Source organism: Dermacentor andersoni, chromosome 3 (assembly GCF_023375885.2).
Source record: "Dermacentor andersoni chromosome 3, qqDerAnde1_hic_scaffold, whole genome shotgun sequence".
NCBI lineage: Eukaryota > Metazoa > Arthropoda > Arachnida > Ixodida > Ixodidae > Dermacentor > Dermacentor andersoni.
The window spans coordinates 52,308,733-52,380,259 of record NC_092816.1 but is presented as its reverse complement, the minus strand read 5'-3'; the positions used below and the strand labels follow the sequence as shown (position 1 = coordinate 52,380,259).

Sequence of the window (71,527 nt, the reverse complement as noted above, 5' to 3'; positions counted from 1 at the left end):
AAAATTTTAAAAATAGTTCCATGGGATTTATGTTTAATATGTACAGCTTGTGTGCACCTAGAGCTCAATGGCAGTGGTATGGATGTTGCATACATAACATAAAGCTACCCGCAGCACACTCAAGCAGGCAAGAACACGCAGTATAAAGCCATTGTGCCGTCCACAACACTTGTAGTTTGTGGCTGTCCAGAAGGTGCCCATTTCTTCTTGTTGAACAGTATACCAAACAGCAGTAAGTTCATATGTCGACCAACCAGTGCGGTTGTATGGTTTAGTGAGTTAACTGCATTTGTGAATAGTCAGCACCATGAGTCACGGGCCACATGTCATATGCAGCAACTGTAGAAACTTGAAAAATCATACCCATCATTGCCAAGATATGCCTCTCCAACGTGCTGCACTTGGTTCCAGTTTCTGCAGTATGCTTTAGTGTGTTGTGCGAGCAGCAAGCTAGGCAAGGCTTGCATCTGTGATGTTCAGTCTCATTGAGCAAGTGCATGCAGCAAACATCGGCACCATTGTGCAGCTTTGCTGTATGCCGGACTGAGTGGAAGCTACTGCGATGTCAGTGAAGGGGCTTACCGAGCCTTTTGTGTTGCACTGCTGCTACTTTCTGGATGCTACTGTATGCTCAAGAATAACATTCAGCGCTCTTGGCTGGCTTTGTTACTTGCTGTTTTGTGTACTGCTAATAGAAAACTGAAGTTGTCCAACTTGGGTGATGTGGTTTACAGGGATTGAAACAGATCTCTATGGTAGAAACTATTGCAAACATATGAGAGCAGTCATTGTTGTTGAGTTTTTAGCTTTACTGCGTGCAATTCATGGCCCTTTAGTTACACCAGGAGGCATTGTTAAAAAAATTAGTAGCCACGTTGTAGTGGCGAGTCGAGCTGTTTTCCTCCTGTGAAACACATTGGTCTGTGCAACACTTTTTTTACATTGCTGTTGGATCTCTCACAAATTTAAGGCTTAAACTTTTGCTTGAAAACTTCTCATCATGAACATTCATGCATATGGGTGTAATAAAGCTGCGTGCCTTCAAGACTGAATTGGCCCAACTTTGCCTGGTCTGCCAACAAGATCTCCACATGAAGCATTTGAAATACATGAAGCATTTGAAATATGTGATGCTCACTAAACGAGCTCTCTCATGGCTAAGAACGGAAGAGTTTGGCTACTTTTCCTAGCCTTGAATGACAGCAGATTTGTGTGGAATGACCTTAGTGGGAACAGCACGCAGGTAATGCGTCAACTTTCCCCTGCTTTTGATGCGCATACCATGGGCAGTTTCTAGGTGTACATGTGAGTACATGGTGCTGGGCATGCTGCTGACCTGCTTTGCCTTCGACGTACTGCCTTGTTGTCTTGGTGTGAGGCTTTGTGTGTGTGTTTGTGTGCTCATTAACATGAACAAAATGTATGAGAGCATGTATCCTAACGTGCAGCTTCCTTGGTCATTGAGTGTCATCATCATTGACCTTGCTGAGGCAACCCACCATGGGGACTCCATGGCTGTGACATTTGGCTGCAGTGCATGAAGATGCGGGTCTTATCTGCAGCTGCATTCCAATGGGGGCGAAAGGCACAAGCACTTGTGTACCGTGGTTTGGGTGCATGTTAAAGAACTCCAGGTGCCTAAAATAATTTGGAGCTTTGACACTACAGTGTTCCTTGTAAGCCACTGGGCAGTGTTGAGATCTTGAACACCATAGTTCAAATTTTACGTTGGTGAGGCAGATTTGTGTCTTTCGGGGCAACTTCACTAGACTGCTTGCCCTTACTGTACAGCTCAACAAGTTATACAGCCATAGCTAGTTCTCATCAAGTATTGAAAGTGCACCTGTGAAACCAGTAATGTGCAGTATCACATTATACTAGTATACTAACATGCATCCTAAGAGACCTTTGATAGTGAGAAAGGCATTGTCTGTCTGAGGAAAAGCCAGTGAGGTACCTGCTAAAAGACTTGCAAGAGGTTTTGCGACATCTTCGAAGCGATTCAATTTACAGCAAGAAATAAATACTGGGCTGACGTGTCTGTTAGGTTTGTTATTTTACTTTCTTCAACTGAAGGCTCAGCATCGTCTGTTTCCAACACTTAATTACGTGCTTCACGAATCCTAAGTATGAGTGGTGCATAAAACACCTTAAACAGGACACTGTCATAAATCTCTTAATGGTTCACCACATGATTATAATCAGACCGGTTAAATTTAAAAGCTGGCACCGACGCATTCTTCAGCGTCGTTCTTTAATTCAAAAGTAACAATAGTTGATATGCCTTGCACACTCTAGCTACAATTGGTAAATTGAAATATGTAGCATAGAGCACTGAATTAAAAAGTAAATATCGTGTTTATGTTAATTCTTCAATGAATAGTTTTTTTTTTTTAATTTCTCATAGATGTAACGGCCCCCTCATAGAATAATTTTGATCAAGGGTTAGAATTATGTGTGTTGTGTTAGAAAATGTGGTGCAGCAAAAAGAAAAAAAAAAACACTATAGTGCGTGCCACAACAGCTGGGATCTAGGCACAATTACATTTCTTCAGTCCCACGCTCTACTATTCAAATCTAGTTTTGTTTTCATTCTAAACATACTGGAAACGGCCTGCTGCTTGGTCAATTCCCCATAGTGGGCAAGCGCCAGTGTTTGGGAGGCAAGACGCGACGTTCCACTATGCGCGCGAACAAGAAGAAGAGATGTCTGACCACATCGCCACAAGAGAGGTACGAGTCTATCAAGTTTGGCGCATTGTGCGTTTTTCTTCTGCCCGGGAACCGCGAACATTTCACCTTGGCGACATGTTCTTCGTAAACGGCATTGCTACGGTCACGATGCCGGGCTGTTGACACGCGTGCAACCGGCAACGTTAAGCTCGGATCGGGGCATACCTTGCAAGTGCCGCAAATGGTACCGCGCGAGCGAGCAGGATCTAGCGCCCACCATTCTCCGATTTTTCTGTTCGAGCGAGCGAGCAATTGGGCAGTTTTCTCATTATGCAAGCGCTCGAGCACTTTGGATGGAGTATATATATATATATATATATATATATATATATATATATATATATATATATATATATATATATATATATATATATATATATATATATATATGTATATAGGGTGTCTCAACTAACTTTGGCCAAGCTGTTCAACGAAAAAAAAAGAAACGCGGGGCAAGATGCAATTGTAAGACCTACGGTGTACGGTCATCAGACCTCTGACAACCGAATACATCTTGCATTGTGCTTTAATTTATGTTTTTAGTTGAACGGCTTGGCTAACGTCAGTTGGTGGACACTGTACGTTGCACCGGAAAGGACGGGTCAAAGGCTAGCGAACGGGGCGGGGCTTCTAGGTCACCAAATGTATCGCGAAAAACTGACAGTGACTGTAAATTAAATAATGCATGTAAAGAGTCCTAAATATCGCGACTTTGCGCCACAAAACCAGACATCCCAATTCTCTAAACTTCATGCAATAGAGCTATCTAATGGTAGCGGTACTTGGAAGTGGCCTTGTACGTAACACACTGTTAACTTGCGAATAATATTGTTGAGAGACACGTTATCGAAGTAATGAAACATACGATCATATTTTAAATGTAAAAGATTTACTTTGTCGTTGCGCCTATTTCAAGCAGCACATCTGTGTGACAAAGAAAAGAACACGTGCGGGTCGTGGGATGTGGTACCGAGGGCGTCGAGTGCGCTTGAAGTGTTTTCGGCTTTTCTCCTAATACAGGTGCGTCACGATGTACCGTCCGTTATACACCAACTGTCTCAGGTAAGTACTTAAAATGAACTCTTCTCAAACTGCTTCTCGAACTCGTCGCTAGTATTCAAATCGAAGTACGTGGCATTTTCGTTCCGCCCTCCCTTCTCCCCCTTTGCTGTAAACGAAGGTTCTGGATCTAATAGCGCTAAGCAAAAATAGTATTCGGTTCCGTTTACAAGTGGTAAGTGGTTGCGAAGTCATGACGCAGAATGTGATCACGTGGGAGCAGGACAGCGAACCGGCTCGCTCGGTCGTTAGCGCTGCAGCATCGTGCCGCGTAGCAAACGACAGCAGACGAGTAGCAGCCTAGCAGACGACCGAGCGAACCGAAGTGCCAAGATGTCGCGTTGTCCTGTTTCCACGTGACTGCATTCTGCGTCACGACGTTGCGACACATACGCCACCTTGTAAGCGAAACCGAAACTGGGCGTAGAAAAGGCTGCATGCCATCGGCTCCCGCTAGTTCGACCTCTGTTAGTTCGGATTTTCGCTTAAGTCGAACTCACTGGGAAGTTCCGGCGAGAAACCACACATTGGGCTGTAGAAGGAAAACTGGTTTACTCCCAACGCGAAAGCAAGCCGCTTCGGTTAATTCGACCCTCACCGGCAGGCCCTTGTGTGCGTAGCGCTTAATACGTGGGTTGTTCAATAAAGGCAGAGGCGGATGCTCTAAAACCGTCATTCCTGAAAATTATTCATCGGCACTTTTATCCCTTTCTATACGATCCCCAGTAAGTGAAATGCACGCGTCCTGCCGTTTCTGCCAAGTCTAGAGAACACCAGGCGAGACGTCTTTCGACACATGTCGATGCAGCGTCCCTTTTTACCGTTGGGTGCGCATAAATAAGGCTAAGAGTGCCGCAACTGGCCTGTGAAACGGGTAAGTGGTTCGTTGTGATGCTTTGACATGGAACGAGGCGTATTGGCCTCGAGCTCCACCACTGGAAATGCTGGCGCCACCGTCGGCGTGACGTGCTATTAGGGATCACGTGGACATAGCAGCCGCGTCGGCTGCTTCGGGAGCGCCGAAGCGAGCTGTAAACGAGAGTTTAAATTCCCTCGTACGCTGCGGTCCTCATTTAGTGGCGAGATTTTCCCGCTTCCAGTGTCTCCTTTACAACGCTTGAAAGCACTACAATAGGTAGCGGCTGCCTTTGAAGGCGCGCAACATGGAGGCTACTGCTCGGTGCAGCAGTGCCGTACGTACGCAACGGAGCCCGGTGTCACCCTTATTCAAACGTAGCCGCAGGACAAGCTGCGTGAAGCTTGGCTCGAGAAACATAAAACCGGCAAACAGTCATCGGCTACAACTCGGGTCAGCAAGCACATACGGGAGGAAGATTTCTGCTACTGCGCCGGGACTGCGATCTTCGCAAAACGCGCACTGAGACGCTCGCCCGACTAATGTCATGACGGTTCGGTCGATGAACTTGTCGATGCTTTAGATACTGGCAAGTTCACTGGAGTGGAAAGGGAGCGTAAGAAGCACATTATAAAAAAGTATGACATAAGGTCATGTTTGTGTTATGAATTAATGCACTGTATTACAAAAAAGAGGCAGCGGGAAATCGCACGCTGAGAACACCGATAAACATACAGTGCGACGCAACTCCAGAAATAATAATGAAATGTCGAAGAATTTATAAGAAGAAAAAAAGATTGAATCGTCGCGACGGCACATCACAGTCCCCGTACGCGTCGAAGTCTGTACAATGAAATTATTTTTGAACCGCTCTGATAGCGCTCACGCAACAATGGTTGCTTGTATACTGTCAAATGCTCATATTCTGCGGCCTAAAGCTCATGACACGGTGCGAAAACGCGCACGCGGCGAAAGCGAAACAGTGCGCGGACAAGCATGCATACGCGCAGTCGGTCGCTGCTAATCTGTGCGATCGCTGCATTGAGGCTCCATTCTATTAGGCTCCATTTAGTTATACAAACACTATAAGGACATATTTCACATACTCTGCTCTCAGCGTTTGCCTGCCTTTCACGCAAGAAGCCGGTTCGGGAGACTCCATCGCGGCGACCGCGCGCAGTGGCGTTCACTGGACGTATTCGGTAAAGAGATAGCGTCTGTAAACGATTCTGCGCTTTCGGTTTGCCCAAGATTATTATTTAGACAGTAAAGAACTTCTCTCGTTTCGAAAGTACTTACAGAAATGTCCGGGAGAGCTCGCGCGTGGTGTTTTCTGTGAGCGCTGACAGCAAAACCTATGAGGAGCGCGCCGCGTGATCCCTCATACTACGCCAGCGAGGCGCTTCCGATAGATGGCGACTCCGTAACTCCTCGCCGCCAATAGCTAACCCTCTGGAGGCAACTTCGAAGTAGGTCCAAGACGTGGCAAGACTCACGTTATCTACAGGCTTGGCAGGAACCGTGGGCGATGCACGCATTTCACTTACTGGAGACTATATAGAAAATGATAAAAGCGCCTATGAATAATTTCTAGATTAAGATTTTAGAGCATGAATTCTCAGTCCTTATTGAACAAATCATATAGAAGCTTGAGATCACAATAAGTTCAGCAGGCGGCAGTGACGAGAGCGTCCTGCTGGATCGAGTTACCGAGTGCGGCTGATGTTGGTGTTGTGCTCAACCCTGCGGCACTTTTAACTTTTCAGACCGACGCTTAGCGCTTAAACATGTCGGTGCTCTTCGCCGCAAGGTGGTCATGAGATGCGTTTCAAGAGCAAAAAGCAAATGCACATTGCAGACTACGCCAAGCAAAAAAAAAAAAAAAATTACCGACGATTACGTTACTTCCTAATGCGAAATTTGAGCGCAGCAAATAAGCTGTTTCACCTTTTCGATAGATTGAGGCAAAGAAATCGAGCAACACATGTATGCGCTATCACAGAATTTTTTTTTAATTTTTCACACGTATTCCTTTAACAAAGACTCCACTAACAGTTCTTGACAGTCATGAAGGAAGCTTTGTGCTTCTGCTTCAGCCTCGCTTACTGCTGGTTGCTCTCGACGGCGGCGATGAGCCTCCGCTTCGGCGGCGCGAACGGCAGGGTCTTCTCGGCGGCGGCGCTTAGCCTCTGCTTCGGCGACGCGTACTCCTGGATCATCTCGACGGCGGCGACGGTAAGCTTCTGCTTCGGCGGCACGCACCTCTGGATTCTGACGGCGACGGCGCTGGGCCTCTGCTCTGGCAGCTCGTTTAGCAGCAGCAGCAGCAGCAGCAGCAGACGGAGGACTTCCATCGGTCGTCTCGCTCATGGCTCAGAAAGAACTGGCAGATAATTTCGCAGTGGCGAACGGCAGCGGCAATTTCGGCTCGGGCGGTGCACATATACAGATCCGCCGCCACCGATCTGGCTCTCTGATTGCCACCGCACAGGGGTTGCATTGGAGGAGGAGCGAAGAAAGGAATTAAGTTCGAGCCGGTGCTTTGACAACCGGAGACTCGCAGGAAGAGGGGGGAGGGGGGCGGCGTGTACACCCAGCGGCAAACGATGGGGGCAGAAGCGCGCGCAGCAAGCGGACAACACGATAAAGGGAGGAGGGAAGAGATAGCAGCGACTGACTGATGCCGCTGACGCCGATAGTGAGTCAACCCCAGCTGCGGAGTTGGTTTCAGGGACAACGCCGCCGATGCCGACACAAACAATGATACCCTCGCTTCCGCAGCGCTAAGAACCAGGTCTAGCCGTGGGAAGGTGGTCACGTATTCGTCGACGTGCCGGGGCCTACGTGAAATAACCGGCGCGTCGGCAACTGAAGAGCACCCTATCCGCCACACAAGAACAGGGGGGGGGGACCCTTTCCTCCTCTTTCTGCATGGCGGCGACGGTGTTCTATGCAGTCACGTTATCTTGACTCTCTAGCGGCGTCAGCGGCATCCAGCGGTATCAGTCGGTCGCTGCTAGCGCTGGGGGGATGAAAGGGGGGCGGAGCTGGTTACGAGGCCGACGACAACGCCGACGACGACGCGAAACCCAGGAACGGACGCCAAAGAGCTGCGCTCTAAAACTATACATTCATTTTGTCGCAGTTGCTTAATTCGACATTTGCGGCAATTCGACCGAATCCCGCGGACCCGCCAGGGTCGAATTAACGGGAGTCGATTGGTTACTTTTCAAATTTTGCTGTTCGGGATGGCCACCTACGAAGAAGACTCGTGTGACTCTAATAATTAAAGGCTAACGTAGTCTCTTATACTCTTTGTACCGGCGCTTTGCCTGTCCTGGCCTACAAATTTGCAACTTCTCTTCGCTCTCGTTAACGATCAAGACTTACGATGCATTGTATAAATCAAATCTTTTGCCATGACCGGTACCATCGGTGCTGCTGTGCATGTTGCGCACAAGCTAATTTCGCAGTTCTTCTCTTGCGTCGTATGCTCTACCCTGTGCAGCGTAGTCTCTCGAGCTGTTATACGAGCCACGCAGAAAGGAAAGTTGACTGCGGCCTACGCATGCGCACCACAGGAGGAGCTTCTGTACATGCGCGCCAAGGGCCTCTCCTGGAAGCACATCGAGGAAGCGGAAAAGGCCGGGGAGCGTCGCCGCAGGGCCGCCGCCTTCATGCTCTTCCTTACTTGCGGCAGCCTCGGCTGCTTCCTCTGCGTCAGGCTGTACAGTGAGTCTTCCTCCCATATCGTCTAGCTATATGGCAGACTGCGCGATGCATAGCTACAAATGTACGAGTTGTCGAAAAAAAAAAACAAAAAAGAAGGTTCGACGGTGACTCAACCTCCAGTTGAAGTCGATCACAGACACAAACTTCTTTCTGAGCTAATTGGGGCTGAGGATGGGACGCGAGTCGTCGCCTGGTGCCATAAAGCAGAGTGTACAGGTCTTGTGCTGTGGTTTTAGGTGTGACGTGCCCCATCACTCTCTCCCCCTTTGACGAACTTCGTAAAGTGCAGCGAAAACGACGAATTGCGTCAGCCATTCAGAAATAAAAGAAAATCGGCACTTACGTCATCGTGGTTGCCATCTTGGGGTACCACCACGTCGAGAAACTGCGCTAGCAAGAAACCTGACAGCGCGATAGGGGCGTCTCGCGCTGAGCGACAAAAGTAAAAGCTATGATCACCCCGTGAAAAAGAAAAAAGTAATTTCATGAAAAGTGAGAAATGTCTAATAGAGATTCAACCTCTAGTTGACCATGGCAATTATTCTTAAACCCGCAGAGTCGTAAACGACAGCGTCTGCATCTTCGACCAGAGGCGTAGTGTCTTAGCCATCGCGTGCGACAACGCTAGCTGTCATGAGAGGAGAATGCGAGAACCTTACCACCGGTGCCACTTGTACCGTACGGCGGTACCATTGGCACCAATACCACTGCAGCACCGGTACCAGATCTATCTTCGATATCGGCGCACATTTTGAGACTGCGCTATCTCTGGGAACGGTCTATGAAAGAGGCAAGAAACATACAATGATACGGGCAGGTGGAGTAACTCGCTAGGAAATGCATCATCTTTAAAAAGAACAAAATGTATGAGTAATAATATGTTGGCAGTGGCGTCATCGTGGCTGCCATGTTCAGGTACTAGTAAAGTGAGAATGTGCCTCTGTGACGTAACGTAAAAATGTGACGTCATCGGGGTCGCCATATGTTCGGGTACTAGCAGAGTGAGAAGCCGTGCCTGTGACGTCACGTAAAAAAATATATTCATTGTCCTCCGCTGATCGGCCTCCGCGCGACGCCGACTGAATGGAAGCTTCACGGAAGGATCAGTGGCGCACAATGGGCGAGACCACCATCGCTTCTCAGAACACACAGCCGGCTCTCGTTGTTGATTGGCTGGCACGGACCATTGCCTTCCCTGTAGTGCACGGAATTTGTGAGACATAGAGTACGGGTCTGCAGGCTCCAAATATGCTACACCTGGACCTAATCTCGACGTAATAAGACGTATTGCCAATGGCGAAATCCCACCGAGAACCGCGTTTATCAGTGCCACCGTGTAGATAACCTATATATATATACATATACATTCGTGCTCATTATTCTGCGATTAATAAGTGCACTGACGACATTAGACTTTCTTTTTCAGTTTTACTGCCTATATATATACATATATATGTTCAAAGGACACAAAAAATTAATTTAGATGTTTATCGACTACAATAGGTTACAGAAATAGGCTTTTTAACGACCTTTATAACATGCCTTAACTGAATTTTATTTGTTTACAAAGATCGGATAAGGAGATACAAACACTGCGTAAAAGCATACACGAACTCTCCTTAGACAGCCCGTGTACCATTTTGTAGACAAGAGGGATGGCAACACAGCCAACGTAAAGTGTATAGACAATCTATAAACTGTTTGTTTCATTAAAGAGAGACGTCCTTCCTTCTTTCGCTTCTTTTTGGTGGCTGCACCGCAGTGCTCGCTTGTGCCGCGCGAAGCCAGCCTGTCAGGCGTCCGTTATGTTTGTGTTGTCGCGCACGACTGCAGGCGGCGTCGCAGACGCTCCCACAGGCTAATTGTTTTATTGCAGTAGCGATTATATGGACATTCCAGGCGGTTCTATGCCGCCGCCGTCACCGTTATGTTCCGTATTAAGTCCAAGGGCGACAACACTGACGCCGTATGCTGTATGGGCGAGCGAAAGCGTGCGAAGGTGAGACGACGATCACGGCTCAATCTCGCACGCGCAAAGGAGGAAAGCTGGGAGGAAGCGTGCCGTCCTCCGTCGCGCGCAAGGAACCGGTAGGGAGGAGAGGTGGGGGGGGGGGGGGCTTTGTACTTTGACAGCAACTGCGTATGGTGCATCCGCGCGCTGTCGCGCGGGCTTTATCTATTTTTTGGGGGGCACAGTATAGGTGGGCCGACGGCTCGTAGCTTTGGGTGTGCATTCTGTTCTTGCCGTTCAGTTCGCGTCGAAGCGAGAGGCAGCACGAAGGTCACTTCGCTCGCTGCTGCTGCCACGCTTCCTCGCGCCTGCGTTTTGAGAACAAGTGCCCGCGGTCATCGAGCGTGGTGGGTGTATGTTTGCCTGTGCGTGCTGACACCGTGCTTGCTAATTTAGTTGGTAAGCGAGTGTTTACACGTTTATGGGGCCGATAAAACTACTATGCTTACTTATTATGGCTGCCTGCTAATGTACAATCACCTTCCGTGGTTGCTTAGTGGCTATGGTGTTGGGCTGCTAAGCATGAGGTCGCGTAATCGTGTAGCTGCCACGGCGGCGGCATTTCGATGGGGACAAAATGTGAAAACTCCGGTGTACTTAGATTTAGGTGCACGTTAAAGAACCCCAGGCGGTCCGAATTGCCGGAGTCCTTTACTACGGCGTGCCTCATACTCAGATCGTTGTTTTGGCACGTAAAACCCCGTAATTTAATTTAATTTACTATTGCAATCGATGCTTCGCCTTTCGGGAGAAACTGCGACTTCTTTTGCTACATTCCGTCATCCCGTCTATCACGTTGGTACCGTTGTTTTCAAACGTTTCTTTTTTTTTTCGATATTTCTTTCCCGCGTTTACGAGCTTACTCTTGTATGTTCATCTATCCCGATTACATTCAGCTCATTTCGTCTCTTCCAGTGCGTTACCGAGAGATGAGTAAGTACGTGCACGACGCATCCTCTGAACACGTAGATCGTTTACGCGTTTCAGTGAAACAATTTATATATTTACTACTGGATGACATCTAGCAACTACACCATTTCCGCAAGCCGTCATCTGAAATATCTATTTCTTATGTTCTGAGGGCAGGAATCAGTAAACATGACTAGCACGCGAGAAGGAATGGTGTCCGCGTGTGCACGCCAGCGTCATGAAGTGAAATGCGAAGGCATACCATGACATGCTCTAACCTAACCTGACATAACCTAACCTAACCTAACCTAACCTAACCTAACCTATAGCTTCATTTTAATCGGCAGCTGGTTCAAAAGACGCGTAGATGTTTTTGTCTAGATTGTAATGGGGGTTTTGACTGGGGAAGGACGGGGAATCGGAGCGACGGTCCAGCTGTATATGAAGCAGCTTAACATTTTAATACGAGGCCTACGGAATCAACCACCAGTGTTTCTAACGAACATCCTCTGACACGCACGCGCGTCCTGTAGCTGTCGGTGACACGACCACGGAAAGCGATTTCTTCGTGCCGACGGACAAGCCCGGCGTGCTCAACTCCACGCACGAGTGGCCGAGCGCGTTGCCCGCCGGGCAACCGACGCGGGAGGTGTCGGCCGGACTCGGCGGCGGCGGCGGCTCGAGATTTGCCTTCGCCCCGGAAAAGCCGGTTCAACTCGGACGTCTGCGCCCCAGTGCCGAGCTCGCTGCTCGTCCGACGAACAAGGATGGATTCCTCGGCTCTTCAACGACAGTGGCGGCGAACGCGCCTGCCTCGTCGGACGCGACCGTCGCGCCAACGGAAGCGAACTCGGGACCTCCCGGCGATCGCGATAGCGATTAGTGCGCGCGAACATGTTTGACGCGGTTGCGTGTATACGTCCCCTTAAGTCAAGTGGCCGTAGTACGCTGCCAGTCCTTAACAATTTCACTTATTTTTTTTCTTTTGTGTCTTTGTTTACGTAGTCTTTCTTCTCTGGATTCCACTCGAAGCGTCACCTAGCTGGCTCACCTATGCTAGAATACTGCTGTTCCTGCGCGCGTCAGCCGTCTCGTAAACAAATTTTCCTAACCTTTTTTCCAGTAATAAATCGTTCTGTTCACATTTAAATTGTGTTGCTTTTTGTTTTTAGATTGGCAGTATCTGCCAAGAAGTTAGTTGGAACAGTTAGTCAGCCATAAATCTTTATTATCGGTACTGCATGGGAATGATGAGTTCTGCGACCACACCAGATGGCCCTGGTGCTGTGAACCGGATTTGTACTTCCGGAGCAGAACTGGCTCCAGGGTCCACTTTTGCGAGCCTACAAGCTTCTGGAGTTCTTCGGGCGGTGGGTCTGTGGGGCAGTCCCAAAAGATGGGTTCCCTCGTTTCGTGGCTCTCTGGCCACAGTTTGAGCAATCGTGTTTGAATTCGTCTGGGTTGATGAGGTGCATACTGATCGGGTATGAAGTCGTTTCGTGTTGTTTCCGGCCGCGGCTAATGTTGGACAATGTCCCCTCGTGGGTACGTGCCAAATTACACTCATGTAGGAGGCAGAAAGAAAAAAAAAAACGAAGATTATGACGTCCAGCCGCTATGATGATGATGATATCCTGTGGCCAATTCTTCCTTTCTACCGGGCGGATGACGTGAGTGTCCTAGCGGACAAAGGGAAAGAATGACAGTCCCTTTAGCATACGTCAAAGAGGGGGAAGGCGAAAGCCTGCGTGCTCAAGAGACACCCATCAAATTACTTGACATTCTCATTCGAATGCAGTGTTACTTCTTATTTGTTTGCTTCCACTGAAGGTCGTGGGTTTGAATGCCTTGATTGAAGCTACCTTAATTAAATGTGCCCTAATCAACTTCACCCTAACTAACACAAAGGTCTTGGGTTCGACTCCCACCAAAGGTCGTATGTTCTAGTGTCTTAATTAACTCTATATTAATTAACTGTGCCGTTTTTGGTACGATTAGCGGCATCGAAGTGGCAGTGATATGGAAGAAGACGACGACGAACGCGCGAGCAGTGGCACCAGCTCTCTGATTAACTGTGCCTTTTTAAGCCTAAAGCCTTAGATCTCTATGTTTCAAGGTCGCGTTGTGAGGTACGAAAAATCGGAGCGCTCGTGCCACTGCTCGCGCGTTCGCCGTCGTCTTCTTCCATGTCGGTGCCGCTAATCATATGCCAAAAAGGCACAGGTAATTATTATACAGTTAATTAAGGCACTCGAACCCACGGCCTTACTTAAGGTAGCTTTAATTAAGGAACTCAAACCCACGATCTTTATTGGGAGCAAACAAGTAATAAGAAGTAACAATGCATTCGAATGAGAATGTCAAGTCATTTAATGGATGTTTGTTGAGCTCGCAGGGTTTCGCCTTCACCCTCCTTGGCGTATGCAAAAATGACTGTCAATATTCTTTGGCATGATTAGCGGCATCAATGTGGCAGCGATGTGGAAGAAGATGACGACGAACGCACGAGCAGTGGCACGACCGCTTTGGTTTTCTGTACCTCACAACGCGACCTTGAAACATGGAGATCTAAGGCTTTCACCTTAAGATATGAAAGAAAAGAAACGACAACCACAAAGCAGAAAAAGTAAACAGAAAAAAAGGAAGAAAAGACGCAATATATTTAACCAACCAACCAGCGTGAGTGCGTTCTAGTATTTCCCTAGGATCTACACCTACATCAACAACTTCAAGCACTCATCAACAACTTCAAGCATTGTCGCGTGTGGTTATCTCTTCGCTTTCCTCCCCCTCTCGGAGGCGCGCTTTCGTAACCTTGAAAAGCCGCGAGCTCTGACGCCGCCTCTCCTCTCCTTCGGGGCTTATCCACGCGTCGACTATCGGGAGGTATGCCCTTCGTGATTGCCGGACCTCTCAAGCCATTGTTTGGCTCGTGGTAGATCTTAATGATGCCCTTATCAACATCGACCGTCGCCAGCCGCCCTCCGCTTATATGTTCCTCATACTCTCCGCGCGCTGGCCGTCTAGAAATTACCGCTTGCCTATCACGTGTCCAAGGCCTCTTTCTACACGAGCTCCTTCCTTTATATATATATATATATATTTATCACTGGGCTTCAAAGGTGTCACGCGACACTCTTCACTAGTCTTTTTTTATTCCTCCGCGATTAGACAGGCACGTACCCACTTCCCCCTTGAACGTAGCAACAACGACAATGATATAGCGATGAAAGGTAAGCATTAAAAAGAAATGCTAATGCTGGTCTCCTTAGAGTCGTCTATTACAGTGTCTGAAGTACACCACCGAAAAATAAAAAATAATTAAGAAATTAGAAAGAATTACTCTAGCAGATATATGACAATCAGAGCAAATTAAGTACTAAAGACTGCGAAGCTGTATATCCAGCGAGTTCTTCTGGCGCGCTTTGTAAGAAGTACTCGTACTAGCGGTCTGTTTGCTGGCTGTACTTGGTGACGGCTTCACGCAGGCTGTGTTGCAGCACCACGTTGTCAGCTTCAACCGGTGCATATCTAGCTGACCGCCAACTTGGTGCCTGCAAAACGTGACATGGGAGACAAACGTTAAGTATTACTGGCAAATAAATTCTCTATTATGAGTTATGCGCAAGGAGGCAACCTTTATTTTACGGTCATTGATAATTATGTTTCAAAATCAAGAGTTAGGGGCTGTGGCTCTTCTTTGATTAACAATTACTCATGACTGTTGGAAGATGGATGCCACGTATCCACCACGGGCAGTTAGGGTTCCAAATATCGCATTGTCTGCGAGAGGAATAACTTTAATGAAAGATACATGTTCGAGATCTCTGCCCAAAAAGTGAGCCAGTGGGCCTGTAAGGAAGCTGTTGGGACCGTGGCTAACAAATAGCCTTCGAAAACATGCGCCCACAGCTCTTAAAAGAGTTTTTGGAGGTAACAGACCTTGCAGAGAAAGACTGAGTTACGCTTGGTAAAAACAGTCACTGCACGTAGGCGCTTTGCATTTATGTGCACTGTAAGTATTTTAATTTCTGTATCTATATCTCTACTGTATTGTGCTGTTTACAACCGTAGTGTTTGTAATATTTATAATGGATAATTTTAATACGCACTTTTATTTCTTGTGCCATTTGTGCGTTTGCACTGTATCTGTGATATTCCTGACACTTAACATGAGTCTACAGTGTGACATTTTATAATGCACATTTACAATGGCTTCCGACTGCCATCATCATTGTCGCAGTTTTCCTCGCGTAGACAGATTCGTCGTATAGTTATGCCGTTAGCTTCTTTTCGCAGTGAATGATTGAATGATGCCAAAAGGGGGTGTTCGAGTAATCGTCTCAATTCTTTCGAGCGCACAAAATCGATGCCTCGGGAGTACCACTTTAGTAGGTTAGTGATAGACGTCTCTCAACTCGACACTCGAAGAATCTTGGCAGGGACAGCTGGTGAAATAGTCCGGCTACATTTTATATCAACGTTCTCGCCGCATTGCGGGCACGGCTCGTCACGGAGATGTATGACTATATCAAGCGACCGGGAACATGTATAGAGAGACAGACGGACAAGCAGACGGCGTTTGTGGAGCTTCGGGCTTTGCTCTTCTGGTGTATATGGGAGGCGGTGGTCGGTCGTCTGCTGCGCGGACGTAGCAGACGGCGGCCAAGAAAGTGAGAAGCCCATTCGTCGGGCCTTCCGAGACGGTTCGCCGCGTATACAAGGGCTTCCCAGCTTCCGAGAGCGCATCCGCGACGCTTCAAGGTTCCGGCGGCGCGGATGACTCGTCGCGTCTCTGCACAGCGTCACACGAGGAACACGTGTCGGCTGCGATGAGGCCGATTAAAGTGGGTCGCCGACGAGAGCCACCCCTTCTTCGCCGCTCGCTGGCCTTCCATCTTCAGCGTCACGGCGGCAGCTGACGACGTCGGTGAGCAAGCCGCCCTTTCACGTTTCGCCGAGACGTCCTGGGAAGCACCGTATCGGGAACTGCTACTCCAGGGTCTGCAGCAAGGGTTAAAAAACAACAACAACGTAAGTTCGCACTTTTGAGCAATGTCACAAACGCTTCTACCCGACTTTTAAAATTGACGCTATCTGCTGTAACGATAAACGCAGAATTCTGCTGTATATTTCCGTTTAATCTGTCTCCCTAGCAATCTGTTCATAAGAAAAAATGCCAGTCGTAATGTTTGAGGTAGCACTATCGAAGGCTGCCGGCCAATGGCATAGGGAACTTACGAACGAAAAACATTGTGAATGTGGTCCGTGGAGCAAAAAAGAAAAATAAAAGAAATCGGTCACTTGTATTTATCTCTATTTAATCTTTCGCCCTGATAACCTGGCGTCAGACATTTCGCCGGATTAATATATCCATATCCCATATCTCGGACAAACTTGAGGCATAAGACAAGAGAACAGGACGAGTGTCACTGGCAACTTAGTAGATAATGGTAAATATACTGGTCCTGTCGTCTATAGTCTGACCTGCCGTCTTCTTTCGTGCCAATTCTTCCAAGACGAACCACTGCCAACTATAGAACAGCAACGAAGCCACTTAAGCGGAGTGGGCTTCGAGTGCGAACCACGGCGCCGTACAGACGTCACTGTGACGTCATGGGTTTCAGAGTACGTTCGCCTGTTTTCGAGGGCGCTATCGCCCGCAGAACCCTTCAAATCTCGCCAGACCCACTCTATAGCGTTACTGCTGTCCTCTGGCTCCTTTAGAATACAACATAATCATTGTTTAGCGGCACAACTATTATCTGTTCTGGAGCAGGCGCTATGGAAATCCATGACGTCACAGACTGTTTAGGGCGGGGACTTCAGGGTGGCGCGCCGCCAGCGTATGCATCTATATATATCTACAAAAAGTATATGCACAAGTGGACTTACTAGGAACCGTTACCTACACATGGGTCAACTTTGATTTCAGTGATTCGAGTACGTGTGAAAAGCACAAGCGCTCTTATAGGACTACCATGCACTCAGCCAATTTGAATGAAATTTGTCGCATTTATGACAGGACACTTGAATTCCACTGACATCCTGAGTGACAACTCGGATTTATGGACCCGTAACTTTTACGAGAGGGAAATCGCAGATAGGAAAGGCTGGAAGGATGACCAGACGCACGTCCGGTTTGCTACCCTGCACTGTGGGAGAGGATATAGGAAGGGAGAGAGAGATGGGGAGAGAGAGAGCACATCTTCTCTCACATATGAAGGAGCGCAGCGAGTCTATAACGGTTGCCATGACGTCTCGGCTTGAGATAGTGACTTGAGATGGCTTTCACGAGAGTTGCCGAATATCGGCGAGCTCGGGAAAAGAAAATGGAACACAAAGTTTAAGGATTCGTAAAACAAGTATGGCAATTCCGTAAAGCTCGATTTGTTAGGCAATCCGCGATGCACGCGTAGAGTTTACAGCCTGTACGTGGAAAATTTCCAACGCTTACAAGGGTTTCGCAAACGTTCTACACTCTAAAAAAAAAAAAAAAAAAGTCTACATGCTTTGAGGTGTATATTTGTCCCAAAACTATATTCGTCAACTGCCCTGCTTGCGTTTCCTTTCTTGAAAACTCGGCGCTCGCTACTTTCCCGTCGAAAATGATGCGGCACACTGATAACGCGCATGCCGTTCGTGACTGGGATGTACCGGGCTCGCCGCGTTAAAGGAAACGCGGGCAAGACAGACTGACGATTATTGTTGTGGGCAAGATAAGCCACAAAGGGGTGTAAATTTTTCAAGTGTACCGGGCTACTAGCATCAAAGAAAGGAAATGCGGGCAAGACAGATTACGAATATTGTTGCGTGGCAAGATACGACCCAAAGGGTGTAACTTTGTTTAAGAGTGCACTCACTGTGTAGTGACATATTTAGGAGCGCTTTATGATACAATTTTTCTTTTAATTCCGTTTTATGTCTTAGTAGAGGCAGTTTACAGAAGTGTGGTGACGCCTTTTTTTTGTAAACTTGCGCAATATTTATATATTTTAACGATTTTGCCGTTTTCTGCAATGTCTTTAGCCAAAAGAATGGCGCAAAAAAAAAAAATCCACTTCCTATAGTCTTCAGATTTCTTTGTGCACTTCCTGCCGAGATAAGATATTTATCATTTCTCGCATACTCCGATAGGAGCTCCCGAGACAAAGCTGCCTCTGAGTATGCTCATCTGAGCACCGCTCTGAGACGCGCTCAGACACCCAATTGCGCCCAGTGACGACAATACGAGGAAAGTGCTCCGTCATCCTGACGACTACACGTGAGTGCATATAACGGACGAAACGACTGAGACAGCTGTCGTTTATTACGACGGAATATGCGTTTTGCGTGCCCGTTTAAATTTCATGCGCGCGTCCTCCTCGCATTCTCGTAAGTTTGCGCTGATTACATTAGGTTTTTTCATTAGGGTTGTTCGTTATGCAAAACGAAATCACCGAGTTAACTGTTCTAGCTTCTGTATAACCAGCTGCTCGTCGCCACATAAGCGCTCAGCAAAACGCCACGACTGTGGGCGTCTCCTTAAATTACGTAGTTGCTCTCAAGTGTCTCACGTGCCTCTGACGACGACACGATCGGAGCGGGATTTTTTTTTCTCAGCCAAACATGGCGGCGCGTTGAAGTGCCTGTCGGACCGCAGCATACGCACCAGGGCATTGTCCGAAGAGTTCCCGTATATGCCACCAAATATGCTACCTTTGGTACTACATACAGTAGCTCTAATTGTCCGCAGTGAGATTGCATAGCTTAGACGTTCGTGTTCGTGATACGACCGCTCCAATGTACGCGCGACACTAGACCGCGGCTCAACAATGCATAGAGGGGGAATGTGCGACGTACGCGGTGCAGCACTCACTGGGCCCACTTTCCGAGTCGGCAAGAAACGCGCAAGCCGCCGTGGAGAGTCGGTCGGGGAAGGCGTGCTTGGAGGGGAGGAGACCAAGCCTGCTGGGCGTCCCATCGCAGAAGCAGCCCGGCGCTCAAACCGCGTTTGGCCGTGCACAATCGCGCGTGCACGTATCTGTCGTGCCAACGCGGGTCTTGTGAGACGATCGACGGGTGTAGTGACGTTGGGTATAAGCGAGAGGAATTGCTCCATCGCCAAGCGGAAGTGCTTGGCTTTAGTTTGGGCTGTCGCCAAGTTCCGGCCATATTTGTACGGCCACGGGTTTTCGGTCGTTGCAGAGCACCACGCACTCTGCTGGCTGTCTTCCCTCCGGGACCCGACAGGACGGCTTGGTCGCTGAGTTTTGCGGCTCCAGGAATGTTCATTTAGACTCCATCACAAGACTGGACGCCTCCACAAGGACGCTGACTGACTCTATCGTCACGCCGTGGATCCCCCTGATCCTGTTGCGCATGATCCGGTGACCTGTGTGATGGCTGTTACTGACATGACCGACATGCGTGCTGAGCAACAACACGACAAATCCTTATAGCCCATCATCGCCGGGGTGCAATCTGGCAGCACTGACGGCACGTGCCGCATGTTCTCGCTGCATGACAGCATCCCTTACCGCCGCAATATCAACCCTGACGGCCCGAGTTGCTAGTTGTCCTTCCTCGTCGTTTGCGATCCGTCGCTCTCGAACAACTTGACGATGCACCAACGGTGGCACACCTTAGAGTTCTGTGTACACACGACCGCGTACGACACTGATTCTAATAGCCGGGTATCCACCGCTCTGTGCGTCGTCATGTCGCAACTTGTGAATTGTGTCAGCGCCAGAAGAAACCACCCCTGCCACCTGTCGGACGACTCCACCCAATTGAAGTCCCCTCTGAACCTTTCTTTCGCGTAGGCCTTGACGTACTTGTCTCTTTTCCGACGACGACTAGAGGGAATAAGTAGATCGCCGTCGCTACTGATTCCGCGACACGCTACGCGATAACAAAGGCGTTGCCGACTAGTTGCGCAACAGACGTCGCCGATTTTCTCCTCCACCACGTCATTCTCCACCACGGTGCAGCTCGACAGTTATTTACAGACTGCTGCCGCTCGTTCTTGTCCCGAGTTGTCGATGACCTCCTACGCTCTTGTGCCTCTGAGCACAAGCTGTCCACCTCATACCAACCCCAAACGAACGGTCTTACGGAACGTCTCAACCGAACAATCAGAGAGATGCTGTCGATGTGCGCCTCCAATGATCACCGCGACTGGGACGCCACGCTGGCCAACGGGACGTTCGCGTATAACTCGTCCCGACATGACACCGCAGGATATTCACCCTTTTATCTTTTGTATGGTCACGATCCCACATTGCCGCTTGACACCATCCTCCTTTCTCTGCCGCGGGCTGGAACTGAGTACGCTCGTGAAGACATCGATCGGGCTCAGTTGGCACGTCAAGTCGCCCGGTCACGTTTGTTAGCCTCGCAGCATATACAAAAAAAGCGTTATGACCGGTGCCATCGCGATGTTAAATTCGCGCCTGGTGCTCGGTTGCTCCTTCGGTCAGCATGTCGTCGGGTTGGCCTCTCCCAGAAGCTTCTCTCTCGCTACACAGTGCCTTATGAAATCCTACGTCAAGTTAACGACGTAAATTACAAGATTTCGCCGCTACAGTTTGATGCATCCTCAAATCCGAGGCCTGGTGGCGTTGTGTACGTTCCGCGGCTGAAGCCATACATCGCTCGCAATTCTTCGCCTATGCCGTGCGCCGAGACGGCGCTTCACCACCCGGGGGTCCTGTTACGGAAGGATGAAAGAAGGGAGAGGAAGCAGAAGATTGCGAGACGCTGGCTGCAGCGTGTTGTTGGCGGTCCGCCATCTTAACTACTCGGACTCATCTTGTATATATATTGTAAATACTTTATTTCTGTACTCCCAACATCCCCGTAACGATATTGCTTATTTATTAATTTTTTCCGAAGCATTTCTGTCGAGTTCAACCCAGTTTTCCGTAATCGGTGTGCAGCCGCTTACGCGCATTGTCATGGCGCCGGTACCGAAGATCACGCAGTCAAAAAGATGTGGGTGGATATACCAACTGGGCACCTGGGTGTGTGTCACTTGGCGTGTGCCCCGAGGGCGAACGGGAATGTGGCCATTTTCGATGAACTCTTTTTAACGTCAACTTGGCTCACTGCAAGTATCACAACAAGAACCTCACGCCTACGCGGTGGCGTTCACGTAATGCGATTTTTTTTTCTTCTTTTGCGAATGAGGGTCGTCGTCGACGTCGTGTTTTTTACAGCGAAGCTGCTGAAGGCTAGCACCCCCAGGATCGTGCCCGTGTGTTAACACAATACTGTCATCACCAAGATTGACTCTAGAGTGGCAGTACTGTTCCACAGCTGGCTCGTTGGCGCCTCTCGGCGCAACCGCGCTCGTGTCTCTGCTCCCGCGTTCGTCGTCGTCAGTAATTAATTACGAAACGCAAATACGGAACAAATTTTCAGCGAATTACAATGGACCTGTTAAGGGCCAGTTCCCCTAGGATCGCGTCAGCTCTCCTCATACGTGGGCCGATACCGAAAATAATGCATTGCCGGCCCGAACCGCGGCGCAGGTGAAGCAGGCGTTAACTACTCCCCATACGTGCGCCGATCCCGAAGATAGTGCAATGTTGTGCCGACCCGAGAAGGAGGCGCAGTTCGCCATTAAGTGGCCCACATGCACAGCTTCGCCGGTCATCATCCTTCACAGAATTGAACGGCACTGAGCTTTATTTTCCGGCTCTCAAAAAGCGCATTCTCGCCACGTATAATCTTCATCGCGATGTTCGTGCTCTTTTAGGGCTTTGCCTAGGAAATATTGAGCTAAAAGGCTGTCGCTGCTACCGAAGTGGTTTACGAAGACTGCTAAGATTTTCTCGTTAGTCAGACAGTAAAGAAGTATCTTTCAGAAGCCTAGAAAGATAGCCGGAGTGACTTCCGTGGTTTTGACTCATAACGTATAGGTTTGCGTACTTTTAATTCGGTTCCATTGGCGCTACGATACTGTCACGCGCATCGCAGAACGATCTCGGCAGTCAAATAGAGCAATGTACCCCAGAATGCGGAAACTACGGGTGATAATATGGGGTCATCTTGAAGAACAGTTGTTCAAACTCGGTGAAGCCGAGTTTCTTCGCCGCTGGTCTACGCGGTACATAACCGTCTCCCGTGGCAAAGTCTTTCTACAGCCAGAATAATGCTCAATTCCGCTGCCTGAGTTCATACTGTATCTGTATGTGCCCCGGGTACCTTTCATAAATTCGAGGCCGACAATAATGCTTTTGCGTGGATGCGGTAATGAGTTTTGTTGTTGTTGTTGTTGTAGTTGTGTGCGGCAAAGCCAGTGTCAAGTAGACACCATTTATTATTTTATTTGTTAATCTGTTTTGTTTACATCAAGTATGATGCATTACATGTGATGTACTTTATATTGTACTTTTCTTTCATACAACAGTTGTAAGCGTGCCTACGGGTCAATAAATTTCCTTGTCATCTTGACGGTCAAGCCGTTCGCCCGTCTACTACAGTCGAGCACCTCTAGGACGAGAGAATGAGTCAGTCCAAGTTCTTCTGTGAGCTGTGCGGTGGGGCGACATATACAACGAAGAGACCTGTCTAGAGGAGGATTTCGGAGCCCCAAGGCACTTCGTTTATAAAGGCGTTCGACTGTGTTACACTCCTTTGACACCAGGGCCACGTGTACCTCCTTTCCCACATAAGACGAGCTAGAGCGCTTGTGTGCGCGTTAGCTTCCATTCGGCCGCCAGAATTAAGGACTTTAATTCCTCGCGCCCCGAACGGGGAGCGTCTTAGTGTGTGCGATTTTCGCCTCCTCGCCGCTAACGCTTTGGGACGTTGTGTTAATCTGCACCCTCGCATTTCGGATCGGCCCACATTGCCGAGTCCTTTTCCTCGTAGCAGAAGGCTTCGAAGACGCTGCGAGACACTGCACCGCCTTAGGGATCGCACAGGTTGAACCGTTTCGTTCTGGAGTTAAGAAAAGAAAACACTGTCCTAAGGTCGCCGCCGTTAAACCGTCATCGTATTTATCGTCTTGCTTCTGTCTTCAACAGAGGATCGTTTCAAACATAACTGCTCGTGTTGCTTTACGCAAACCCGTTGGTTCATCTGGTAACCCTTTGAAGAAACCCAAATGGAGCTGGACAGCCAGCTACGTGCAAAAGTATTCCCACAGAGCGTGGGGTCTGCAGAATGTTTTTTTTTAACGCGAAGCATTCTTTACCTTACTCGACGCACTTTGCGGCAGATATGTTGGCAGAGTCTTTTCTCGCCTCATTTTCCATGTCGATAATCAAAGAAATGCATGGCCTACAATGGAATCGAACTGTTTATTTCGAGCACAGTAGTCTTATGCTCTAACCATTAGGCCACAATCACGTTTTCTGTATTTTATTTATTACCAGTTTAATTTTACATAACAAGGACACTTTTAGGATTAAGCACGCATCAAGAAATAAAATGGACAAATGGCGAGTTGCACCTCCGCCACGGGTCGGCCCGGCATTGCACTATTATCGGGATCGGCGCACGTATGGGGAGCTCTTAACGCCTGCTTCACCTCCGCCGCGGTTCATGCAGCCCGCGTCTTCCGCTCTTGGGCATTTATTATCTGGCGCTCTTTTTAAAATACTCCCGTGTTGGGTCGCCGTGAACGTTCGCGTGTTTAAACGACAATTCTGCATTTCCATATGCTGAGTAGGGCAAGTAACATAAGAATGTCGAAAGACGTCCCGTTGTCTGTTTCGACAGGCAGAGGCTTCGCGGTTTTTTTGAAATCGTACTTTGGAAGCTCATCGCAAAGGAAAACGGCATTTCATCATTCAGTAGACATCTGCGCAATCGTTTCTTACTGCTGGCATCAAAATTCAGCCGAGACACTTAAGACTGCTTACGTGCGGGAAGGCTAAAGCATCATAGTCCCTTTGATGAAATGCTTTTATTCTCCCGCGCGTTCATTGTCCGCGCCAGCTCGCGCCTGCGCTCTAACTGCGCCTCGGGAAAGCCAAATGAAAACGCGCTCGCTCGTCCGCGAGCAGTTCATAACTCGAGGGACCGCTCAGCGGCGTTCAACTGGGTATTAATGCTTTTATTGCGATATAAGTTATATGGATACTCCAGGCGCAATTTGCCGTCGCCGTCGCCGTGACGTTCCGGATAAAGTCCAAGGGTGATAAAACCGTCGCCGCGCGCCGTATGCTGTATGTGCGAGTGAAAGCGTGTGAGGATGAGCCGGCAAACACGGTTCCATCTCGCGTGCGCGAGCGAGGAACGCGGCCCGGATGCGTGCCCTTTCCTGTGCCCTCTGCTGTTCACTAAGAGAAAGGGCCAGTCGTGATGTTTGAGGCAGCATCATCGAAGGCTGCCGGCCAATGGCATATGAAACTTCCGAATTAAAAACTTTGTGAATTTGGACTTTGGAGAAAAAGCAGGTTAATAATTGGTCGCTTGTACTTATTTCTGTTCAATCTTTCGCCCTGATCACCTGGCGTCAGACATTTCGCCAAGCAAATATATCCAGATCGCATTAATGCCTTTTTCGCCCATGTCGGACAAACACCACGCATAACACAAGAGAACAGGACGACTGTCACCAGCAACTTAGTAGATAATGGTAAATATACTCGTCCAGTCGTCTACAGTCTGACCTGCCGTCTTCTTTCGTGCCATTTCTTCCAAGAAGAACCACTGTCAAATATAGAACAGCAACGAGTCTCCTCACGCTGAGTGGGCTTCGAGCGCAAACCACGGCGGCGTAGGGACGTCACTGAGACGTCATGGGTTTCAGAAAACGTTCGCCTGTTTTCGAGGACACTATCGCCCGCAGAACACTTCAAAACTCGCCAGGCCCACTCTGTAGAGTTACTGCTCTCTTCTGGCTACTTTAGAATGCAACGTAATCATTGTTTAGCGGCACAACTATTATCTGTTCTCGAGGAGGCACTGTTGAAATCCATGACGTCACAGACTGTTTAGGGCGGAGACTTCAAGGGGGCGCGCCGTCATCATATACATTTATATAGCTACAACAAGAATTTGCCCATGTGGACTTACGAGGAACCGTTACCTACACATGGGTCAACTTTGATTTCAGTGATTCGAGTACGTGTGAAAAGCACAAGCGCTCTCAAAGGACTACCATGCAGTCAGCCCATTTGAATGAAGTTTGTCGCATTTACGACAGGACACCTGAATTCTGCGGGCAGCCTGAATAAGAACTGGGAATTATGGACTCATAGATTTTACGAGAGGGAAATCGCAGAGAGGAAAGGCCGGAAGGATGACCAGACGCCCGTCCGGTTTGCTACCCTGCACTGTGGGAGAGGATATAGGATGGAACAGAGAGAGAGAGACAGAGAGATGGGGAGAGAGAGAGATAGGACAGCTTCTCTCACATTTGAAGGAGCGCACCGAGCCTATAAACAGTCGCCATCACCTGTCGACTTGAGATAGTGGCTTGAGATAGCTTTCACGAGAATTGGCGAATATCAGCCAACACGGAAAACGAAAATGGAGCACAAAGTCTGGTGATTGGCATGGATTTGTAAAACAAATATTGCAGTTCCTGAAAGCTCGATTTGTTAGATAATCCGTGATGCACGTGTAGAGATTACAGCCTACGTGGAAAATTTCGAACGTTTACAAGGGTTTCGCAAACGTCCTACTGACTGATTAGTGGAGACGTATTTTAACGCGCTTTATGATACAATCTTTTTCTTAAATTCCGTTTTATGTCTTAGTAGACGTAGTTTACGGAAGCGTGATAACAGCTTTCTTTTTTTCACGCTTGCGCAATGTTTATATACTTAAACGTTTTCGCCGCATTCGGCAATGTCCATCTTTAGGCAAAAATGATGGCGCAAATATGAAAAAAAATCCACTTCCTCTAGCCTGCACATTTTTTTCTTCTTTTGAATCCAACATGTGGCACTAAGTTCAGTGCGCTTCCTGTCGACATAAAGCATTTATACTTTCTCGCGTACTCTGATAGGAGCTCCCGAGACAAAGCTGCCTCTCGTATACCCATTTGAGCACCGCTGTGAGACCCGACCTGACACCCAATTGCGACTTCCTGACGACTAGATGCGAGTGCGGCTAACGGGCGAAACAACCGAGACAGCTGTCGTTTATTGCGACAGATTATGCGTTTTGCGCGCCCGTTTCAATTTGATGCGCGCGTACTACTCGAGTTCTTGTCAGTTCGCGCTGTTCGTTAGGGTCGTTCATTATGTCGTCGGTTATGCAAAACTAAATCACCGAGTTAACTGTTCCTGCTTCTGTACAACCAGCTGCTCGTCGTCACATAAGCGCTGATATTGCAGAACGCCACGACTGTGGGTATCTGCTTGAATTACGAAGTTGCTCTCAAGTCGCTCAGATGCCTGTGACGACACGATCGGAGTGCGATTTCTTTTTTCTCAGCCAAATATGGCGGCGCACCGTTGGCGTGCCTATAAGACCGCAGCATATGCACTAGGGCATTGTCCGTAGAGTTCCCGTATATGATACCAAATATGATACCTTTGGTACTATATACAGTAGCTCTAATTGTCCACAGGCTTTCGCGTTCGTGATACGACCACTCCAACTTCACGCACACAACTAGAACGCGGCTCAACAACGCATAGAGGCGGGTAAAAAGAAGGAAAAAAATAATCGGCAGAGACACTGAAGACTGCGTAGGTGTGGAAATGCGAAAGCATTAGATAGTCCCTTGGGTGAAATGTGTTAATCTTTTTTTTTTTTTTTGGCGGGGGGGGGGGGGTGCATTCCTTCTCCACGCAAGCTCTTGTCAGCGTGCGAACTGCGCCTCGCAATAAGGCCAAATGAGAACGCGCCAACCGTCTCAACGCGCTCGCTTGCCCGCGAGGAGGAGTTCGTAAATCGAAGGAAAGTAAAGGGGCATTGCATGCGGGGGACGGCGGCTCGGCGGCGGGCGTTCAATGTGCGACGTACGCGGTGACGCACTCGCTGGGCCCACCTTTTCGGTCGGCAAGAACCGCGCAAGCCGCCGTGGAGAGTCGGTCGGGGCTAGGCGTGCTTACAGGGGAGGTGACCAACCCTGGGTGTCCCAGCGCAGCAGCAGCAGCACGGCGCTCAGACCACGCTTGGCCGCAATCGCACACATACCTGTCGTGCCAACGGGACTATTGTGAGATAATAGACGCGCGTACAGAGTCGCATTGCGTAAGCGCGTTTGCGCATGCAACATGCAGTTAGTTCCTTTTCTTCCGCTATAGAGACGCGCGAATGGAATGGGCAAATGTATTCCGCGTGGTTAACGGATAACCGAAAAGTTTCGTTTCACATTCGATTCCCAAGATGTGCGTTGTATCTGCCTATATTTCTTTGTGGGCATCTCTCGCACGAGGCATACCCCGACTCCAGGTGTGCATACCGTTGGGTGTCCAGACGTGGTGTGTGAATAAGCCAATCTTCAAGGAGCCACGAACAGACGCGCACAAATATTGCGGAACCAATGCGGTGGATCGTTCGTGGACGAGAAACGATGTAAAGAAGAGACAGTGAAAGAAAAAATATACATATTCCCCAATAGACATAACCCAATAGACATAACCCAATAGACATAAATAGACTCGGAGATATGCCTTATTTTTTTTTTTCTAACACGTCTCTCTGTACAGCGCAGCATTTTCTTTCGCGGTATGTGCCCTTTGATCAGGCACGTACCCAGGATTTTCTTTCGGAAGGGGGGGGGGGGGGGGGAGGTGGTGGCTACCTTTAATAATGCAAATGTGCATAATGCCCACCGTTCGCCATAAAAACGCGTAATCCCGCAAAAGAAAAATGAAATAAGGTGTATTTCACAGGTATACGCCGTGAGATAGACCTCACCTTTGCTTGTCAAACAAGGAACCACATCAAATGGACTCGCGCAGAACGAATACTGCCAAGAGCAAGTAAACAAGCGAAAGTGTAAAATAAAGATTTCTAGTAGCGTTCTTTTAATTAGCTCTGGAAAAATACAGAGAAATATATATTTAATTGCGGTACAATCACAGTTCTTTTGGATCCCTCGTTTATTGATCTACCAAGTTAAGTGCCAAAATCGACTCGTGTCGTTATTTGGGAAGTTGCGTAATGATGCGTGGCTGTCAGTCCCGTGCAGCTGCGTAGAGCGCAGGACGCTGCGGGACTTGACGTACTGCGTCCACCGTCGAAGGTTAGAAAAACACCCACATAAGCATAGCAGAGAAGCGGCTACATCAGGCGGTTAGACTGATAACGGTGGAAGCGTCATTCAACATACTTGCAATCCGTCTAGGAGAAGATGGCAGCAGCCGAAGACAGAATCAGAGCAGACATGAAGGAAAAAATTGGTGCTAAACGGACGCATGTACGCCCTCGAGACCAGACTAAGCCAAACAGAGGCTACCGTAGCCACGATACAAACTCAACTCGCAGATCATGCTGAGCAACTTGCAGCGATCTCACTATCCAAATCCGGTCTCATCAACGCTCAAGTACAAAGAGCAAACCAATATGGAGGGAAACCTTAAGGAAATCAAAATATGGCAGTGGAACTGCAGGGGCTTCCGCCCAAAGCGGGAGAGCCTACAACTCCACATCCAAAACTTAGACAAGCCGGAAATACCGGACGTCATAGCACTGCAAGAAACGCTAACTAAAGCCAAACTCAGAAACTATAAAACGTACGAAAAAACGGGAGCGCAGAACCCGCTTTCGCCATTTCGGTAAAAACTTCGCTGACGTTGCTCGGCCTTTGACAGATCTTCTAAAGAAGAACGCGCCATTCTCATCGGGCTCGGAGCAGGCTCACGCGTTCGCCGCTCTCATCGGTTTTCTGACCATCCCTCCCATACTTGACCACTTCGATCCATCTGCACCGGCCGAAGCCCACACTGACGCAAGCGGACATGGTATCGGCGTTGTTCTCGCCCAACAACAGAATGGTACCGAGTGCGTGGTCGTTTACGCCAGCCGCCTGCTGTCACCTGCCGAGATGAATTACTCCATCGCCAAGCGGGAGGATTTGGCTTTAGTTTGGGCTGTAGCCAAGTTCCGGCCATATTTGTACGGCCACACGTTTTCGGTCGTTACAGAGCACCACGCACTCTGCTGGCTGTCTTCCCTCCGGCACTCGACTGGACGGCTTGGGCGCTGGGTTTTGCGGCTCCAGGAATTTTCATTTATTGTCAATTAGAAGACTGGACGCCTCCACAAGGACGCTGACTGCCTCTCTCGTCACCCTGTGGATCCCCCTGACCCTGCTGCGCATGATCCGGTGACCTGCGTGATGACTTTTACTGACATGACCGAGATGCGCGCTGAACAACAACGCGACGAATCCTTACATTTCATCATCGCCGGAATGCAATCTGGCAGCATTGATTGCACGTGCCGCACGTTCTCGCTGCATGACTGCATCCTCTACCACCGCAATATCAACCCTGATGGCTCCGAGTTGCTCCTGGTCCTTCCTCGTCATCTGTGATCCGTCGCTCTCGAACAACTTCACGCTGCACCGACGGCGGTACACCTTAGCGTTTTGTGTACATACGACAGCGTACGACGCCTATTCTTCTGGTCGGGTCTGTACCGCTCTGTGCGTCGTCATGTCGCAGCTTGCGAATTGTGTAAGTGCTAAAGAAACCTCCCCTGCCACCTGTTAGATGAATTCACGCAATTGAACATCCCTCTGAACCGTTCTTTCGCGTAGGTCTTGACCTGCTTGGCCTTTTTCCGACGACGACTAAAAAGAATAAGTGGATCGCCGTCTTTATTGATTACTCGTCACGCTACACGATAACAAAGGTGTTGCCGACTAGTTGCGCAACAGACGTTGCCGATTTTCTCCTCCACGACGTCATTGTCCACCACGGGACACCTCGACAGCTAGTTACAGACCGCAGTCGCTCGTTCTTATCTCGAGTTTTCGACGACCTCCTCCGCTCTTTTGCCACTGAGCACAAGCTGTCCACCTCCTACCACCCACAAACGAACGGTCTTACGGAACGTCTTAACCGAACAATCAGAGAGATGCTGTCTGTGTACGCCTCCAACGATCACCGCGACTGGGACGCAACGCTGGCCTACGTGACGTTCGCGTATAACTCATCCAGACATGACACCGCAGGATATTCGCCCTTTTATCTCTTGTGTGATCGCGACACCACATTGCCGTTTGATACCGTCCTCCCTTCTCTGCCACGTGCTGGAACTGAGTACGCTCGTGAAGTCATCGATCGCGCTCAGGTGGCACGTCAAGTCTCCCGGTCACGTTTGTTAGCCTCGCAGCATATACAAAAAGAGCGTTATGACCGGTGCCATCGCGATGTTAATTTCGCGCCCGGTGCTCGGTTGCTCCTTCGGTCAGCATGTCGTCGGGTTGGCCTCTCCCAGAAGCTTCTCTCTCGCTACACAGTGCCTTATGAAATCCTACGTTAAGGTAACGACGTAAGTTACGCCTACCATGCGCAGAGACGGCGTTTCACCACCCAGGGGTCCTGTTACGGTATATATAGATGAAAGAAGGGAGAGGAAGCAGAAGATAGCGAGACGCTGGCTGCTGCGTGTTGTCAGTGGTGAACAATCTTAACTACTCTCATTCATCTTGTATGTATATTGCAAATACAGTCTTTCTATACTCCCAACATCCTTGTAACGATATTGCTTATTTATTTATTTCTTGCGAAAAATTTCTGTCGAGTTCAACCCAGTTTTCCGTAATCGGTGTGCAGCCACTTCCGCGTATTGTCGTGGCGCCTGTACCGAAGATCACGCAGTCGAAAAGATGTGGGTGGATATACCAACGGGGCTACTGGGTACGTGGGACTGGGCGTGTGCCCCGAGGGGTAACGGGAATGTGGCCATTTTCAGTTAACCCTTTTTGACGTCAACTTGGCTCACTGCAAGCATCACAACAACCACCTCACACCCACACGCCGACATTCACGCAATGCGATTGCCACACGTACAAATTAGCCAAATGGCTTTGCACTTTGCAAAACTTGAATTGCACTTGCAAAACTATTGCCCTTTGCAAAACTTTCAAGGATTCTTCGTGTGCAAGCCGAATCATCAAAGGCCACAGAAATGGCGAAGCTCCAGCCACGGTGGAAGAATGCCCACTACTTTCTACGGACGAAGGTCATCCTGACCATGGAGCACAATATGGCCACAATGTTGTGCCCGCAATTTCGACACCTTCGGATGGTTCCGCGTCGATAGCATGGGGGTACCCGTGCACTCTGCAAGAACAACCTCCCGCAAAAAAGCCATGCATGGACTTCTTCAGCGAGTGGAGCGACGCAGCCAGCAACCAGACTGCTGAACAAGACGAGCTGACCGATTACTTGGCCGCAGAATCGACACCGTGCTCGGAATCTGAACTAGTGGAGTTTTGGAAAAGCAAGGAAGCCAAGTACCCAAAACTTGCTCTTCTTGCTAAGAGGCTATTAGCCATTCCGGCCACCATTTCAAGCAGTGAACGAAACTTCAGCGCTGGCGGATTCATAATGCAGGAGCGCCGCACTTGCCTTAACCCTTCATCAATGGACGACTTGTTGTTCTTGCACAATAGCTTGGAATAACAATTATGTGCGCGCGCTGCACCTGTATATATTCACGATTTTGTAATATGGAATGCAAGAGTTCAACATAATAAGGTCATTTAAATAAACTGATTTTCCTGATATTGTTTCTTTTTGTGTCGGCGTCGCCTCATTGCAGGTCGGGCCGGGGCCCGGGCCGGGCCTTAACCCAGACTAAGGCCGAGCCGGGAAATCAGGCATCTTTAGCGTCGGGCCGGACCGGGCCGCCTGTGGTATAGTGTAGGGCCCGGGCCGGGCGCGGGCTCAGAATGGCGGGCCGTGCACAGCTCTACTCCCCGTATACGTGCGCCGATACCGAAGACAGTGCAATGCCGGGCCGACCCGCGGTGGAGGTGCAGTTCGCTATTCAGGGGTCAACATATGAGCTTCGCTGGTAATCCTTCTTCAGAGAGTGGAAGAGCACCGAGATTTTTTTTCTCGGCACTCAGAAAAGCGCATTATTGCCAAATAAGATCTTCAAAATCGCGTTCTTGCTCCTTTAACGCTTTGCTTGGGAGATCTTGAGCTAAAAGTCTTTCACTGCTGCCGAAGCGGTTCACGATGGCTCTTCATATTTTCTCGTTAGTTTGACGATAAAGAAGCATATTTCAGAAGCCTAGAAAGATGCCCAGAGTGACTGCGGTGGTCTTGAGCCATAACGTGTAGGCTTGTGCGTGTGTCATTCGGCTCCATTGGGAATGGGCAGTGTCGGAGTTATGTGGTGACGGTCAAACACCTCTACAACGAACGCCACCAGAACGGAATGGCCTCTATTACGAAAGAATCACTCAGTCCACGTTCTTCTGTGAGCTGTGAGCTGTGCGGTGCGCGATATGTACAACGAAGAGACCTGTATAGCGAAGGATTTCGTAGCCCCAAGTCAGGGGCGTAGCCAGGGGGGGGGGGAGAGGCTTATGGGGCTTCAGCCCCCCCCCCCCCCGAAATTTTTTCGTGGTGTCATGCGCCGCCGACCAAAACAACTCCCGGCGCCAGAAATCATGCTAGATGTTGTTTAGTATGTCCTTTTCACGCTCGGAAAGACATTTTAGCGCGAACATTGCGAAAGCGGGATGGATTTCGCGCCATCGCCCATGCATCGGGACTCGCATACCGTAACGCAAGGAGCCCCACCGAACACAAAGTTTCAAGGGCGTGTTTGATGGCGAGCATGCTAGTCACAGCATCTCGCGGAGGCTGCGGAATCTACGGAGCACTTGGATTTCAATTCTGAAACTTTATGGGTATAAACTCTGAAACTTTACGCTGGCTGCTGCGTGTTGTTAGTGGTCAACAATTTTAACTACTCTCATTGATCTTGTATGTATATTGCAAACACAGTCTTTCTATACTCCCAACATCCCTGTAACGATATTGTTTATTTATTTATTTCTTGCGAAGCATTTCTGTCGAGTTCAACCCAGTTTTCCGTAATCGGTGTGCAGCCGCTTCCGCGCATTGTCGTGGCGCCGGTACCGAAGATCACGCAGTCAAAAATACCTAGGTGGATATACCAACGGGGCCACTGGGTACGTGGGACTGGGCGTGTGCCCCGAGGGGTAACGGGAATGTGGCCATTTTCAATGAACCCTTTTTGACCTCAACTTGGCTCACTCCAAGTATCACAACCACCTCACACCCACACGGCGACATTCACGTAATGCGATTTCTTCTTGCAAATGAGGGTCGTCTTCGAGGCTGTGTTTTTTACAGCGAAGTTGTTAGGTGCTAGCTCCCCCAGAATCGTGCCCGTGTGTTAACATAAAGCTATCATCACCACAGCTTCTTCCACAGCTGGCTCGTTCTTCCACAACCGCGAATGTGCCACTGCTCCCGCGTTCGTCACCGTGATTACTTAAGTAATGCATTAATTATTAATTATTTATTTGGGACCGCAAGTACGGAACCTATTTTACAGCGAATTACAGTGGACCTGTTAAGGGCGAGTTCACCCAGGATCGCGTCCGTGTTAACACAAAACTCCTCAAACGTGGGCCGATCCCGAAAATAGTGCAATACCAACCCGACCCGCGGCGGAAGTGAAGCAGGCTTTAAGCATTCCCCATACGTGCGCCGATCCCGAACATCGTGCAATGCCAGGCCGACCCGCGGTGGAGGAGCAGTTCGCCATTAAGGGGCCAACAGAAAAGGTTCGTTGGTAATCCTTCTTCAGAGTGGAAGAGCACTGAGCTTTCTTTTTCTCGGCTCTCAGAAAAGCGCATTCTCGCCAAATAAGATCTCCAAGATCGCATTCTTGCTCCTTTAGGGCTTTGCATAGAAGATGTTGAGCTAAAGGTCTTTCGCTGCTGTTGAAGCGGTTCGCGATTAGTGCTCAGATTTTCTGGTTGGTCAGACAATGAAGCAGTATCTTTCAGAACCCTAGAAAGATAGCCAGGGTGACTGCGGTAGTCTTGAGCCATAACGTCTAGGCTTGCGCTTACGTCATTCGGCCCCATTGGAAGTTTATTTGCAGGAGTTGAGTTGCTGACGATCGAACACCTCTACAACGAACGCCCCTAGTACGGAATGACGTCTATGACGAATGAATGATTCAGTCCACGTTCTGTGCGGTGCGCGACATGTACAACGAAGAGACCTGCATATCGAAGTATTCCTGAGCCCCAAGGCACTTCGCCTGCAGAGGCGTGCGAGTGTATTACACTTCTTTGACCCGATTGCCACGTATAGCTCCTGTCCCACATAGCACGAGCTAGAGCGCTTGTGTGCGCGCTAGCTTCCATTCGGCCACCAGAATTAAGGACTTTAATTCGTCGCGTCACGTACGGGGAGGGTGTCAGTGTGTGCCATTCTCGCCTCGTCGCCGCTAACGTTTTGGGACATTGTGTTAATCTGCACCCCCGCCTTCGGTATCGGCCCACATTCCCGAGTCCTTTTTCCTCGTAGCAGAAGGCTACGAAGACGCTGCGAGACACTGCACCGCCTTAGGGATCGCACAGGTTGTACCGTTTCGTTCCGTAGTTAATAAAAGAAAACACTTCTTTAATGTCGTCGCTATTATACCGTCATCGTATTCATCATCTTGCTTCTGTCGTCAACACAGGCTCGCTTCAAAGATAACTGCTTGTGTTGCTTTACGCAAGCCCGTTGGTTCATCTGGTAACCCTTTGAAGAAGCCCAGATGGAGCTGGATAGCCAGCTACGTGCAAAAGTATTCCCACAGAGCCTGGGATCTGCCGAATGTCTTTTTTTAACGCGAAGCATTCGTTGCCTTACTCGACGCACATTGTGGCAAATGTGTTGGCAGAGTCCTTTCTCGCCTCATGTTGGATATCGATAATCAAAGCAATGCATGGCCTACAATAGAATCGAAATGTTTATTTCCAGCACAGTAGTCTTATGCTCTAACCATTAGGCCACAATCACGTTTTCTTTATTTTATTTATTACCAGGTTAATTTTACATAACAAGGACGCTTTTAGGATTAAGCACGCTTCAAGAAATAAAATGTACAAATGTAATGTTTCACAAAACGTCAGCTCTTGGTCGGGTGGCGACACGAAGTGAAAATTCTTTCATCATCATCAGCCTGGTTACGCCCACTGCAGGGCAAAGGCCTCTCCCATACTTCTCCAACTACCCCGGTCATGTATTATTGTAAATTCTTTGAACGTGGTCAAGTCCCTCGACGCACGGCAACCGTTCCAATATGCGCTTCCAACCGCTCTGCATTCACTTTCTGGCGCTCTCTCTGAAATGCTCCCCTGTTGGGTCACCGTGAGCGTCCGCGTGCTTAAACAACAATTTTGCATTTCCATACGCTGTGTAGGGCAAGTAACGTAATAATGCCGAAAGACGTCCCCTTGTCTGTTTCGAATAGGCTTCAAGGTAATTAAAGCGGGAGTTTCTTTCTTTCTTTTTTTTTTAATGGTACGCTGGAAGCTCATTCCAAAGGAAAACAGGATTTCACCACTCAGTAGACACCTGATCAATCGTTTCTGCCTCCAGGCATCGAAATTCGGCCGAGACGCTTCAGGCTGCTTACGTGTTGGAATGCTAAATTATTATAGTCCCTTTGATGAAGTGTTCTTTTTTCCCGGCGCGTTCCTTGTCCTCGCAAGCCCTGGCCGGCGTTCAACTAGGCATTAATGCTTTTATTGAGATAGCTATTATGTGGACTTTCCAGACGCATTTCGGCCGTCGACGTCGGCGTGATGTTCCGCATAATGTCCAAGGGCGATAAAACCGTCGCCGCACGCCGTATGCTGTATGTGCGTGTGAAAGCGTGTGAGGGTGAGCCGGCGAACACGGTTCCATCTCGCGTGGCGAGCGAGGAACGCGGCTCGGATGCGTCCTCCTCTCCTGTGCCCTCTGCTGTTCACTAAGAGAAAATGCCAGTCATGATGTTTGAGGCAGCATTATCGCAGACTGCAGGCCAATGGCATATGGGACTCACGAACTAAAACTTTGTAAATTTGGACACTGAAGAAAAGCAAAAAAACAGGCTATTAATTGTTCGCTTGTTCTTATTCCTATTTAATCTTTCGCCCTGATCACCTGGCGTCAGACATTTCGCCCGGCAAATATATCCAGATGCCATTATTGTCTTTCTCGCCAATTTCGGACAAACGCGACGCATAAGGCAAGAGAGCAGGATGAGTGCCACCAGCAACTTAGTAGACAATGGCAAACATACTCGTCCAGTCGTCGCTAGCCTGACCTGTCGCCTTCTTTTGTGCCATTTCTTCGAAGAAGAGCCACTGCCAACTATAGAACGGCAACGAGTCCACTCAGGCGGGGTGGGCTTCGAGCCCAAACCACGGCGCCGTAGGGACGTCACTGTGACGTCATGGGTTTCAGAGTATGTTCGCCTGTTTTCGAGGACGCTATCGCGTGCAGAACGCTTAAAAACTCACCAGGCCCACTCTATAGAGTTACTGCTGTCTTCTGGCTCCTTTAGAATGCAACGTAATCATTGCTTAGCGGCACAACTATTATCTATTCTGGAGCAGGCGCTATCGAAATCCATGACGTCACAGACTGTTTAGGGCGGGGACTTCAAGGTGGCGCGCCGCCAGCGTATACATTTATATAGCTACAAAAAGTATTTGCATAAGCGGACTTACGAGGAAGCGTTACCTATACATGGGTCAACTTTGATTTCAGTGATACGAGTACATGCGAAACGCAGAAACGCTCTCATTGGACTACCATGCAGTCAGCCCATTTGAATGAAGTTTGTCGCATTTATGATAGGACACCTGAATTCTGGGGACAGCGTGAATAAGAACTGGGAATTAGGTACTCATAGATTTTACGAGAGGGAAATCGCAGGTAGGAAAGGCTGGAAGGATGACCAGACGGACTTGTGGTTTACTACCCTGCAGTGTGGGAGAGGATGTAGGAAGAGAGAGAGAGGGAGAGCATAGCTTCTCTGACATTTGAAGGAGCTCACGGAGCCTATAAACGGTCGCCATGACCAGTCGACTTGAGATTGCGACTTGAAATAGCTTTCACGAGAATTGCCGAATATCAGCGAACTCGGAAAACGAAAATGGAACACAAAGTATATGGATTCATGTGGATTCGTAAAACAAATATTGCAGTTCCGGAAAGCTTGATTTGTTAGATAATCCGTGATGCACGTGTAGACGTTACAGCCTACGTGGAAAATTTCCAACGCTTAGACGGGTTTCGCAAACGTCCTATTCACTGATTAGTGGTGACATATTTAAACCCGCTTTATGATACAATCTTGTTTTTTATTCCCTTTTGTGTCTTAGTAGAGGCAGATTACAGAAGTGTGATAACGCCTTTATTTTTAAAGCTTGCGCAATGTTTAATATTTTTAAACATTTTTGCCGTTTTCTGCAATGTCTTTATAGCCAAAAGAATGGCGCAAAAGAAATCCACTTCCTATAGTCTTGAGATTTATTTTTCTTTTGAATCCAACATGTGACCTCAAATTCAGTGCACTTCCTGCCGAGATAAGATATTTATCATTTCTCGGATACTCCGATAGGAGCTCCCGAGACAAAGCTGCCTCTGAGTATGCTCATCTGAGCACCGCTCTGAGACGCGCTCAGACACCCAATTGCGCCCAGTGACGACAATACGAGGAAAGTGCTCCGTCATCCTGACGACTACATGTGAGTGCGGCTAACGGACGAAACGGTTGAGACAGCTGTCGTTTATTACGACGGATTATGCGTTTTGCGCGCCCGTTTCAATCTCATGCGCGCGCCCTTCCTCGCATTCTCGTCAGTTTGCGCTGATTACATTAGGGTCGTTCATTAGGGTCGTTCGTTATGCAAAACGAAATAACCGAGTTAACTGTTCTAGCTTCTGTATAACCAGCTGCTCGTCGCCACATAAGCGCTCAGCAAAACGCCACGACTGTGGGCGTCTCCTTGAATTACGTATAGTTGCTCTCAAGTGTCTCACGTGCCTCTGACGACGACACGATCGGAGCGGGATTTTGTTTTTCTCAGCCAAACGTGGCGGCGCGTTGGAGTGCCTGTCGGACCGCAGCACATGCACTAGGGCATTGTCCGTAGAGTTCCTGCTTATGCTACCAAATATGCTACCTTTGGTACTATATACAGTAGCTCTAATTGTCCGCAGTGAGATTGTATAGCTTAGTCGTTGGCATTCGTGATACGACCGCTCCAACGTATGCGCCCAATTAGACCGCGGCTGAACAACGCATAGAGGGCGGGGGGGGGGGGGGAGGGGGGGCAATAGAAAGAAGCAAAATAAATCGGCAGAGACACCGAAGACTGCTTAGGTGCGGAAATGCAAAAGCGTGATATATATAGTCCCTTTGGTGAAATGTGTGTTTTGTTTTTCTCGGGCGTCCCTTGTGCACGCAAGTTCTCGCCAGCGTTCGAACTGCGCCTCGCTATATGCAAGGTCAAATCAAAACGCGCCAAGGATCTCAACGCGCTCGCTTGCCCGCGAGTAGGAAGGAGTTCGTAGCTCGAAGGACTATATATAGGCGCATTGCGATGGACAGCAGCTCAGCGGCCGGAGTTCAGCGACGTGCGCGGTGACGCACTCACTGGGCCCACCTTTTCGGTCGGCAAGAACCGCGCAAGCCGCCGTGGAGAGTTGGTCGGGGCTAGACGTGCTTACAGGGGAGGAGACCAACCCTGGGTGTCCCAGCGCAGAAGCAGCCCGGCGCTCAAACCGCGTTTGGCCACAATCGCGAGCTCGTGCACATATGTGTCGTGCCAACGCGACTATTTTGAGACGATCGACGCGCGTACTGAGTCACGTTGCTTAAGCGCGCTGGCGCGAATGCGCATGCGCACGCAACACGCAGTCAGTTCCTTTTTTTTTTTTTGCGCTTTAGAGACGCACGAATGGAATGGGAAAATGTATTCCGCGTGGTTAACGGATTACCGAAAAGCTTCGTTTCACATTCGATTCCAAGATGTCAGGAAGAACAAAAAGAACAAAAAAAAAATTACCGACGATTACGTTACTTCCTAACGCGAAATTTGAGCGCAGCAAATAAGCTGTTTCACCTTTTCGATAGATTGAGGCAAAGAAATCGAGCAACACATGTATGCGCTATCACAGAATTTTTTTTTTATTTTTCACACGTATTCCTTTAACAAAGACTCCACTAACAGTTCTTGACAGTCATGAAGGAAGCTTTGTGGTCGGAGAAATAGACTGATATATGTTCGACTTGGTACACCAATGCTTGATTCTCAAAGACGAGATCTATACAAGTGCCTCGCGAGGTTGTCACAGCCGTGGGACGCGTTACGAGCGAGAGGAACGGGATGTTCTCCCGCATAAGTGTTAGGAAATTGCTGTTTGTCTTTATGTCAACATTAAAGTCCCCCACTACTAACATCGGTGTGGATCGATGGACGGTTAATGCGAGTTGCAGGAAGTGCACGACGTCTTTCGTGAGTGCGGTAGGGGCGAAGTAGGCAGCTACTACCAGCAAGATAATTTCGCAGTGGCGAACGGCAGCGGCAATTTCGGCTCGGGCGGTGCACATATACAGATCCGCCGCCACCGATCTGGCTCTCTGATTGCCACCGCACAGGGCGAACGGCAGCGGCAATTTCGGCTCGGGCGGTGCACATATACACATCCGCCGCCACCGATCTGGCTCTCTGATTGCCACCGCACAGGGGTTGCATTGGAGGAGGAGCGAAGAAAGGAATTAAGTTCGAGCCGGCGCTTTGACAACCGGAGACTCGCAGGAAGAGGGGGGAGGGGGGCGGCGTGTACACCCAGCGGCAAACGATGGGGGCAGAAGCGCGCGCAGCAAGCGGACAACACGATAAAGGGAGGAGGGAAGAGATAGCAGCGACTGACTGATGCCGCTGACGCCGATAGTGAGTCAACCCCAGCTGCGGAGTTGGTTTCAGGGACAACGCCGCCGATGCCGACACAAACAATATGATACCCTCGCTTCCGCAGCGCTAAGAACCAGGTCTAGCCGTGGGAAGGTGGTCACGTATTCGTCGACGTGCCGGGGCCTACGTGAAATAACCGGCGCGTCGGCAACTGAAGAGCACCCTATCCGCCACACAAGAACAGGGGGGGGGGGACCCTTTCCTCCTCTTTCTGCATGGCGGCGACGGTGTTCTATGCAGTCACGTTATCTTGACTCTCTAGCGGCGTCAGCGGCATCCAGCGGTATCAGTCGGTCGCTGCTAGCGCTGGGGGGATGAAAGGGGGGCGGAGCTGGTTACGAGGCCGACGACAACGCCGACGACGACGCGAAACCCAGGAACGGACGCCAAAGAGCTGCGCTCTAAAAAAGGGAATCTCTATACAACGAGATCAGAACTCGGATCACTTTTCCCGTTCTTTTTCTTCATTAATATTCTTTATTTATTTATTTCTCCCGAAGCTTTTTTGTCGAGTTCGACCCCGTTTTCCGTAATTGGTATGCAGCCGCGTCCGCTCGTTCTCGTGACGCCGATACCGAAGGTCATGCAGACAAAAGACGTGGGTGGATTTACCAATGGGGAAACTGGGTATTTGTGACTGGGTATGTGCCCGAGGGCCAAACAACAACAACAACAACAACAACAACAACACGGTGACATTCACGTAATGCGATTTTTTCTTGTAAGTGAGGGTCTCCAGAGTCTCCGATTGTCTCCAGAGTCGCCGTCTTGTTCCACAGCTGGTTCGTTGGCCCCCCTCGGCGCTACCGCGCTCGTGCGACTTCTTCCGCGTTTGTCGTCGTCATTAATTAATTAATTGATTAAGAAACACAGTGACGTAACCTTTTTACAGTGAATTACAGCGAAGGTGACAAGGGCCAGTTCCCCCAGGATCGTGTCCGCGTGTAGACACAAAACTCCCCATGCGAGGACCGATCCCGAAGACAGTGCAATGCCGAGCCGACCCGCGGTGGAGGTGCAGTTCGCCATTAGGGAAGGGGCCAACATAAGAGCTTCGCTGGTAATCCTTCTTCAGAGAGTGGAAGAGCACCGAGCTTCTTTTTTTCGGCACTCAGAAAAGCGCGTTCTCGCCAAATAAGGTCTTCAAGATCGCGTTCTTCCTCCTTTAGGGCTTTGCATGGGAGATGTTGAGCTAAGAGGCTTTCGATGCAACCGAAGCAGTTCGCGAAGAGTGTTCAGATTTTCTCGTGAGACAGATAGCGAAAAAGTATTTTTTTTGAAGCCTACAGAGTTAGCCAGAGTAACTGCCGTGGTCTTGAGCCATTACGTGTACGCTTGCACATATACGCCTCGGCTCCATAAGCGCCCTCCGCCTGCGTCACTTGCTGAAACGTACATTCGTCAACCACAGTAGAGCACCACTACAACGAACGCTGCTAGAACTGAATAACCTCTGTGACAACGGAATGACTCGGCGAAGTTCTCTGACCTGTGCGGTGCGCGACATATACAACGAAGTGACCTGCATAGCGATGGATTTCGGAGGCTCCAGGCACTTCGTTTGCAGAGGCGTTCGACTGTATTCCACTTTGACACCACTGCCACGTGTACCTCCTGTCCCACATAGCACGAGCTAGAGCACTCGTGTGCGCGCTAGCTTCCATTCGGCCACCAGAATTATGGACTTTAATTCCTCGCGTCACAAGTGGAGAGCGTGCCAGTGTGTCCCATTCTCGCCTCGTCGCCGCTAACGCTTTGGGACGTTGCGTTAAACTGCATCCCCGCCTTCGCAATCGCCCTTGATTCCCGAGTCCTTTCCTCGTAGCAGAAGGCTACGAGGATGGTGTGAGACACTGCACCACCTTAGGGCTCGGACAGGTTGTGCCGTTTCTTTCTGGAGTTAATAAGAAAACACTGTCATAATGTCGTCGCCGTTATACCGTCATCGTATTCATCGTCTTGCTTCTGTCGTGAACACAGGCTCGCTTCAAACATAACTGCTCGTGTTGCTTTACACAAGCCCGTTGGTTCACCTGGTAACGCTTTGAAGAAACCCAAATGGAACTGGACAATCAGCTACGTGCAAAAGTATTTCCACAGAGCCTAGGATCTGCCGAATGTTTTTTTTTTTTTTTTTTAAGCCCGAAGCATTCGTTGCCTTATTCCACGCACTTTGCGGCAGGTATGTTAGAAAAGTCCTTTTCTCGTCTCATTTCGCTTCTCTATAACAAAGAAATGCATGGCCTACAATGGAATCGAACTTTTATTTCGAGCACAGAAGCCTTATGCTCTATTCATTAGGCCATGACCACGTTTTTTTGTTTATTACCAGTTTAATAATACATAACGAGGAAGCTTTTAGGATTAAGGACACATCAAGAAATAGAATGAACAAATCTCATGTTTTAAAGAAAGTCGACACGAACTGTAAATTCTTCAACGTGGTATGAACCAACGTGTCTTCCTCTCTTGGGCATTCATTTTCTGGTGCTCTCTTTAAAATGCTCCCCGTGTTGGGTTCCCGTAAACTTCCACGTGTTTAAACGACAATTCTGCATTTCCATATGCTATGTAGGCCAAGTAACATAGTAATGCCGAAAGGCGTCCCGTTGTTTGTTTGGACAGGGCTAAGCGGGAGTTTCTTTCTTCGTTTTTTACTCGTACGCTGGTAGCTGATCCCAAAGGAAAACGCCATTTCACCATTCAGCAGGCATCTATCTGCTCAATCGTTTCTTCCTTCTGGCATCAAAATTCGGCAGACACACTTAAGACTGCTTACGCTTTGGAATGCTAAATCATTATAGTCCATTTGATGAAATGTTTCTTTTTCCCTGCGCGTTCCTTGTCCGTTCAAGCTCGCGCCTGCGTTCTAACTGCGCCTCGGTAAAGCCAAATGAAAACGCGCTCGCCTGTCCGCGAGGAGTTCATAACTCCTCCGCTCAGCGGCGTTCAACTGGTCATTAATGCTTTTATTGCGATAGCAATTATATGGACACTCCAGGCGCATTCTTGCCGTCGGCGTCGCCGTGAGGTTCCGTGTAAAGTCCAATGGCGATAGAACCGTAGCCGCGCGCCGTATGTTCGAGTGAAAGCGTGGGAGGGTGAGCCGGCGAACGCGGTTCAATCTCGCGTGCGCGAGCGAGGAACGCGGCCCGGATGCGTGCTCCTCTCCTGTCGCGCGCGACGCAGGGTGTTCAGGCGAGGGTGGAGGGGCGTTCTTCTGCGGCGGCTGCAAGGGTGCCTCGATGTCCTCCTCGCCCGCCGCTCCGTAGAGGGTGGAGACAACCGCGGCGTTTTCTACGGCGTTGGCCGCACGAATCGCGGACGCCGTGGTAGCCGCGTTGCCGGCGCTCGCATGTAGTGAGAGCGATCTGCGACGTAGCCAAAGTTCGCGCCCGTGCGGGCATCATCTTCCAAGCGATCTGCTATGTTTGCAGCGCGCAGACACACAGAAGCAGACACACAAAGACAGCGCTGTCTCTGTGTGTCTGTTTCTTCCTACGTCCTTGTTCAGTCACGCGTATGCATTCTATAATTCTTAATTTATTTAGTAAGCGAATGTTTACAAGTGTATGCGGCCGCTAAAACTGCTATTCTTACTTCGCACAACTATCCACTAGTGGTCTATCGCAATCGATGCTTCGCTTATCGGGCGAAACTGCGATTTTTTTTTTATAATCTCGTTGATTGCTAGAAAGTAAAAGAACATTTCTTCGGTCAAAACTTTTAGTCTCTGTTTAGTGTGTCTTCAACGCGAGCGGTTGTGTAGTGCGTGCAAAGGACTCTATGGCCACCATGCCGAAGTTTGGGTTATGATTTTTTTGCAACTCCGCTCGGAAGACAAAGCAATGCATTCTTATGTGACATCAGAAGCTAGCAAACATATATGTATATGCACCTCTCACGAACGGGAAGCAACGAGGCATGTGTCACGCTGGCATCAGCTAAAACAATTTCGGTGATAATTTGTCAGTTTGCCAATGGACTGGTGCGTCGATGCAGCTCTTAAAATTGCGAAACAGCTAGCGCATAGCTTAAAACTCAGCTCTTGAATGGGATGGGCATTGCGTATGGCTCGATTACTGAGCTGAGCAACGAAATTCGTAACATTTGCAAGCGAATGAATTGCTTTTCGAATTTTCCGAACGTGTCACCAGGGCGGCGCCACTATACGCTCGTTATGTGAATAAGAACAGGGCGAACAGGGTGGCCGTGCTTCAATTACGATCGTTCCCACTTGAAGCTGAGTGCAGCAGCAAACAGCTCGCGACGTTCCGCATCACCATTCCACAGCTGAGACGTCACGAACCCTATATGCCATGCCGTCACGCAATTTTATTGCTCGCTGTTCGCCGATGCTGTGCCGGACGTCGGCGACCGAGTCGCCTTCAGGCACTTTTTCGATGCAAGCCTCATTTTTCGCGTGTCACGTGCGTTTTTCTTTTTTTGTTATCTTCGGTTTGATACGGAGCAATAAAGCGCCAGTCAAATGTGTCGTTCGAAGCGAACATTGTCACGCCATGAAGAACGTGACATCACACGAAATCGAAGGAACCAAAGTTCCAAAGGTCGAACTGGCAAGCTTATTTTGTTTGCGCGATAACGCGCTTCTCAGAACAAGGCGCAGGTTTCTATGTGATCGCCTGAGGAAATCTTCGCCCGACGACAAGGGTGGAGCGCCCGCTGCTGGAGACGCCATGGCCTTATTCATCCAGACGACGCTGCTACTCCTGCTGGCTTGGATTGCGACAGCGACTGCACGGCTAGCCACATCCGAGAAAGTGCTCCTGCAACGAAAGGGGTTAGTTGTCCGCCATCTGTATGCTGTTCCTGTGTAAACGCGACGATACGAAGTACTCGATTAGTCTAAACATCTGTACTGGCAGCAGAGTCGTACAGCCGCTTCTATAAGCGACGCGTCTGGGTTCTCGTCTGCGATTACGCTCCCAGACGGTTACACTTGATGCAGACGACAGGAAAAGCAATATCTCTCGTCCGGCCTCCGGGATAGGAACAGATCATGCAGAAGAGCTGTATAACATACGGATTTGCCCAGAAACAATGTTTCGTGCATGACTTGAGAGGAGACGCGGCCCAGTTAACTTCTGAGGAGAAATGTAAAAAAGACGTGCATTTCTTACGCGAGCTGCGACGCACGCGGTCGATAGACTCGGGAGAGCGGTCATGCGAGATCTCGAGCCGAACTGTGTTGCTGTTCGCGCAGGAATCTCTGCGCCTACCGCGTGATCCAAAACGTGACCTGCCGAGAGCGGAACGGCACCGAGGTCGTGCAGGTCAGGACCAGACCCGAGTGCCACACCGGAGACTGCAGCATATACACGTAAGCGACACGCCCGGCTGTGACGTCATGTGCTTGCTTACTCCTTTGTCATCGCTTGCGCGCGCAACGCCCATTCTTATCTGGCGCGGGACAATTTTACCAGCTTGCCAGCTAATGCTTGTTGCTTTTCTTAACTCTAGACTGCATGCGATGACGAAAAATGCGCGTGCGCCTTAAGGACTGACCTGATTTTATTTTTTGTCGCTACCTGACCCGTGTCGTTACAGACGATTGCAAATACTAGCTGTGCAAAAGACGGGGCACAAGGCAAGAAAGGAAATCTCCTGTTCCCTTCCTACTCACCCGTCTACCTGCATTCTAACTGCATTCGGTCTTCGTCGCAAACGTTGTTGCAAAATCTCAATGAGTCGGCAGTCGTGATTTACGCGTCCTATAACGCTATCGTTATACTGAGTGTTGTACAAGTATAGGAGCGCCAACCGTGCAGCCGTCCCTTCTTGAACGTGATGGCTTGAATGCCAACCAAGATTTTTCAACGGCCCCTGGCGGACTCCTGCAAGCGACGCAGGGCCGAGATTAAGCTACCTCATCTTCAGTTGTTTCGTTTCCGTCATTTGGTCTTTGTATGCAACAGGCAGTACTGCCGATAAACCTATGCTCGCCGTGGTGGCGTATAGTGATTGGCGTTGTACTGTTGATCCCAAGGGTGCGACATGGAATCCTGGCCGCGGTGGCCGCATTTCGATGGAGGCGAAATGCGCCTTGTGGGTGCACGTTAAAGAAACCCAGGTGGTCAAAATTAATCCGGAGTCGCCCACTACGGCGTGCCCCATAACAAGGTCGCGATTATTTGTACATCTGTTTCTTTTTTGGACGAGCCAAGTACACCTGGCGCTTCCATTTATTCAACACTCGGCTTGCGAAGTGCCAGGGACTGCCGCCGAGAGCAGGGAGGAAATATCGAACATTCAAATTAGGAAAAGAAAAACGCAGATTGATCGGTGATCTTTTAATGGCGCGACTTCAGTTGACGTCCTGACGGCATTCACTGTAGAACATCCAAGGAGGCGGTCGGTAACCGTGTACATCCCCTCTCTTTGTTCGGTGGTACATGACCGTGGCCTCTGCATGCACGCAGGGTTCCGATGAGACGGCCCGTCTACGTGACGCGGGTGCGGATGCAGCAGAAGGTCATCTGGAGCTGCTGTCCCGAGTATTCCGGCCCAGCGTGCACCCCAGGTACTTGCTTCAGCGGCAGCCTCTGAATTCATTTTGCCAGGCGTGACTGTTACGCTGCGCCAAACGAGACGCATTGTGGCCGCGATGAAGTCGAGTTCGCTTGCCGAAAAGGCGGCTTCGGGCTCAGGATTCTCTTGTTCGGCCACTGCTGATATGCCGCTAGGCTTTTGCACATTTCTAACAGCCTCCTTGATAAGAGTGCTATTTGTATTGTAGTGTGTGAATTGCTCTCAAAAATATATATATAATTCTCAAATGACAACGTATTTTCGGTTTCGCCATAGCATTGCAGGTTCCAGTCCAGGTTCCGAAGATAGGAGGAGGGGAACACAAGCGCAGCCTTCACGTGAGGATAACCTTCTAATCTGTCTATCTTTCTTTCTACCTTGCTATGTATTTTATTCTTTCTTTCTTTCTTTCCTTCTTTCTTTAGTACAACGATCGTGGATCGTCTGCCACGTTGGTTCCACGCTTGATGTATTCGAGTTCAATCCTCATAAAACCAGAACATGAGTATAGGTACAGCACTGAGACACTGTCCAAGGTCTCATACGTATACCTCGTATTTAAAACTCCTGCGCCTATTCTTTATACCGTGACCTGCGTTGTTCATTTGATATCTTTCTTGACAAACGTGGCTTACCTGCGTTGCCAGGGTCGTATAAAACTCGAGCATAGACTACGTGGTCCAAGAAAGGAACCGCCGAGTCAGAGTGTTTTGTGTTACGAAGGGATGGCGGTACGTCCGTGGAGTTTGCGTAGAATTGCGTGGCGTTTTCCGTTGTTTGGACACCTGAAAAACTTGACAACCCCCCCCCCCCCCGCCTTCTTTTTTTCTGGCCCGTTTCTTTTTTTCGGAAATCTCCCGAAAGCGACAATCGCTTCTTTGGACTTTGCAGAGGAAGCTTTAGCTTGGAGCCAACTCCGACTTCCTTATTCAAATAGATGTAAAACGCATGCCGTGTATACTCGTGTAAGGGCCGCATGTTTTCTTTCCCCACAATTTTGACGAGGTGCGGCCCTTACGTGGGACCGAACCTGTTGGTCAAAATGGCGCCGCCGGTGACTTGTGCACACTCCGGCTCTCACCATCTTGTAGCGGCACGGGGAAGTACTCGGCGCGCGGCATGCATGGGGACACCGAATGCGATTGCTTCTCCGTTGCAAACTTCTTGTTTCCCCAATTTCGTGCTGCCACGGTGGCGGTGCGGCCTTTACACGAGTCTATACGGCAAATGCTTCGATAATTCAACCGTCGCACTGATCTGAATTAAATTTTCTGCATTTGACAGAGAAAGTTCAATTGTAGTGTAGCCACCTTGAGGGACACTGGTCAATGAAACAAGGCTATTTACTAACGGCAAGCCTGTGCCCACAACTCAGAGTAACTTGCTCTAGCATAGTAGAAAGTAAGTCGTGTTCTTGGCTGGCGTCCAACAGTGTGTTTGCCTCCGAGAGTGGCTCACACACCCAAGGGGGGGGGATCGGTCACGAATCGGGTGAACTAAGACAATAATTAGTCGAGCCTATAATCCTTTCGATTACAATGTGCTGAATCTGAGTTATTGTCCGCATCGCTCGCGTTTCCATATACGGCGGGCAGAATGCTTGCTGTACTTCCTACAATATAGCGCGTGCCCACTACTGGGGATCGGTCAAAAAGCCGGCGCTTAAACGGGTGGGGCGGGTGGTGGTGGTGGGGGGGGGGGGGGGGTGAGCAGAAATCTTGACAACGGAAAAAGAAGTGTGCGTGAGGTAACACTTGAAAGTATATAATTAATGAAAGTGGAATGAGTCCAACTGCCTTCGAGTCGCCGTGTTCTACCCTCTCTCCTTCTACGGGAGCGCATCGCGGTGCGGCTTCTTGCGCGTGCTTTACTTACGGGCAGAAGCACGAGAGTTTCGTACGATAATTATTGTAGTAAACTTTACCGGTTGTCGCTGAAATGCGCCGTGGCAACAAGACGCGTCAGGGTGAGGGCGAAGCGCTACGCGCTCGCTACATAAATGTGGCCAGGTCGCTGCGCCAATAGTGACTTTAACGAAGCAAAATTTTTAATTTCAGCCTGGACATTTTTTTTTCCAGAATAATTTCCGAAATTAGTAAGTTAAAAAAAGAACTGAAGTATGAAGTCCACAGTTTTGCATTAAAAAAATAAGAGATATCGCAGCTCTGTAAGCTGCATCCGTTAGAACGTCTAAGGCTGACTTCCTTGGTGCATATGGATTTACACTTTACTTTAAGTTGTTACAATGTTCACGGAGAGTTCTGCAAAGGTCCTACTGACACATTAGTGGGATATTTCGCAGTGCTCCATATCAGAGAAACTTTGTTCGCTCTGATTGCGTTGTTAGGTGCAGTTTAAAGAATTGTAATATCATTTTTTTTTTCATTCCCGAGTTACGGAGTTGTTAACTTTGATAGCTCGATTTCTTTCTTGCATATTTAAAATAATTTTCTTTAAAGAAAATCTGCTTTCTGCAGTCACTAAATTTTAACTTCTTCCTTTAAGTGCACCAACCTAATCAAAGTCGGTGCGGTGCTTGCGGTGGAAAACGATTTCTCCGTTCTCGTGTATTTATAGATATGTGTAAACCGCCAAGCTAAAGCTCCCCAGGTTTCGCTTTTGCGTTCGCCGCCGGGATCTGCTATCGGCGCAAATTCAAACGCGAACAAGTCGAGAAACACTGGAATGCGTCGTTGCCTCTCCAGATTGGCCTTCGTTTGTCACAATATGTGGCTTATAATTCAGTCTCTGCAGACGCACATTTCGGTACAGTTCCGCTCTTGGGAAACCGGCTACGGGACGATTACGGCTCGCACTTGCACGTAATTAGGTTAATTAACTTTCTGTTCGCGTCTCAATTCGCGATGAGTTGAAACTATGAGAGATGGGCGTTGCAGGTTCCTGGAACCCCAAGGACGTGGCCTCCACCACGTGACCAGCCACCTTCGACTGTGCCCTGCAACTGCGGCGGTGCCAGGTGAGTCTTCTCGGCCGAGAACAGTGATCAATCAATCAATCAATCAATCAATCAATCAATCAATCAATCAATCAATCAATCAATCAATCAATCAATCAATCAATCAATCAATCAATCAATCAATCAATCAATCAATCAATCAACGCTTCCTCCGTGCTTAAATGTCAGTTCTGATGAACTGGAGTGGTCCAAACAGTCAATTACAGGCGGGTGAGCCTCTGCCAAATGTATTGAGAAATGCGTTTTTCGCAAGCGTGAATGTTTGTGGGATTTGGTACACCCTTTGGTATTCGCTTGGACTGTGTCACAGACTGTGACGATAATGAGTATCCGTGTGTGGGACGTTTTAGGTTGCGCGCAGCATTTTTTTTTTTTCGGCGTTAAATTGTGACATCGTAACGGTGACGGGTGCCGCCTACACTGTGCCGTTCAGGACTACTTCCGGAGCTCCGGGACGGACTTCCGGCGCGTCTACCCCTGGGCCACCCGGTCCGCCCGGTGCGCTAGGTCCCAAGGGACCACCAGGACCACCCGGTGAGTGGTCCGGTGCCTTTGTGTATGTCTGCACGTATATATAATCTGGTTCTATAACTTAATATAATCTATAATATATTTCTAACTACGTAATCGATTTCGACTACCTGCGAAAGTTGAGTGCGAACACGCCCAATTGATTTCTTGGTAGAGGGTCATTCATATATTACCCGCTGCCTCTACAGCTTACTTACGCGACACAGGCGAATAATCGTTCCTGCAGTGGGACGTTCCAATGGTCATCAGCGTTGTTCAACACGCTGCAATTGGTTTGGATTTTCCTTGTGCGCTCACGTGCGTGATGTCGTGCAGTGATTGCGACGTCACCTGTTTAAACGACGGAATGTCGCGAAGCTGGCTTCTCTGCATAGCACTTTTGTGTTCGGAGACGGCAGCGTCGACGAGTGTCTTTGTTGCCGTAACTTTTCCGCGCTCTTTTAACGTTCCGCGCTTTAAACGAATGCGCTGAACGTAACTGATATCGGCTGAAGGCTGAAGAAAGGCTATAAGCGCATACTTCCGTGCAACGAGATCGGAGAGTGGTTGGGTATACCGCACCGCATAGCACATATGTGCGGCGTGGTAGCGCGCCGCTCCAAGAAGGGAATATAAAAAAAAATGATAATGATAATTACGATGGTTTACAACGGCATTTTTTCCCTTGAAACGTGGCGGTGACAAATAGTCACGTAGCCATAGTATAACATATACACGTGCCTGTGCCGAATCTGACAATGCCGCCATTATTTATTGCATTTGTTTACGGAATACTGGCGGGCCTAATTCGGCCTAAGCGGGAGGGGCGGTGGCCAAATAATTAGAACAGTACAGGCAACAGTGCGCAAGAATGAGCACACCTTGGAGCAGAAATAAACGGAAAATTGTACGCAATACGCGCGATACACAATCTAAAATGCAAATGAATACATACCGTGAGACAAAAGATAATACGCAATAAATAAGTACTATAATTACACAAGTTACAACAACGTGCCGCGGGAGCATACTACACACAACAAAAATGTTGTCGTCGAGCTGGTTAGCAAGATCATTTTACTGAAAAACACTTACTGGCGGAAATGCTACAGTTCGAGCAAAAGTGGGGGGGCAATGAATATGTGTGGCTGTGCATCGTCTTTCCAGAATAGAAAAGGGCTTAATTTACACAGTCTCGTAAAGTTATTGAGACCTTACCAGAAAAAAAAGAACGATGTTATGTAAAAACGATAGGCGAATGATTTTCTTTTGCGTTTTTCTAACGTTGGAACGCCATTTGGTCTCCTAAGCTGTGCAAGCGAATCATGTCTTCTGTACTTGCCGAAGATAAACCTGACCGCTTTTCTTTGTATTCTCTGTAGTTTGGCAACACTTTTTTTTTTTTAGTTATGCGTCCCAAATGTGCGGAAAGTCTTCTTTTTTTACGTTTTCAGATGAAAGACATATGGGCGCATTACGAAGCAGTGCTAATACCCATTTTTTCATATAACTTACGGCAACCCTGACTCGTAAAGCCTTCCTTATGTACGTCACGCACAGAGGGAAAGCGTTTCAAAATCTACGAGCTTCCGTTTTAGCGCACTCCTGCTACTCTATATTGCCTCCGTTGGCTTACTTTCTCGCTGAATTTAGCGGGCTATGGACAAAACCGGAAGCCGTCCAGGGCCTATACGTTTGTAAACAGCGAAATGGTTTAACCTCGCCACTCGACACAGTGAAGAGATGAGTGCGCAAAGCGGGTGATTGAACTCCCCACACGCTTCGCTCTCGGTTTGACACCATACGGAGAGACACCCTCTCTGCAGCGCATGCGCTGATCGACCACGTGCTGTGCTGTGCAGGTGCACCGGGAGAAGACGGTGCTCCGGGGCCGGCGGGTCCTCCCGGTCCCGTTGGACCTCCTGGACCCCCTGGGCCTCCAGGAGGCGCTTCTGTAGAAGGCCACGGTAACAATCTGGTGTTGCAACTCACCGCTATCCATTTCCGCTATCCACTTCCATTAGCCACTCTGTCGTGCGCGCGCGCGCGTGTGTGTGTGCGCGTGTGTGTGCGTGTGTGTGTGCGTGTGCGCGTGCGTGTGCGTGTGTGTGTGTGCGTGTGTGTGTGCGTGCGTGCGTGTGTGCGTGCGTGTGTGCGTGTGTGTGTGCGTGTGTGTGTGCGTGCGTGCGTGCGCGCGCGCGTATGCGTGCGCACTTGTCCGTGAACGTGTCCGCACAATGCTTACTGTCAGCACCCATGCTCGGGTGCTGAATGTGTCTGTGTCCGCAGGTCTGTCTCTGTCTCTCTGGACCCCTTCGTTTTATTCCTGTGTTTGTTTGTGGTGTGGCATTGTTATGGTAAATAGAGAGAGAGAGGAAAAAGACGTTGCCACCTGCTGCCGTAGCGCGGCTCGCGTTCGAGTGGTACCGATAAACAGAAGCACCTGTACTATACCTGCAGTGGGAACTATATCCAAAATGCGATCAAGCAGACAGCTGAGCAGGCTGGATCTGAAGTGTTTTGAAGCATTGTTCAACGGGCCATGAAATTTCGATCCCGATACTTACACAGAATTTAAAAAGCAGTGGTCCTAACACGTTGGTTCCCACTGCAGGTAGAGGCCCCCTCACGGTTAGAAGTTAAGCCCGACTATTCAGCGTCTCGTCATCGCGCGTACGCCGAGTCCGAATTTTGATGTTTGGATCGGGTTTGCGAACAGCCCCGTATAGCGTGCGGCCTCATATAGAGCATCGAGAGCAATAGCGGCATCAATCAAGCGCCGAGAACGCTGTATCATTACACTATATAAACGTTTCGTCGCAGCACTCTCAACAATTGAATGACGCGCTGAATTTTCGCTTTTCTTTGGAAGGCTTCTTCTGCTTTCTTTCGGCACACAAAACTATGACGCTTTCGACAGTCACGATATGATTAAGCCACCCAAGGAGGGCGAGGAGACCAGCGAGTGCCACCGCGAATAGGAGCCACGAACATTGCGTTCCAGCAAAGCCACGAGGTAGCCGACGTTCCTTGCCCAGAGGCTTGTGCCAGCCAGGTGCCACGGCGAGCGTCTGCTCCGAGGCAGCCATCAGCTTTAATCGTTCGCGTTCGACATGCAGCGTAAGCATTTGCACGGCTGTAATTCGCGGCCGAGGGGACCGCAGCTACGTAGCCTGCCGGCCTAATCTTCTCCGCGTAACCTTATGGCGTAATCTCAAGGAGAAAGCTTTCGCGAGGATGCCGTCCCCGTGTACCGCGTTAACATCGTTGCCGGTGGTGACACGGTGAGAGTATAACACGTGCGCGTTCGTCTAAAGAGCGCATAGTGAGGGTTGCTAAGCGAATGTGCGCAAGCCTTCACGGCAATCATATCTTGCTTCCTTTTAATGCGACAGCATTGAGCAGAACATTCGCGGGGCTCCGTTTTCGCTGTCTAAGCAAAATAAAAGGGACGTTCCCGGAGGCTATGTAATGAAAGGCGTCGCTGGTCCGATCCTTGCAAGACTCATTTCATAGAGTTTCTCACTATATTACCTAGAGGGAAATCTGGCGGTGCCTCGCTGCAGTACATGTGGTATGCATGGGGATGCCGGTATATTGTGACTTCGGATTGGCATCGTTCTCGTAGAGCCAGGACGCCTTGAAGACGCACCTGGCTAGCATCGTTCCGCCTGTCACAATGATTCATCTCCGACTGAAACAGCACGCAAAGAGCTGTTTTAGCTTTATTAGCGCATAAACACGTGTTTTGTGTAATTATGAGGACTTGCTATTTGATGTACAATTATATGAAACATAAAAAGTATCAGCGGGCCGCTAAAGTTGGAGGACAGACGACAAGATTCGCGCTTGTTTTGGAACAGTTTGTCGTCTGTTATTGCTTTTCTTGGCTTGGCTGTGCATTGCATGTAGGTGGGAAACCTTAATTGGAAGATGTAATATGGGTGAATGAAAACCTATTCTGAAGATTTTACTTTAAGAGCGCGTTATTTGTGTAGCCACATCCACGCTTTGGACGAAGCCTCTTACAACACCAGCCAACACGAGCCTCGCAGACGCATATACCGTCATTCTCATGACAGCACAGCGCCCCTTAGGAAACTCTCATAGACGGTGGCGCCAGATTTCCCTCTAGGTGTTATAGTGAGAAACTCTCTGGCTCTTTTTAATGTGGTTTTTTAACACGTACCGATCCCGGGGACAGTGGAGTCAAAGGCGTGGGTACAGAGATACTGATAATGCTATGACATTGGTCACTCAAGGGCGGCAAGATTACGTGTGAGCTTTTTCTACTTAGAACAAATTCCGCATGATAACCAGCCACTGTTACGAGGAAATGTCTTTCTGCGCACTTAACGTTGTGTCGGAGTAATCGTATGCGCTATCTTGTGCTCGAACGCAGCTGAAGCAGACCCCAGGGACTTCATCAGTCACCGCAGTGCTATGGTAAGCCTTCATCCCTTCACTCCATATGCTTTACTGTTTAGCATAGGGTTATAATCGGGGAAGTTTCTAACAGTTTATATTTTTAAATAATTTACCAATATACCAACTCAGTTTCTTGGTTTCGATAAATAAATTGCAACGGGGTGCCATCAAACCCGTTCGATGTGCATAATGCAGTCTGCCACGATTTCGCGCGATATTTGAGATGTTTTAAACTGTTTGTAATCTCGGACCCAGCACATCCACCACTTCTAAGACTGAGGCCGAATCCGACGCTTTCATTCGGCAGCTCATAGACAGAGCCCGCCGAAGAAGATGCCTCCTATACGATCACGATGGTTACATCCAATGAAAAGGATGAACACCAAGAGGGCTTGCAGTATTTCAGTTTACGGAATACCGGTTGCTCAGCAACAACGCTGGTAGTGCCATCTTGTGACGTTTCTTCATAAACAACGCGTTCGAAAGGTTCTTGCGTTGCGCCAGGATTCTTGAAGAAGGACAAAAAGAAAGATAATAATAATAAATGAAATGCACTTTAGTGAATGGTGTTGCTGACGCCTTTGCGCAAGCATATATGGGCAGAGAATCATCGTTGTAATTACGGTTCTTCGTGTTCTTGTTGAAATCATCGTTGCAAGATGGCGCCGTCGCTGCTGCTTAGCACGGCTGTTGTCGCGGGCGTTCCGGAGTATAGTATAAACTCTATGATGCGTTCACGGTCAGGATAAAACTATCGGCTGCGCAAACGCCGTGCTTTGACGGTGGCGCAATGCTCATTGCGCTTGGTGCGCGAATGCTTTCCAGACCGTGTTGGAGACAGTGTCCAAGTTGGCGAACGAGCTCTCCGACCTGGACGAACGCGTGGACAAGCTCGAACGAGCCCTGAGGCGACTTACAGGTACAGCGTCACACCGCTTATAAGAAACACGACGCGGAGACGTATATATGCTTTTTACTACACCTCCTTGAACGTACAATCGCCCACATCGCCATCTTCTATAAGCCTTGTTCGGAGCTACAGGTCAACCGAGACTCCGTGGGCGGACAGGGGAAGGCACACAGGCCTTGCACTGATTTCTCTTAGGAATAGCATTCAATCCAGTCAACGTGCTCTTTCGCAACGTCTCGCGTCGTCGAAAGTTACAATTCCGTTCCCCGAACTCATACGTGTTTGTCCCGCGGGTTCAGATCTGAACGCAGGTCCTCTGGGGATCGGCAACGACGACTTGGGACCGGTGTTTCCGGAGCCGTTCGACGGCCACACGTTTGGCCAGCCAGGTCCGACGAGACCCCCCGTCGCTTACGAGGACATCGGTTACGACACCGACGTCCCCGATCTACCAGCGAGTACGGTGCCGTCTGGTGTGGCGCCTTCTAGTACAGACGCTGTCAAGGACACTTCCTCCAGGACTCGAACGACAACCGCGCTGGATCGAGGCGAGCACTGACAGACAAGCACCAGCAGACGACACCATCCAAAAGAAACAGACGAAAAAAAAAAGGAAGGCTGGACGGACGTACCCAATCTGGCGTAGGCTAACAGACGCCGTTAAACGGAAACGATCACACATGCGACTTCCTGGCTTAACTAACAGACGTTTGTCGAAAGAATCGCATTTGACTTTAAGCATGCACTGCCCGCCGAGACGCCGTGAGCGTCAACTTTTTCGCGTTCATTCCGAGCGTCATGATCGCGGTGTGCTTGAAAGACTCTACAGGCTGCTTTGCATTCCGGGAGTGAGTGTATTTTTGACTGGGTGCAACTTGCGGGGCTTTAACATCGCTTAACACTTCTTGCCGTGCCTCAATGCTAAACGCCGCAGTCAGTATCAGCTAACTTGCTTATAGTCAACAGACAATTGTTGCAAAAGAATTATATGAAGTAAATGTCGTTCGGGCGACTCGATGCTTTGTGCCTCATAGTTAGTTTCAGTAAACAAAATAATTATTTATAAACGTGACAACTGATAACAACCTTTGGGCAACGGGGAACGGAAATACTGAATTCCTTGCCTTGCTGTTATCACGTGATCCTTTTCTTTTGCAACGTTGTCTGTAATTTCATGCGAACCAAGTGACAGGCCGAGCATTGTCAGAAAAGTGCTTCATCAATCAGAAACTATATTTGTAACTTACAAATTGTCCGCCAACACTCATTCAAACCGTGAGCCACGAGCAATCACAACTACGTGAACGTTCAAGGGACGCCGTAAGACAGCGGCTTCACTTGGTAAAGATGTGCAGCAAAAATTTCCTAACACATCGCGTCATATGGACGTTAAAAATGTACCTCAACGGTCAGTGTAGACCACGTGAGGTTAACTACCATGTAAACACAAAGGCAAACGCAGAAAAGAGATCTGCGGTCTAAATAACACATGATGCTAAAGAAATTTCGGAGTTTGCTTGCGAAGCGCGCAAACCGTGCAACAATTCTGAGACGCGTGTGTTTTAGGCACGAAACAGACACGCAAACGACAGCGCTTATGTGTACAGTACTAAACCACGATTAACAAAAAGAGAAATAAAATAAACTGGAAAGCAAGAACGAGCGTCCGTGCCTACCGCCTCTGTCTCTTCGACGGCGCCAAACAAAGCGTGAAATACGGGTTTCACACGTGTGCACTTTCGATCGCGATCGAACCCGATCGGGGTGGAATTTTCTCGGTCACGATTGGATACTACGATTAGATACAAGCTACTGGAGCGAGTTAGTCGCGGCCGAGAATTTCGATCCGGATCTGGCTCGATCGCGATCGAAAGACGCAGTTTGATGCATGCAACGAGAAAGGTGAAACGATACGAAGTCCGATGTATGGATGTAGATAAATAATTTATTTGCGAAAGTCACAATTCTAAAAACGTACGTATGCGGTATAAATACATAGTCGCAACCAGTAACGAAGATTTCGCTCGTGGCAAACGTAGAGAAAAAATACGTATATTCGGTACAGTCTCTTGGTTAACTCCACGTATGTACACATGCGGTTTTTACGCATGCTCGCGTATTAATTAACGTATATTGCCTATTGCACGTAACAAAATTGTGTGCGTACGCTTTTTGAAAAGCCACTTGAACGTTAAAAACACTTGTTTGCTCATGTAACCTTTCGAGTGAGCGTGCAGTTTTCGAGTGCTTATGTGAGAAAATGTCAAAGGTAAACAACTTGAAAAGGACGTCGTTCACACAATTCGTGTCAACTGATTTTAACATATATTATTCTGTTGCCTCCTAAAGGCGCATCATACTATGGGAGCGTGCTGTACGGTATAACAAACGAAGCAGTCCCACATCTATCGACATTGGCATTCGCAGTACGAGTTGCTCAAACAAGAAAATCTGCTTCAAGGTTTTTGAAACGCGTTTGAAAACGCCAAAGCGATAAAGCGTCACAGAAACGTCAAAAGAGCGGCACATGGAGATACGATGTTTGCATATCATATCGGGCCTGTAGACGCGGATACTGAAAATGGAGCTTAATTCATAGCATCGATTGAGAAGGTGTGTCCGCGGTGCGTTGGCAAAACTATGCGACGGTTAAAATAAGACATTGGCTCCCAAAGTATGTGGCAACAAGGCACATGTGGTGTGTAGTGCATGCATCAATTACAAGCACTCTCTTCTATACTGCTCGCATGGTGTTCTTATGACTCAGACACGATGGCAGCGTCGTCACTGCAAAAAGCCAACGCGTTCACAGTGCCGAATTAATTTTGGTAGGCTGAGACGCTGACGTGGTACTGAACGACAGTGGCGAGGCGGAAAACACCGCAGTCGCAGACGACACGGTTGCCAGCGACGACGTCGAAGTCGCCGGCGTCGCAGACGGCCTCGACTGAGCAGACGACGACGAGGCAGCAGACGACGCCGGTACGGCACGCGACATCGGTGTAGCAGACGACGTCGGCGGAATCGACGGCACCGGCATGGCTGCGGAATTGGTGGTTTGGCCACAGCCGACGAGTCCCGGCAGAAAGAACGGTGACATCACAGGTGCCGTAGACGCATTCAGGTACGGCGAAGGAACGTACGGGCGGCACGATCCGGCCGTCGCCGAAGGAGGTGCGGGAGAGTAGTACAGCTGTTGAGCTAGATTGTACAGCGGCGAGTACCAGTCCAGACCGGTCGAGCAGGCACCGCGCAAACCGAAGAGGGACTGAGACGGCGTCGAGCAGGTGTACGGGGCGTACGTGGGCGGCAAAGACGGAGCCGTATTCACGTCGTATCCGCTCGCTAGTGACGGGCCCATGCTCGTCAAGCGCTGGTGAAGTGCCGTCGCAGTGCTACAAGTCGTGGACGAGGTGTAATATGTTTCAGGGCTTTCGGTCCTGGACGACTGTCGCGCTGCGCTGTTGTGACCTGCAAGGAGCGAAAAAAAAAAAAAAAGGTTAGGCTTTTGATAGCGCCAAAGTTTTTTGCAGCATTATACTGCCCTGCTATAAGCAACTGACTTCAAACCGCTAGGTCGAACTGGCTTTGCAAACCGGGGTGGTGGTTTGAGCTTGTCCGTAAAGACATTAAATTTTTTTACGCAATGCCGCAGAAACAGATGAGTCCGGTAGCGTAGGTGGCGCTACCTTCTCACAACTGAAATCAACTACAGCAGAGGCATAGCTATGATCACAACAACCATGCTCTACGCACTGCTGGTGCAAAACCGCCTTCATTAGCATACGGGCAGTAGATTGACATATCGCGGATTTTCTTCCGTATTTACCACTACTTGGAGAACAATAACGCGACTCAAAAAGTCTATAACGCGTTGCTGAAAAAACATGTAGTCTCACAAGGCGGCGCTTCTGCGGCCATCGATGTTTCTAGTGTTCCGGTATTCCGTGAAACATACTATGTCTACGGGCAGGCTAATAGTAATAATAAACTCTCTAATAAGGTCGTGATCAGCAGCGGAGTGTCTCGGGCATTGAAACACCACGTCGAGCCACTCGGCGACTTTCGCTTGCAGCTGCTGTATGCAAGCGTAGCGCAAAAACGACAGTGGGGTGGAGATTTCATTTCAACATTGAATAAATGCAGGTGGTCAAATTAACATGAACGCGACACCGTTGCGAAATCACTTACAGTAGAGTAGCAGTTCCGTAACGTGAAATACCGTACGTTGCAGTTTATAAGCTTCATCAAGCTTATACTGGTGGCAAACTAAGTCTAATGCATCGCTGGAATAGATATGTATGTATATAATGTTTATATGGTGGGAGGGCAGCGGGGAACTAAGCATGGGAACTAAGTTTACTAATGATGAAATAACGAAGAAGCCCGTTCTCAAGTTCTGCTTAAAGACATACAGCTTGCAAATTCGACAACGTTGATAAGAAGATATATCAAGATGCTCAGAGCATAGAAAAAAAATAATAAATGCGAAAAGGTGGTGCCACTAACTTATTTGGTCACGTATCTGGTAAGCTGGCATTCGATGAACGGCAATACGCTTGCGAACAAGCCAAAGTCGACATGCTAAAGCTCGCTAATAGGCAGTTTTAGGTTGTCTCTATACGTATTACCGTTCGCGAATAAGTGCTACTGGGGGGTCGTATAGTAGCAGCAACACTGGTAGCTAGCCATATATTGTGGCGCAAAGGTAACTTAACACCTGGTATAAAGAATCGGTAGCGATATGATCGTTAAACTGTACTGATTTTGTCGATTTCTCTTCGACGAAGAAGATGACGAAGAAGAAGAAAACATTTGCGGTGATGCTTTGCCCTCATCGCCATGAAAACTCGCTCAACACGAAAATAATTTCAACCGCACTGTGGTAGAACAAAGCGTCACTATATGTCGCTACAAACTTTCGCTACTGCCGTCCACGGTTCCGCGATAATGCGGTAATCCATGAACAGTAAGAAGCTTAAGGACAAAAAAAAAAAAAAAAATATCCTAATAACCAGATTTAGAGTAGTTAAGACGCACTAGTGTACATGCGTACTGACAGATATATGCCACAACAGGAGTGGCGACGTTTGTCAACGGTGTAATCAACCATAGCGCACTAGAAAGGATATCGTGTCGCGCGATGCATTGTGGAAGAAGGAAATAAGCTAGGAGAGAGCATTGTGCCACGCAGCAAGCCTCGGCAAGCCAGCTCTCCATGAAGCCACTCCCTTCGCTATTTCCCTCGCAATGTCAGCCCGACACGTGACCTCCGAGCCTTAGTGTATTGGCCGAGAATAATTGGTTCCCAGTAGCTTTTTTTTTTTTTTAAAGATCTGTACGCACTTGTTCGACTGCTCTGCCATGGTTTTGCCTGTAGAGCTATAAAAACATATCGCGCGCTCTGACGTGGCGATCACGTGTTGGGCCACCCTTTCGGTTTCATTCGTGTTGCGCATTGCTCCCTCCTACTTCTTTCTTACATCCATGCTTCGCATTGAAAATAAAAGTTACGAAAGTATCTTTGTGTCGACGTTGCTACTGACAACTCTACTTCAGCATGTGCAAGCGGAGTACGGTCGGCTGTTCGGCGGTAAGTATTTGCCGCGCTGTGCATAAATATTATGTTACAAGATGTCACCACCAGTGCTACTGCTCGCGCACTACGCATTTTGGTATACATTTACGATACTGCCGCATCACCGCTATGCTATTACTGTACGATGGTTTATCACAACTGCAGAGACGGCCATATTCCCCCCAGGTCACTGGATATCGCCAATTCCTTTTTATCTCTAGGATCTTTCCTTATCTTCGTGAGCAGGCTTCTCTCAACCTAACGACGACAGATTACACGATCTGAAAGCTCCAAGCTGACACTCCCATTCCTCAGCTTCACTTACACCTTCTCCCGGAAAGCGTGCTTTGTCGCATAAAGACATATGCTGCGGCGAAGTGGCGTTCAGCAGCGATCTATGCGTGCGCATTCACTTGGGCGCCTGTTTGTGTGTTAGTGTGTGTGTTAGTGTGTACTCGTGCTTGCACTTGTTTTTGCGTGTACGTGCTTAATCGGTGCGCGAGCGCTCGTTTGTTTGTGATCAAGCGGCAAGTTATAATTCTCTAAATACTCAATTTTCCAGCGACGGCAGCACCTTCAATTGGAAAGTGCTCAGCGTCGCACATAAATCAACGTTCACGGCAGTACGACCAAAAAGAAAAGGACGTTGAACGCTTACCGTTCGTGTCTTCGTCGGACGCTGATTCTTCCGCCATCAAACGCTTGAGAGCATTTCTAAAGATGAAATAAAAAAAAAGAACAGAAGAAAGTGGTTGCAAGTTAGTGCGCTATGTCAACGAAACACAACAGTTATGTCTACACACAGAATATAAAACGGAACAGTGAACATCTACAGTGTTAGCTGCATTAAATAGCTGCTTGATGTGCAGTCTTGCTGGGTATCCGTAGGCATTACCCGTATATCGCATAGCATTCCGGTACTATGCTAGACGAAAATTGCAATAGCTCGGAGAAAGATGAAAACAGAATAAAAATGTCGACACCCCCAGAACGTTCTCGACAAGCTTATACAACGGATTGCATTACCATACAAACTATATTTACTGACATCGTTAGGCTGAGGTACAATTGAGCAATAAAAGCCGATTCAAAAAAAATCTTTAATAAATCATGATTCACGGTCACCCGAATATTTAATTGATCAATGTCACAGCCCTACGCTCCGCTCCGTTTAATATGTAGCAGCTACCGCTGCGAAAGCTCCTCATGTAGTCCGGTCAGAGAAGTATCACTGCGCGCGTTTCGCAAGGCTGTTGCATCTGTTCTACTAAGCTTTCTTCGGGAAAAAAATACTAAGTATAACACTGCTACAATTTGTAGGCGTACGGCTCGTCAAATCAGGTATTTTTGTGCATATTTGTGCATCTTTGTGCATATTTGTGCATCTTTGTGCATTTATATGCACCTTTGCGCTTCCAAATGAGACGTACTCTGTTTTGGTCGCGAGCGCGAGCAGTGCGCTGTGGCCGTTGTTCGCAAAAAAATGTGTCACTCTGCTCTTTCGACGACAAAAAGATCAAGATCGGTGACCCCTTCCAGGTAATTATTACGCCACACTTTGACACACAAATGTATCAGATTTAATTCCACATCGAATTACGTCAGCATACCTATACCTTTCTTTTGTTTGTTGCGCAATATGCGAGCCGTGAACGAAGCATCTCAAGGCTTCGCAGTTTCACTCGCTGGCGGCCATTACAAAGGCTAATTTCCCCTCAACGTTAAGCTTGGGTTTGCAAAGTCGCACTTGGGCTCTGCTATAGGATGACATTGATCTCAAGCAAAAGAAAAAAAAAAGGCGTACTGCGTGCGCATGTTAGCGGTACAGAATTGCCTGTGGCATTAAAGCAAAAACAACGTCACCGGCCTCATATCCTACATGCGAGATTTCTTTTTTTTTTTTTGTAAGTACGCACGATTGTAACGTTAACGCCGGCTCGTCGCAAGCACTTGCGGTGCTTTACCTCTCGACCCTGTAAACCCCGTATTCATAAACGAACCTCGACTAAAAGTGCTTCCTCCACTCTACCGAGCTGAGCACAGTTCCGTGCCCCTTGACTGAAGAAGGCACTGCGATTCTCGAGGATCGCTGTCGTGCATCATTACAACTTGAAGGAAGGTTAAAACTGCGCGAAAAAGGAACCAGTACAAGCCGAAGGAACACAAGGTACACCACAAGCGCAATACATCACCGCGCTTGTGGTGCGTTGTGTGTTCCTTCCGCTTGTCCTCGTTTTTTTTTTTTTTTTCGCGCAGTTTGAACCTTCCTTCAAGCATGAACCAACGGGCCAGCGAGAACGTCCTACTGTAAAGCTATTGAAACGCAGTGACCACTTATGTCGTGGGGCGGCGTTGCAATCTAATTTGCCGAGTCGAGGTGGAGTTTGAGTGGAGGAACGTTTCTATAATACGGGGATGTCTACTGTCGCTTTGGAAAGTTTCTAGCCTATGAATTAAATGAATGAATGAATGAATGAATGAATGAATGAGTTTGTCGTGCAGAATTTTTCTTACCTCCTGTCAGTGTTGCTGCAGAACGATCTGGCGTACGGATTGTTCTGTATTTTCAGCGCAATTATCTGAAAAACAACAATTATAAGTATGATTAGTTTCATATTCCTATGACAGCCTTGTACATATGTTAGCGGTCACTTAAGCAATGCGCCTGAGCGACGAATAACGCCGCTTTTGCACCAAGTCGCGCCTCACCGCGCTTAAAGAAGCATTTTTTTTTTTGTTAAGTGATGACACTGCCAGCAGCTAGTGTTAGGATGCTAACATTTTATTGCGTCGGCTTATATGCGCCTAGAAAGACACGCAATTCTCGAAGCGCAACAACAGCGGCGCGCACAATAATCGTCGGTCGTCGAAACCAAAGTTGTGGGTTGCAAGAACGCGTCCGCTGTATACAGACGTCTCCCGTGCCTTCGTGAATGTACGAGAGTGCGTGCAGTGCTTGTGCATTCCGATTAGACAATATTTATTTTTTTTTCGCTATAGAATTGGCAGCGACAATCAAGAAATTCCAAATATGGCAGAATACAACAGGCATGCCTGGCGCCGAGCGATACCTCCATAACAACGATTATCCTGAAAATAAAAAAAAAAACGGTCACGGGCACAGAATACAAGCAAAGTGCGCGCGACAATATCCTGTCCTTAATAGTACCCGCCTCTTCAAGAAATCCAGCTTGTAAGAGGCAAGAATTGCGCCATCTGCCAGATTTAAATTAAATTCTGGGTTTCTACGTGCCAAAGTCACGACCTGATTACGATGCACACTATCTCCCACAGGAGATGCGAACGGTGTGAACAGTGCGTGCGATACCACGAAGTCTCGTGTCTGCAATTGAAGCTGACCGCCAGCAGCTCTTGAAACTTTGAGCAGGCTTTTCAATATCTGCTGTCCATTGCGTGCCATACCGACGTTCGCCCCATATTATATATGTTTACTTCAACTGCGGCTGCGAGAAGACGATCAGGCACCTACCACATCTGTGACTGCCTTCGCTCCAGAGTACATAGAAATTGACTCTCGATAGCGGTAAGGTAGATTTACCGGTTTAGGCACGGAAGCTCTATGCTGCAAGAGGCGCATCAGAAGACGGAACAGTTTATACAGAACTTTAGTGAACCGTCTCACGAGAGCTTCGCTTCACGTAGATCCTAATGTGCGTTGGACCTGCGTTCTCGTAACTTCCCCCCTCTCTTTAACGCGTATCATATCTGCTTGCATCGTCTTTTAAATTTCCTGTAGGCCTTGCCCCGGTGAAGGGTAGCCGACCGGTTTTACCCTCGCTAAACTCCCGGTCGTTTCCTCTTTTCCTTTTCCGCCTCCTCTTCACCTACAGGTAGTACGTGTCCTCGTCCGCCTGTGGCGGCGATCGTTTGCGAATCTCTGGCAGCTGGCAGCCATGTCCACGATCGTCGGTTATAGCTCTTAGCAGCTGCCGCTGCGTGATGCATGTACAGTCAGGCGCAAAATTTTACGAGACGCGGGATTTGCGAAAGAGCCGAATTTCCGCGAAGCCTGCACACGTAGCCTCCAATTGAAAGCGTTGATCCGTAGCAGTCCTTGCGAACTACACTGCGATCCATCAAATTAGAAGTGCCACGCCTTCACAGAGCAGAAATCCGCGTTTGTCGTGAAACCCGTGCCCCTTAAACTTTTGCGGGTGACTGTACGTCGCGTGACGTCAGAATTGCGATCGCGCGCAGGACAGGGTCCTCGCCCTCCACCAGCCGACGCTGCGAAAGCATGATGGCGTTTATGTGTTGACCCCTACCGCGTCGCTACTGCGTCCGACTGCAACTTCAGCCGCGCGGTATGTGGGCGCGGTTCCGTGTGATATACAGACTGCGCGCGCAGTCTCCTTTCTTCTCACCTGCTCGTTCTGGTAGGAGGTGACCGAGATGAACCCGGTCTCCGGGAACACGAACGTCTTGAAGCGCCGGTAGTCGAGCTGCTGCACGTCGCTGCCGGCGAACACGTGCACGCGCGGAACGTACTTGCGCATCGACTGCAGCATCATCTGCAACGAACGAGTACGGTACTGCACGGTCAGGCACACGGAGCGTTCTTTTTCTGTCTTTATCGAACGAGTTGTGTACGACATTCGCGCTGCATTGTTTATTTCAGAGCGCGTCTTTCTATCGTGCACTCTCCTCCGCCCCTTTACCCCAATACAGAACGTTGAGATTTTCTTTTTTTAAAGCAGGTTGAGGAGGCACGGAGGTAAAGCTTACGGGTAGAAAGAAACCGCCGTGAAAGCTCGTTGGCGACTGCGTACCGGAGAAGCGCGTACCAGAGAAGCACACCATAGAAGATTTAGGCCTGTTCTTGAGCCCTATTTGAAAGGTCTATAGACTACTTGCGGGAACGTTTGTCATCCTGTGCGCGTGCGTGCTTGTGTACGTGCGTGCACGGACCAATGAAAGCACTTCGTCCGCAGGACATCCGAATCATGTCCCAATGTGAGTGCACCGTTTCGCAGACAAAGGGGACATCCGCCAGACGTCCGCAGTTTCGGATATTCAATACCACCCACGTCCCAAGGACATACCGAGCGTGGTTCTGTTTCTAGTATCCTACTACGGACACGAATGTCCTGGGTACACTGCACATGGTCACATTTTGTTTATTTTTTCCGGCCTACCCGTGAATATTTCTCCTCCGAGAGGCTGTGTCCTCGAATATTTCCTCGTAACAAAATTGTGCTTCCTCGCACGTTCCAATTACAAATCCGAAGATCTCGTTTCTGCCAGCTCGTGTGTGCGTCGTACTTTGCAAATTTTCCGACGCAATTTTGAGAACTCCGGTAAGTCCAATAACCTATAACTAACTGAACTAACTAGAACTAACTAACTAGCCGATGGCCTAGAAGAACGAGGAGCATACACAGCGCACTCTCAGCACGCGTGCGCGCGTGCGTGTTTGCGCGTGCGTTTGCGCGTGTCCTTACAAACAAATGAGGGTCGCTCGCCTTCTGCGCGGTGTTGCTCTTCTGGTTGGTGAGCTTGACGGCGCCGAAGTTGACGGGCCTCATCATCCACTGGGAGCCGAGGCAGGGCCCGTTCTCGTGCAGGAACGGCCTGCCGTCGCCGCCCACGCAGTCCTCGGGCGAGCAGTCGTTGGCCGCCTCGACGGGGAGCCAGCAGTTGCCCAGGAAGCGGTAGCGGAAGTTGTCCGTCGGCACCAGGTCCAGCAGCAGCATGTAGTAGCAGCTGTGCTCCATGCCGCTCACGCTGACTTGCATCACCGGGAACATGCGCCTGCCAGGAGAAAGAAAGAAAAGACATTTGTCCACGGTTATACCCGAAGCGAAAGAGACGGGTCTCCTCGTCGAAATGTTGGCTCTATTCTGAGACACCCTTTGTTCCACCACTGTTGATTGATCGATCGATCGATCAAGCAATCAACTGTTCATCCTTATTCGGCATTAATGGATCTCCAAATACATAGATTTACTAATATTTTCCAAAGTTCTCGATTTTGTGAGAAAAAAATAATGTGTAGACTGGTCGTCTTACTATTGAAAAGTGTGACTTCACCAATTCAATTAAACCTAGCATTCATCTTTAGTGTCCATTTAACACTCTCTCGCGATAAAAAAAAAAAAAAAACAGACAAGAAAAAAAAATAGCGCGACGAGTCAGCTTTGTAGAGCAAGGAGGAAACTACAAGGAGGGATCATTACGTAGCAAAATTGAGGCCAAGAAAGGTCGGCCCAACACGTGACCACTTTGCGGTATGTTTTGCGTGTCTACCGCCACCGGCGCTGTACAGCTGCACGCGCTCGGCGCAGGCTCTTCGGAAAGAGAGAACGGGCGCGCAAGCAACCTGCCGTATGGGCACGTTGCTACCAGGGCAATAAGTGTGCACGTTGCAGCGCACTACCATAGCAAGACTGATGTTTACGGAAAGATGGAGGCTCGAAATGATGAGCCGTACGATTGAACAAGGAGTGTCGCTAGAGACGCGTCCTCCTTACTGATAATGATCATGATGATTTATAGCATGCCATTTGAAACGGGCCGCTGACACCGGGGAGGGGGAGGGGCACCTGCAGGCCTGCTTAACTTAATCGGGTATTCGGCACGTGTTATTCGTTGTAGCATTTTTGTATACATCTCCGTTATCTTTCTTTCTTTCTTCCTCAAAAACTTCTCTGGCTCCCTCGTTTACCGCCAGCTATGCCTGTAACACATCCGGTCGCATCAACCTCTTCCCTGCTTTTTTTTTTCTCGCCAATACTCTAGGCGTCTCTTGCTCACCTAGACAGCTCACAGGTTCATGCTTCCGCCCACTTTAAACCCAAGCACTTCTGGAAGGTGTACGTTACCCTACGGATCTCGCTGGGTGGTGGATCCCTTCGCATTCCAATTAGGATACGCTGACAGAGTTGGCTCCAGTGACACTCGATCGTTGTCCAACTACTGGTCCTCACAACCAACGACCCAATTTGTACATGTGTATCGTGAGAAAGATGTGCTAGGGAGTAGACGACAAAGTACAAGTGTGACTTGGTTAAAACCTGCCAGGAAACGAACGACAAGAAGGGGAGGGGGGGATTCGAGCTAGGGGCCCAAATTTTGTTAGTCACAACATTACGAAGCCAACAAATAAGAGAGAGAGAGAGAGAGAGAGAGAGAGAGAGAGAGAGAGAGAGAGAGAGAGAGGAGGAAAGACAGGCAGGTTAGCCAGTGTAAGTACCGGTTAGCTACCCTGTGCTGATCCAACAAATAAAGAAGTCAAGGGAAGCGTATAGGAGCGTATTTTGGTGTTTTAATTGAAATAGTAGAAATGATAAGGTAAAAGGAAATGGCAGCGGACGAAAGTACACCTACCGGTAAACAAGCACTATGGACTTTTCTGAGGCATTGAAGAAAAGAGAAAGCGAAGGAGATGGCTTCGCGGAGAGTCGGCTTGCGAAGGCTGGTTCGGTGACGTAATGCCTCCCTCCTATAGCTTATTTCATTTTTTTCCAAGGTCAACCTTAGGAAGGCGAGTAAGGTTGATACACGCGTGATTTTTAGCGCTGCAAGGAGTTTTCGGCTTAGGAGGCGCAACGAAACGATGTCCCCCTTAGTTGGCATTGCTAACAAACTGAAAGCGAGTCGTTATTTTAACAATTACAGTCGCCTCACCGTGCTGTTTCCTGAACTATGGGAAAGAAAAGCTGTGGCGCCTAAGTTGGGCAAACAACTCATCGCCGAGTATTTCGCACGTTGCAAACGTTACATTCAGCCATTGCTGCCGCGAGCAAATCGTATCGCAAAAGGTTTCAGTAGCCTGCTGACGCCGGAAAAGGACCCAGCAGGGGAATTTTAAGCAGAAGACCGAGTAGAAAGTCATTTGAAAGGATACTGAGAGATTTTTGAAGTCCTGGAATCCCTACACGCTTTCTCCAATGAAGATGGATCACAGTCAGCAAATACGAAGGTCGGGAAACACTTAAATTTTAATTCTATCCTAAAGCTTTTCGCCTCAGAAGTCCGCCATACAGCCTCATCGACATTATCGTGATGTCAACACGCACAGCAAGACTTACTAACTTCGCGCCGCACTAAAGCTAGGTACGACCACGTTGCTCGTGAATTATTTAAATATGAATGCTGCACGCGTTTTCTTTTTCTTCTTTTTTTCTTTTTTTTCTGGCGGCGCTAGTGCGTGACAGCCGCTAAGACCTAATGAACGGAGCGAGCCTGTTTTTCATAATGTCATGTGACACCCAGATGATACACGTCAAGCATCTCCTGTGCATCGAAACTTCTTCGTTAAAAAAATGAAATTACAGAAAAAATATTTAGGAAGCTCTGGTGCATTTCAGTATCATTTTGAGGGTTTATAGAGTGCTTGAACCTCCACTTAACGCTTAAGGACGACAAGTCCAAAATATTGCGTCAGTACTTCTTTTAACGCATAATTTGCGATAACCGCAACATGCGAGGTGTGTCCGAATAGCAGCTGTTAAAGAAGGTTACGTATTCTGCGATGTTTGCTGAACGCGCTGGAGTGTCGACTCACTCATATGTAAAGCTCGCGCGCACACGTGATCGTTGCATACGCCGCCTCGGTACGACGCCAGAGGTCGGAACGACGACGCATGCATTGTACAGGTACGGACGATTGCCGGGCTCGTCGAGTGCAGGACTGTCGGAGAGGAAAGATAAATGCGAAGGCGGCAACCGGTCTCCGCAAATGGCAGCCAACGACAAAGGACGCCCCGGAAAAACGACTGCGAAATCGCCCGTCTCATTTGGCTCCGGTAGCTGCTAGGCTCCGGCGACACGAGAGAACGTGAAAATGGACGCGAAGCAGAGAAAACAAGCAGAAGTAAAAAAACAAACAAAAAAGCCAAAGCCAAACAGAAGAAAGACTAAAACTCGCTCCGCCTCGGGGTGGAATAGAGGCACGCGAGTGGAGAAGCCGAAAGCTTTCGTTGCGGTCGTTTTACAGACGCCGACACCTTTTTGTTTACTCCGTTTCCTCCCCATTATTCGGGATCCATTTGTAGCCCTCCCCAATCGCCCCACGGACGAGGCGCGACACAAGCCGGCTCGAACGGTGCGTCGTCTGCTGCACAAACCCAGCTACTGCATCGTCTGCCGTTGTCGACTGCTTCGTCTTCTGCCCTCTTCTTGTATGGCTTTTTGCCGTCGTCGATATACAGGGACGAAAAAGACCCGCGTCGGGGGACATTCAACTCTTGACAAAGGCCCAAGAGTCGCGGGGCTCTTGGGGATAAGCCGTAAAAGTGGCGGTGTCTCGCCGCCGCGCGCTTTCCGAGAACTGACGCCAAGCGTCGAACGAGCTGCTCCGCACGCGCCTGCGTTGACGACGGGGTTGCCCGGCCTTCTGGCCCGCGTTTTCACGGTTCGTGTCGCCAAGGTGTCCGGGTCCCGTTGTTGCATTGTTTGAGCGCGTTACCGCGTTCGCGCTTGATTGAAGAGGACAGGCGTGTCACGTATACGCGCTACGCTAGCGGAGTGCTTGTGATCAGCGTTTTGGCGACTTTTGCCTTCGGTGGGTAACGAATACCCGAACTGTTTTTCTTTTTTGTTGTTGTTACTTAGATTTAGGTGCACGTTAAAGAACACCAGGAGGTGTAAATTTCCGGAGTCTCCCACTACGGCGCGTCTCATAATCAGATAGTGGCCTTGGCACGTAAAACCCCCTAATTTAATTTTTTTTCATTGGTTACCCTTTTTCTTCGCTTGTACAAGTCTGCTTTGCAATCGATCGATCAATAAATCAACGAGTCAGTCAGTCGGTCTGTCAGTGTGCTGAAAGCCGCACGAGTTGCGGGCGCCCAACTGCGCGACCAATGACATCTCCTTCGGTTTATATACGTGTATGCCTCACTCGCGGACGTCCCTTCGAGAGGCGCTCACCTGCCGGGCCTGGTGATGATCATCTCGTTGCCGATGGCGTAGAACTTGCTCCAGAGGTCGCGGTTCTCCAGCGTCACCTGGACGCCGGCCAGAGCCGCGCATGGCACCTGCGCGTGGAGGACCACCGGCTGCGGGGCCGGGGCTTCCAACCACGGCTGGAAGCTGGACGACGTCGCCGGGTGGACGCCGCACGAGGACGGTGGCTGGCCGGGAAACATGAGCGGCTCGTTCGCCTTGCCCTCGGCCTTCATCGCGGCTGCGCAGGGTGAACAGATATACCATGTGGTTGAGGGAATTGAGTGCATCGTCAGAATGGGCTAGTTAGTATAGAGCCGACGAGGGGGATTAGAGCTGCATTATAGACACACACACAAACGCTGGACGGAGAGACGAAGAGAAGCGCTACCTACAACTGTTTAGCAGCAGACACATATATATCCATCTGCTCACGCATGCGCACAAAACGTATGCATCACTATCACACGCTGGCGGATGTATACGTCGAAGACGG

General features: G+C 49.0%; 2 protein-coding genes and 1 long non-coding RNA gene across 4 annotated transcripts; 2 read left to right on the top strand and 1 right to left on the bottom strand.

Annotated features, from left to right (window-relative positions):
* The first annotated feature begins 2,515 nt into the window (after positions 1-2,515).
* On the top strand, positions 2,516-12,450 carry LOC129387815 (uncharacterized). Of its 2 annotated transcripts, XM_055077392.2 has the most exons (4): positions 2,516-2,733; positions 3,754-3,795; positions 8,230-8,380; positions 11,834-12,450. In XM_055077392.2, exons 1-4 carry the CDS (start codon positions 2,707-2,709, stop codon positions 12,181-12,183), a joined length of 570 nt encoding a protein of 189 aa, XP_054933367.1. In that variant the 5' UTR covers positions 2,516-2,706; the 3' UTR covers positions 12,184-12,450. The 2 variants fall into 2 exon arrangements, with proteins under 2 accessions (XP_054933367.1, XP_054933363.1); XM_055077388.1 differs by lacking the exons at positions 2,516-2,733; positions 3,754-3,795 and having other exon boundaries at positions 7,796-8,380.
* Positions 12,451-44,766: 32,316 nt separating this feature from the next.
* Positions 44,767-45,488, bottom strand: LOC129381119 (uncharacterized). Its single transcript, XR_008609353.1, has 2 exons — positions 45,312-45,488; positions 44,767-44,957 (listed from the first exon to the last, which is right to left on the bottom strand). It is a non-coding gene; the product is annotated as an uncharacterized lncRNA (long non-coding RNA).
* On the top strand, positions 44,868-57,207 carry LOC126548003 (uncharacterized). The gene is made up of 10 exons (XM_050196078.3): positions 44,868-44,971; positions 45,395-45,511; positions 46,611-46,711; positions 46,996-47,057; positions 49,617-49,696; positions 50,130-50,230; positions 52,069-52,173; positions 54,609-54,652; positions 55,460-55,553; positions 55,844-57,207. The coding sequence occupies exons 1-10, from the start codon at positions 44,868-44,870 to the stop codon at positions 56,101-56,103; spliced, it is 1,068 nt and encodes a 355-aa protein (XP_050052035.2). The 3' UTR covers positions 56,104-57,207.
* The last annotated feature ends 14,320 nt before the right edge of the window (positions 57,208-71,527 follow it).

Bases quoted from the DNA above. Each gene is read 5' to 3' on its own strand.
- LOC129387815 (XM_055077388.1), top strand. From the start codon at position 8,068: ATGACCGGTACCATCGGTGCTGCTGTGCATGTTGCGCACAAGCTAATT. The intron at 8,381-11,833 runs GTGAGTCTTCCT...CGCGTCCTGTAG, and splicing joins CCTCTGCGTCAGGCTGTACA to CTGTCGGTGACACGACCACG.
- LOC126548003 (XM_050196078.3), top strand. From the start codon at position 44,868: ATGGCCTTATTCATCCAGACGACGCTGCTACTCCTGCTGGCTTGGATT. The intron at 44,972-45,394 runs GTTAGTTGTCCG...CTGTTCGCGCAG, and splicing joins GTGCTCCTGCAACGAAAGGG to GAATCTCTGCGCCTACCGCG. The intron at 45,512-46,610 runs GTAAGCGACACG...GCATGCACGCAG, and splicing joins GGAGACTGCAGCATATACAC to GGTTCCGATGAGACGGCCCG.